The 60948-nt window shown below is 42.2% G+C and overlaps 1 protein-coding gene across 1 annotated transcript; it reads right to left on the reverse strand.

Annotated features, from left to right (window-relative positions):
* Window positions 1–31119: 31119 nt before the first annotated feature.
* On the reverse strand, window positions 31120–57713 carry CCDC34 (coiled-coil domain containing 34). Its single transcript, XM_069965771.1, has 7 exons — window positions 57552–57713; window positions 56187–56431; window positions 52961–53090; window positions 52018–52125; window positions 39788–39946; window positions 37448–37589; window positions 31120–33543 (listed from the first exon to the last, which is right to left on the reverse strand). Exons 2-7 carry the CDS (start codon window positions 56426–56428, stop codon window positions 33326–33328), a joined length of 999 nt encoding a protein of 332 aa, XP_069821872.1. The 5' UTR covers window positions 56429–56431; window positions 57552–57713; the 3' UTR covers window positions 31120–33325.
* Window positions 57714–60948: the final 3235 nt, after the last annotated feature.

Raw genomic sequence — 60948 nt, forward strand, 5'->3', positions numbered from 1 at the left:
GGTCTGTGTGGAGTGTTCTTTTAATCACAGGTATTATTATACAGCTTTATTATTATTATTACTATTATTATTATACTTTTTTTTTACACTAGAGGTTGGTATGAATTTTTATAAAATTTTACATATGCTTCATTTCTCATTTTTAAATGGTAACATCCAGGACCTGAAATGACTTCCTGCTTCGACAGTAACTATAAGTCCAAAAACAGATTTATATTTAGTTTACAATTACATGTTTGGAAGCGTAGACTTTACATTAAATGACTGCTCAGAGCGCTCCCCATTCATTAAAATAGTGCGGCTGCCCACTGCACTGGCATTAAGTAAAAATAAAAACCCAAGTAGAAAATAAACCTGCATCTCTCTGCCTAGTAAAAGCACAAAATCACACTCTTAAAGGAGCAATAGTAGCCATGCAGTCAGATTACTATGCATACTATACTATGGTATTACTATTTACTATGCATACAGTATTAAGATCATCTGTAGAGAAGTGAACCTCCAGCTAGAGGCCTTTTCTTTTCCTGTAGTGCAAGGGAATGGCTCGCCAAGCTAATTGTGGTATTTATATAGGGGTGGATACAGATGTAGTAGAGCTTTTGCCACAAATTTGCAGTGGATTTCAACCTTAAGCCCTAGTCTGGAAAATAATTCATTTCTGAAAGAAAAAGAACTTTCTCCATGGTGTAGAAAGCCTCTCGCTAGTCAGCCAGCACCCAGCTCTATACTGACAAGAGCCCAGAAACAGCCGGCTACAGATGGGTAACTCTCCCTTCTGGTATTGATTCCAATTTAGCATATAATCCACAGTCAGGTTTTAAAGGTCTTTAGGGTCAAACATTGATTTTAAGGAAAGCTATTTCCAGTAGGTGGCAGTGTAGAGCAACTTCTTGTCCTGGAAATTAGCTATGTTGCATATTCTTTTTCCCATGAAGCATTGCATGGCTTGCAAGACTTTATACACCAGTCTGGTGTTCTCCCCAATTACAGCTGATCGCTGGTTCCAGCAAGAGGACATTTTGTGACCTGCTTATTTTCAAAGACCTTTTGCTAAAGCAGAGAATTACTTTAAAGGACAACTCCGGTGATTTATTTTTTTAGCTTATTTAACACTCATTACAAAGTTATATAACTTTGTAATGTGTGTCAATAAGCTATCTGGCCCCCTTCCCCCACTTTCTGACCCCCGTCCCCAGAAGTTAAATAAAGTATACATACCCAATAACTGTCGACCCCTGTCCTCTTCTCACGAGCGCCATCTTGTGACAATGTCGTCAGAGCCGGGGGGCGGGCCTGGTCTTCTTCCTCCTAGCGTCTTATGCTAAATTGAATGAGAGAGGAAAACACTGCTGATGCACCTGCGCAGCGGCAGCCTTTTCATTGGCTGGAGCGCATAACATGGCTTTCAGCTTGCTCAGCCCTGATAGACTGAGCTCGCTGGAAGCCAAGTGATGCGCTCCAGCCAATGAAAAGGCGCAAGGGCACCAGCAGCCTTTTCTCTCCCATTCACCAGAAGTGAGGGAGATTGCAGGACAGCCGCCAGAAGTGACAGAGACGCAGACAGCGGGCGATTCAAGTGGTGATCCTCACCGGAGGGATGGTGAGTATGGAGTGCGTGTGTCTGTTGTTGTTTTTTTAGAGGTCCCACCGGAGTTGTCCTTTAAAGGGGTTATCCAGCGCTACAAAAACATGGCCACTTTCCCCCGACTGTTGTCTCCAGTTTGGGTGGGGTTTTGAAACTTAGTTCCATTGAAGTAAATGGAGCTTAATTGCAAACCGCACCTGAACTGGAGACAACAGTAAGGGAAAAAGTGGCCATGTTTTTTGTAGCACTGGATAACCCCTTTAAGGCTATGTTCACACAAGCATTCTGGGGTGATCACCCTCTGAAGCTGGTACCACTAAACTGATGTGTCCTCAGGCAGACACCTCTCCAAATCTTCATTTCATCTGTAAAATATATGTACACATCATTTGGAGACTATGTGGGGGAGATATAATTAGCAATATTTATGCACTGACATGATTGTGGTAGTCCATTCCATAGATTAGGAGTGACTGACAAAAAGCGCATCATGATGTCAACGTTCATTCCTTTTTAAGAAGGGTTTATAGAGGTTGTAATATACAATAACCTACTATATTGGAGGAGACATTTATATATTTAATTATGTTACAGTTTGTTTTATTTTCTGCCAAAGGTATGTGATACATTTAACAGGGTGTTTCTGTATTGGTGATCCAGTTTTTCCTTTTAAAGTTTTTATTACAACTTTTACAACAAATATAAAGAGAGACAGAGAGGACACATTTATATTATTTCGATACTACTAAAGAAATACACTATCTATGGAGTTATATACTATAGAGGGCTGAATAACTCTATTACACCTGAAACATAAGGTATTTGTATATACAGATAAAACTCCCCAAAGACCATCTCTTTAAGAGGACCACCTCGAATAAAGACCCGAATCGATTTGTTACTACATTATAGCTCAAAGAATGGCCATATTTTGGTTACTGAGTTCTCTTGAACTTAAAGCGACTCTGTACCACAATCTGCCCCCCCCCCCACCACTTGTACCGTCGGATAGCCGCTTTTAATCCAAGATCTGTTTTGGGGTCCGTTCGGCAGGTGAGGCAGTTATTGTCCTAAAGAACAACTTTTAAACTTGCAGCCCTGTGTCAAATTGGCCAGACCTAGAGTGTCTGTGCCCTAGACTTGCACCGCCCCTCCACCCTTCTTATTGTTAGGAATGCCCCAGGCAGGATTTCTCCTTTTCATCACTTGTCTAAACACTGCAAATGGGTATTAACGATTCAGCACATGTGCAGTGTTCAGACAAGTGATGAATAGGAGAAATCCTGCCTGTGGGTGTTCCTAATGGTGAAGAGGGCGGGGAGGAAGGACGGAAAGGCAGTGCAGGCCTAGGGTCATTACTGATAGACGACCATCATTTGGCATTAAAATACTAGCTGTCCAGAAAGACAGGCGTCATATTTACGTAGTGGAAACATAGCCTATTAGTGAGCTGTCCTAATTTTATGAGAAAGTGAAAACTGACATTAAAAGCAATACTACAAGCCCTTAAGAAATGTATGCCAATATATAGGGTGCTGATCCCCTATTTTTTAATATCTATACACGTAAGCATACTGTGCATTTACTAACTTGCATTACCCCTATTCAGTCAGGGCCTGTTCTTGTCTATGACATTATACATACCATTATCTTATACTAAGCACTGATGAGGGCAAATAAGGTTGAAGCAGCTGCATGCAAATTGGACATATGGCTCCAGTATTCTGCATATTTGGCTGTTCCTTGGCTATAAACTGGTGGTTCTGGATGCATTACAAGCCTATGGGGACACATAAGAAATGATTTGTATGTCCTTGTCTGTACTTTCCCCAAAGTAAATTTCTCTTTTTTTAGGTTTTATAAAAGTGATGACCGAATAAGCAATTTATTTAACAAGCCATCATTTGTGTAATTCTCCAGTAAAGGTTCTCATCCCCTTTCAGCCAAACCCAAACCTAAAGTGACAGTAAGGCTGAAGTTGCTTTTATATATATAGAGGTTGTACAGTTAAATGCAACCTCATTTTCTCTGTTATCAATTATTTCGGGCTGGGGAGGATCAATGTGAAGTTGTCAGGGGGATTACTTAGTGACAGGAAGTTCGCAAAAAATGTCTACCCCATGATCAGCATTTTATCTCCCAGATCTCCGGTTCTGAGGACTTCCAGAAACAGTTACATAAATATCTGAGAATGATATGAATGGCTCTTTCATAAGCTTCACTTTGAGCATTGTAGTTTAGTACTCCATTAAATGGTTGTCCTGTCTGGAGAACAGTGAAATATACCAGTTGTTCAAAGAAAATAAATGTAATACAGGTTTAATCAATGATTGAAATGCGCATAGCGGTCATAGCACATGTGAGACCCCCAGATTTGCTGATCACAGCCTAGCTTTGGGTGGCCCTGGTTTTCTACCAGAGTGACAACCAAGCAGGGCCCCAATGTTCTGTAACAAATTAGCCATAACAACACTCCAGACCAGAGCTATCGTATGCCCGGTGCAGGGCCAGAGAGACCAGAGCATTACTTATGTCTTTAAAAATACACCCAGTGCTTTAGTTACAGCAAAAAAGGATCTTTTAAACTTGCAGCATTGTGTCATACTGGTCTAGAGTGTCTGTGCCCCAGGTCTGCGACACCTTTTCTTTTCTTCCTCCCCACCCTCCTCATCATTAGGAACGCCCCCAGGCAGGATTTCTATTCATCAACTGTCTAAACAGTGCACAGTGCGACACAGGTGCACTGTTTAGATAAGCAATGAAAAGAAATACTGCCTGGGGGCATTACTTATGATGAGGAGGGTATGGGGGAAGACATAAGAAGCGTTGCAGACCTGGGGCACAGACACTATAGGCCACACCAGTATGACACAGTGTTGCAAGTTTAAAAGACAATCGGTAAGGATTAATGTTATTACTAGTTTGGTGGATAAAGGATCCCTATGTTATGCTCAGTCCCCACAGGCCCTGCACTGGGTAAAACTAAATGTATTTGGTTTACTTAGAATGTTCCTTTAAAATGACTGAATGTCATTTCTCTTCATTTATGGTAACAAAACAATCAGTAATACATCCTATTAGGAAAAAAGTATGCAATTTTGTACCCCTTTGTACTGATGATGGGCAAGAACCCTAAAATAGCTGTCTATAGATGGATGATAATGCCCCTTCCTCCCTCCCTATAATCATCCCTGCTAAGGAGCTGGTATAGATTTCCGCATCAGGCATAAATCATGATAAATTGGGTCTAGACACAGGCCAGGCCTCCTTGTACACTGGCTACGCGGGGCACAGGATTGATAAATTCCCCCCTATAGGGTATAAACATTTTTTTCTGAGAATCTCTCAGCACCACATAAATCCTACTAGCACTAGTAATGAATAGCTTCCATTATTGGAAGCCGTATGATTCTTCTTGGGAGATCCATGCAATTAATTAATAACACATCTATTAACCAGCCCTGGAAGTGAATGAAAAGATGGATGTCACCGCTTTCCCACAGAACAATGTTAACACGCTACTTACAATACCATTAGATTGTAGTATATTTGCATTGTTTAACCACATTCCACATGCACATTTTTGAGCACGCTCCAAAAAAGCTGATGCACATTAATATGATGGCTGCACATTGTGAGCCGGGGAAAGGAACACAATGAGGCATTCTTCAGCTGTTCCCTGTCCCCTAAACCAGTGGAAATCTATTGTGTCAGCAGTGAGTTATCACTCTAACCATACAGGAAACAAATGCTTTCTTCACTGGGTTTTATATTGGTTTCAGTGCAGCAGAATAATTTGGACAAGTGTCAAAAAATTCATTTTGTGCTGACACCATTGGAAATGAACGTAATTTACTGTTCTGTCCTCCTCTAACACACAAGACAATGTTCGCTGTGTTTGGGGGGATTAATGGGAATCTTCTCATAGACAGACGTGTCATTTTGCTGGGTGTCTTACAATACATAATTTTTCCACTCTACGAATCATTGCTAAAAAGGATATTATTTACCCCACTTACATTGGCCACCAAGCCATTTTATAGATAAGGTATAGAGGTCCCAGTTACACCTTGGTGGGTATGACGGACTAAAATGTCTCTCTGCCCTGACTCAGATTTTGCATGGGGGCCCAGAAGCTTTAAAATAAATATTCTGATAAGGACTACTGCATCTCATAGAACAAAGAAACGGAACTGTGCTCCATAGCACAGGTCAGATGGTAGAATAGGTGCGAGCACAATATTAGAAGCTATCACCTGTGTCAATTGTGCAAAAGGGAGGTACAACACTCACAATGGCTTGTAACAGAACCGCAGCCTCTCCCCCAGTAGATCCAACCAGGATCATGTACGATACAAAGAAACACCTCCTCTCCTAATAGGGGAGTTGCGGGGCGCAGGTCCAAAGAAGATCAATGTCAGGAAAAAAAATAGTTTATTAAAAATTTCCATAAAAATGGCTAAAAAGCGACACAACGCGTTTCTAAACCGGACTGGTTTATTTTTCTGATTGACACTTGAGAAAGAAACCAGTCCGGTTTAGAAACGCGTTGTGTCACTTTTTAGCCATTTTTATGGGAATTTTTAATAAACTATTTTTTTTTCCTGACATTGATCTTCTTTGGACCTGCGCCCTGCAACTCCCCTATTAGGAGAGGAGGTGTTTCTTTGTACTGCATCTCATGGCCACTTTTTGCTAAATGGTACAATTTTTACACGTTTTGATCAGTAAAAGGACATTAGAGTGCAGAGAGAGTAAAAAAAAACAACAACTTTAAAGAAACTTAGCCTATAGGCTAACTCAATAATAATTCCCTCTCTTTGACTGAAAGACTAAAGATAACAGTGGATGTAATTTTAAAATTATATACTGTGGATTTACAGGAGGCATTTGTGTTGAGTTTTTTTGCCTAATGTTCAAAAAACAGGGGCCAAAAAACTGAAATAATATAATTTGGCCACAAAATTTGGTGTAAGTAAAACAATTGCCTAAAGGCACTTTTAGACTGTCTGATGGGATCCAGATAGCCAACACTGATCTTGTTGATCGACACTTCTTTCTTGAGCCTTCACAAGACTCGATACTTTAACATTGTTAACTGCACTATTCACTTTTTATGGGACTTCCAAAAATAGCTAAATATGTAACTACCACCAGGCAGGGCAGACACAAGGGTCACTGTGTTCTTGTCGTTCAAAACAATAAGCAGCTGAAATGTCACAGTGGCTGGAGTGGGCTCTCTGGCCAATGGTGTCAGTCACTACAATGTAGAGAGAGGCTTTACTGTAGATGTTAGTCTGGATAACAATGCTATGGTCAGTGACAATTTCGCCAACTATGGTAGTAAGTGTTCAGATAGAAACCACAACATCTGTACTCAAGAATAAGTCACTTTTCGGCAGGGTGCCAACATCTGGCACCCATGGTGATCAGCTGTTTGGCGCCCACACTACACTATGGGCGAGGTTTGTCTCCATTCACTGTGTAGCAGTGGCAATGTGTAACTACAGCTCAGCTCCTATTCATTTGAACAGGACCTAAGCGGCAATTACACCTCACCACCACTACACAGTGAAAAGAGACAAACCTTGTCCAGTGTGTGGGTGCCTAACAGCTGATTGGTGAGGGTGCCAGGTGTCAGAACCCCACAGATCAGTCTATTTTGGCCGGAAACCCTTCAACTCTAGTTGTACTCTACATTAAAGTTCATTAACTTTGTGAATATATTATATTACTCATCGTGTAATGATTATGAATTAAATGCCATGTTTTAATGAAGAGCTGCATTCACAATTCTGCATGCTTCATAGTTGAAGGGATCCCAACTTTCTCTGTTGGCTTAGGCTATGTTCACATGTTGTAAGAGATCGGCCGTTCGGTGACCCAGCCGGGTCACGGAACGTCCAGTCTCTGAAAAGATAATCCCGACCAGTACAGCAGTACCGATGGGATAATCTTTTCGGCCGCAGGGTTCTGATGCGGGCACATCTGTACGCGCCCGCATCAGAACTCCCCACAGCACACCACGGAGCGAGCGGCCGGAGGCGCTCGCTCTACAGTGAGCACTGACATGGTTCTCTACGGCCACTATTCACTGAATAGTGGCCGCAGAAAACTGACATGTCAGTTGTTTGCGGCGCCGCTAGGGATCCCGTCCGGAGTGTATACTATGTGTATATGCTCCGGTCGGGATCCCATAGACAGAAAGGCAACATATATTTTTGTAATAATCACAGCCGTTGTACAATGGCCGTTATTTTATGAAAATATACTGTGTGTACATAGCCTTAATGTGTGCACAAAATTTGCTAAATGTTACCATAATATTCTAGTGATGCAAATCCCAATACATCATGGAAGTTGAGTTATGTTCAATTACAATTTTGTATTTTGTATTTGTATAATCTACCAGTGATGAACTTGATCTGGTGGCAACATTGGTGGCAACTTCTGTTCTCGAACTGTTCCAGAACCAAGCAGATTTCTTTAACTGGTTCCCTAAGGGGAGTCCCAGCTTTAAATGAGTGTTCCCCGCAGCAGAGGCAGAGAGAGAAGCAGGTGCGGGTGGCTGTTTGAACTTGGGACTGGTGTATGCTCTGGCTGGCAGCTGCCGGGACAGTTAGCGGCAGCAGGGCTTGAGGAGGGTGGGCGGTGGCCTGGAGAAGGGTCCAGGGGCTGGAAGAGCTGTTCCATGCAGCAGGGAGAAGCAAGGACGGTGGCACAAGTTCAAATAGCCGCCTGCTCCTGCCTCTCTCTCTGCCTATCCCCGCTCCTGTAACCTTGGGGTTCCTGAACACCTCAATAAGGGCCCGTTCACACTACGGAATCAGCGCCAAAATTCAGTGCGCTCTCTGCGCCTCTCCGCTCAAAGAATTGACTAGTAAATTCTTTGAGCGGAGAGCCGCAGAGAGCGGAGACAAGCAAGCCCTCCCATTCAAACAGATTGAAGGCAGGATTTGGCACCGAGTCTGCACTGGTGGATTCCGCGCTGAATTTTAGGGCCGATTCCATAGTGTGAACAGCCCTTTCTGTCAACTGAACAGCTCTAGAGGGTACAAAGAATGCACAAATACCCCTCTGCCACATAAAAGGACCCCTGTCTTATAATTGGTACATGGTAGTTGGGGACCCTTGCAATGGGCTCAGCTTCCTCTAAATAAGGACTTCAGAAGACAGAATTTTGTGACTTTCGTCCAATTTTTAATAGACAAGTACAGAGCTATAGGGTAGCAGTTGCTGCTAAGCCCCTGTGCTTGACTGGCCCTAATAAAATAAGTATCATAAATACAACAGGGTAGGTAGGGGGAACTGTTATTGCATATGGCCAATAAGCATACTGTACATGTAACTTGAAGCTCCAAGTCTCAATGTAAAATAAGTATCAGTTTTAGGAGCTTCAAGATACATGTACAGTATGCTTATTGGCCATATGCAATATGCAGTAACATACAGTAACATAACATGTATCTATGACATCATAAGTACATCAGTACTCACAACTGTGTTAATAATTTCATTATTCTACAAAATATTATTATTATTAGTAGTAGTAGTAGTAGTAGTAGTAGTAGTAGTATCATTATTAATGGATGCCTGTGTTGACAACATGGTTTAATATTATTTAATATTATTAATTATTTAATATTATTATTATGGTACTATATGAACATTATATTTTTCTACGTGCACTGGGTATTTGCTTTTTGCTATCATGGTTGGCACAGGCAGAGAAACACCTGAAATAACAGAGTAACCTGTAATTGTGGACTATATAGTTATAGAAACACGTATGAGGCTGAACAGTTGGTCTTGTACCATTCATTCCAGACAGGCAAGAACCTCCAATGTTATTTGTATTTAAGGGCAACTCATCAAGGGTGGTCTCACAGTCGAGGAAGACAGGGACAGAGCAATCTATAACTAAACAGAACGGAAATATTCTATAAAAATAGATGTGAATCATAGGACCCAGAATCCTGTCTGAATAAAAGTTCTGATGGGTAATGTGGCTCTTTGGGGGAGACCACCAAGCTGGCACAGGGCAGGAGACGCTCCCTGTGAAAATGTATGCAAAGTAGCTCTAGCTGTCTACAGAAGGAATAGAGCTGACTAATAGTACTACTTACTTAAGGAAGGATAGTGTGTATATTGCTATAGTATCTAGTAGCAGAGTGGTGGTCAGTAACCTAGACAACAATGGGTGGAAAAGAGCGGCATATTAGGAGAAGGAGGCAAGTTTGCTAAATGATTGTTGATTGCTAAATATTTTACTTGACGAGCTCTACAAATTTAATTAAGTTAGTTCAGATGAGATTATCCATTTAAAGAACCTTAAACTATAACTAGAGATCTTTGGCCTAACCAGAATCTCCTCCAAAGGGAAGAGTACCCATCTATACAATTTTTAGGATTCACACATAACAGAATTGAAGCAGATTTCACACTGTGATTCCTGTACTGTTTGAATAGCATTACATACTTGCAGTGGATTTTTCATTCTCCTGCGAGTATGTAAACGCTGCACCCCCCCCCCCCCCAACCTGCAGTGGCCTGGTTCTGGGGCTCTCTGGTATCCCGCTCAGCTAATCAGTGTGCTGTCCTGCCACAGGGACATTAGGATGTCCGGAGCCCCAGAAGCAAGCCAGATTGCGAAATGGAAAAGCATGCACCTGGCCATGCTGCGAGTATGTAATCCTATTCAACTGACAGGAATCGCAGCGGATTTTGCTGCAAACTCGTAGCATAAAAGCCAATGTGACTTCCATTATGTATGAACCCACCCTAAAAGGGTTTTCTGGGAACTATAATAGTTAACCCTATGATTCTCTGTGTAATAAAACTTAAAAAACGGGGGCTCAGCAGAATTTGTCTACACAGGGAATACATAAGGTTAACAGTTATATTTGCCTGGAAAACCCACTTAAAATAGTTGTATCTAAGCCCTAACATGTCACATATATGTCATAGTGGGAGCACCCTTATTTGGGACCTCCTCTTAGCCATGGACACCCATTAAATTTAATGGGCATCATGAAAATATTGGAATGTTACTTCCATAATTTGAGTTTACTGTCAGGGTAGCTTTGTTGTCTTTATGGGACGTCCCCTTTCAAGTGAAGACTGGGTTGGTTTTGGGTACACTTACGGTACAACAGATGGAAAATCCAACAACCACTTTTAAAGTGGAAATGTAATCACTTTTTGTACAAGATTTTAAGTAAATGTCAAAGTAATTCCGAGGTTGCATTCCCAATGTCATAGAGCAGCATTCTCAAGTTGTTATGATAAATAATGCAGGGACATTTCCCGTAGAATTGAGAAGGCAACTTGTCTCTGGTTCAAGAATCAACAGATGTTTTTCCTAAATTTAAACTAGCTTGGTTGCTTTTCCAGCAGCTAAATATGCTCTGGTATAGCATTCAATTTGAATTATTATACTAGGTGGAATTAAATTGATATTTTTACTCGCTTGTCACTAAACCGAAGGGAAAGTCACTGCATGCGACTGGTCATAAAACACACCAGGGACAGCTAAAACACACTGCATTGACTTAATGGAAGAACATTTTAGTCTGTGCATACATTGCTTTTCTTATAACTATGGAAAGAAGGGTTTCATAGCAAGATGTACATTTGGGGTCACATCCTTCTGTTGGTCCATACCATAACCTTGTACCTCGAAAATTAGGGCCTTCTTGCACACACAGCTATACCTTGAAGCTCCTCAGCTCCAATGCAAAAGTCAAACGTCAGTGCCAAAGTCAAACTCACCCTTACCAGAGTCCCCTGCAACTCCTGCTTTGAAGTCATCCAGTCCTCTTCTAGCCACTCCTCTTTCCACTTCTGAAAGAGACGTGTCCTGGCAGTGATGGCATTGAGACTAATTGGTTGAGTAGGCCATCATTACGAAGACGAGTCAATCTCAGAAATAGGAAGCAAACCAGCAAACAAGGGACTGGAAGATGTCATATTGGGAGCTGAAGGGGAACCGGATAAACATGACCTTTTTTATTTTTAGAGTTGCTCCAGCAACATAAAAAAATGTATGAGCCTAGAATACACCTTTTACTTAGCTATGGTCAAAATGCATGTGACATCGGCAGTGCAGTGGTTGCAGTTGATCCAGGTGCTGGAGCCTTGAGGGCTTATTCACATATCCCGTAAAGGCCATAACACTTGATCTATTATTTCTGCTCCCAGTGATCTAATCAACAATAGGGCCATGTAGACTGTTGGCCATGTCTTTATGAGTATACCTAGTAGTCATAGAGAAAAAAGAGAGACATTCAAGGGCAGTTCATTGGTTCAGCAACAGTAGATATCAATGAAACTCTCAGATCTTTCTGGGCAGTTTAAAGCAAATGTACCAGCAGTACATTTGCTTTAGGATTTTCCCATGAACAGACTAGCGTCGACATGGGAAAGCCGGTGCCACAGTCCTTTTTTTTTGAACCGCGGCCCAGTTTCGGCGTATGGTGCTGCTGTATTCCCGGGCACCAGCCGGGGCTGAAGCGCTGGAGTCAGGCCGGTCCATCCCCAGTGGGAGGAAACCCCAGACCCTCTATGACGCTGCTCCATTAGAATCAATGGAGGACCACGGCAACGGCTTTTCCGTGCCGGTGCCATTCTATCCATTTGAAACTCTTACTGCTGGCTACTTTCCCAAGAAACAATGAAGATTTGAAGAGAAATGTACTTGTTTATGTTGGTCTTAGGGACTGAGTGTCTCCTTGTACTCTGGCATAGGAAGTTTTATTTGCCTTGAAATGTCCCTTATAGAAAACTAGGTATAAAGCCAGCTTTCTAGTGATAACAATACCCTGTACATTGAGCTTTCTTATTAAGAAGAATATACGAAATCTCTTTATAAATACTTCCAAGTTATCTCTGAAATCCCTTTCATGTGCTGTAATGTTTTCATAAAAAAGAGGCTGAAATTTACACAGCATTAAAATAAATAAGCAGTAAAAGTGATGAATATGAGCTGGGCTCTGCTTTGTGTGAACCTATCTACATGGTCTTCTTGAGAATGAGTCCTCTATCAGCTGTTGTTATCACTACCTCTAAAGTAAACTTTTCACAGACTCTGTAAAACCTCATCATTTGATGTGTTGAGATGCAATAGAGCATTCACCAGAGGGCAAAGCGTCTTAATGGTTTTCTTTAGCTCGTGTTTATCTGCCTGGATTTGGTGAGCAGGCAGTGATGTATAGTGGGTCTTGTCTGAAACCGTTGAGAGATTTTGCCTGGCTAGTATCCAAGGCTGCTAACCCTCCCACCCCCAACCCCATTGCAGCCAGCATAAACAGCAATGGGACATGTTCCTCATATTCCATCACAGCAGGTAATCCCATCAGCTGTAGAAATACTCCAGCTGCCATAAAGCTTTCCTTCAACATTTCATTTTTTTCAGCAAATACCATCCATACGTGGCTAAACAGAAGCCCCAATTGTGACTTATTTCCCACCACAATTGGTACAGAGGACAATTTCTTATACACAGCATATATAGAATCTTCCACCATTATATTGTCTGTAGAGATGAGTGAACCTCGAGCATGCTCGAGTCCATCCGAACCCGAACTTTTAGCATTTGATTAGCGGTGGCTGCTGAAGTTGGATAAACCCCTAAGGCTATGTGGAAAACATGGATACAGCCAATGACTATATCCATGTTTTCCAGACAACCTTAGAGCTTTATCCAAGTTCAGCAGCCCCCGCTAATCAAATGCCGATTGTTCGGGTTCGGATGGACTCGAACCCGGTTCGCTCATCTCTAATTGTCTGGTATCCAGTTTTTGGTGCCAGAGATCAGGACTAGAGGCATGGAGGGGCAGTACGTAAGACCATCTACTTATTTCCAGAGACTTTTTGTTAGAACCACTTTTTCTCTGGAGCTTAAACCGGTACTTAAAAACAAAACTTTTGACATGTCACACAGATATCGACCAAAAAAGAAAAAGGAGCATTATAGAGATGAGCAAATTTACAGTACAAAAGAAGCAAATCGCTTTGTTAGCTTTGCAATCTTCTTATCAGCCTGCTGCTTTTGAAGTCCATGCTGCTCTGTGCTGCTCCACCCCAGTTGCCTGAAAAAGCTGACTCCAGTCCTGGAAAACTTTTGTCAGGACTGGATCCAGCTTTTCCAGCCACCTGGGGCGGAGCAGCATGGACTTAAAAGGCAACCAGCTGATAAGCAGATTATTGAGCTAACAAAGCGATTTGCTTGTTTTGTACTGTAAATTCACTCATCTATGAATTTTATTGAATATAGACAATTAGAAGCAGAGCACGAATAACTGCTCACAATCAACAAAAATAAATGGCAAAAAATGTACATAGATTCCTGGTTTACAGTAGGTACAGAAAAGGACTACAAAATTAGCTAGTATGTATGGGGGAAACAAAAAGGGAACACTGTATAAATAGGTAAAATTTAAGTAACAATACGCAACCAATAAATAGCCCTCTAACAAGTAATCCCCCCCCCTCAAAAAAAAAAAAACACACAGACAGATGGTATAAACATAATAATAGTGTAAAACAGAAGAATGGGAATGGCCTGGAGCCCTGTTCCTCAATGTGTGTTTCACTGCCAAGGAGAAGAAGCTGCCCCAGAAGAAGCCCTTCTCCTGGCTCTATCGAGGTGGGGGACTAAACACCCTGACCTCAACCAATCTTGTGACATGTCTGAGTGACGTGTCAATTTTTTTAAAAGTGGCAGTAATGCATTATAAATGTCAGCCTAACCTAGTGATTTTGGTGGGACTGGAAGACCATCTAATGTGTATCGAAGTCTCCAAACTCTCCCCTAACAGATGAAGATGAGGAGAGAAGGACCAGACATAACGAATTTCAATTGTCTAATTATTTTATTTTAGGGGAGAAAAGCCAACACCATAACTGTCTAGCAAAGTTTATTTAGAACATATGTAGTCCTGGTTAAGCCAAGCGTCTATATATATATGGAGGCATCGGGAGAGATGAATTTCAGCCAAGCACTTAGACAAAAGCTATCCTACGTGTTTGTTGCCCCTTGCTCATTATGTTGCCCTATCTATATTCCTGGGATCTAACAGTGATGACTTTAAATGTAAACCCACCACTACGCAAAACTGTTCCTGGACAAATCTTTTTGCCCAAGGGTCTCCAAGAACCTTCATTCGGCCCTGCCAGATATAAATAAGGTAATTTTCATTTAAGGTTTTCCATCAAGTCTGAGAGCCTCAATATTCAGGAAACATCTGACTCTATGTCTTGTGTCTCCAGCAAGTCTAGTAATTTGCAGAGTTAGCCACCAAACTCCTTCTTTGCTCCTGGCAATACGTATTGAGGATGTCTAACATTTAGAAATGTTCTTTTCAAAGTTCTCCGGACTATGCCACACTGTCTACAGTTGCCCAGAGTTGTATGACTGAGTCTTTGTGAAGGTTTCTAATGTTTCAGTAAATGAATATTATTTACTCTGTAACCAAATGAACAGGATATTCCCTTCCATCTGTTGGAGTATTCATAATTGTTGGTGTATGTGTAGGACACAGTTCTGCTTAGAATGACTAGTCTGTAAATGGAGTTGTAATTTTCTGAGAACTCATTGCTGTCCTGGAAGCAATCTGCTTCTTTCATATGTCTAAACAAAAATTGGATTGTGGTGGAGGCCAAGCTAAGGACCAGCGGAACCGATGGAGTTTACTCAGAGCTGGGTGTTTACAGCTGAACTATGAGTAAACATTTATTACCCTGGAGGAATCTGATGATAATCGGCACTCATATTTAATGGTTTTATTACGGAATGTTAAAATTTATGGCCTTGCTGGCCCACAAGTTGGACACCCAAATGTGCTTAACAAATTATATCAATTCAGTTGATATGGATGTCTGCCGCATGCTGTATAAACTTACAATTAGCAGTCCATCTGTGTTTTTATGAGTTTCAATGGGTTAAAGGTATTATAGAATTAGGTTCTGCAGCAAAGGAATAGAGCTGAGCTACAATACTAGGACAGCCTATAGACAACATGTCAGAAAACAGTAACGCATATCTTAAGATTTATCTATATATTTATGTGCATCACTTCCTCCTTGGATGCCATTGTGCAAAACATATTTTTTTTAAAAAGTCTGAAATAATACATCAGACTAAAACTGAGATGAATTTCGAGTACATTTGGGTTCATCCAAATCCAAGCATGTGGCCTTTTTATTAATGGTGCATCGAACTGCTTTAGCCACCAATAATCAAATGCCAGGTGAACCCGAATATACTTGAAGTTCACTCATCTAGCTAAAACCAAGCCTACTTCAGCCAATGGAGAGAATGGAGAGGAGCCATCTAGCAGAATATATAAGAAGCCTCTGTCGCAGTTGCCAATGGTTTTGACAGAAGAATGATGGACACCCCATAGACCCTATTGGCATCAGTTGACTACCGCCATTGTCCACTTGTGCAACAAGTATATTGTGATTAACAGCTCTGCTCTAAAGCTACCCAGTACTGTGCTGGGAGATCACTGCACACAGACATATATGATTTATGAAATGGTGACATGTAATAGGGCTCTTATAAGGCAATAAATGATCGAGTTGCCCATAAGAACCAAGCCAATTCAGAGACCTCTAAAAGTTGTAATTTGGTCCAGGGAAGCAGCACATTTCAATGGTTTTACTACCCTCAATGTAGGGTTTTATTATAGAAAAACAAAAATAAATGACCAATAACCCTATGTGTGTTTTGTACTTAATGAATTCAAAGCAGCTCTTTTCCAGAAGGAAAACAACCAGCTCTTATTGGAGATAGCTACCATGTAAGTGAATGATTTTAGGTGATTTTAAAGTAAATCTAGCACCAATCTTGAACATATGTTATTTTGGGTATGGCAAGTTCAGCAGGGGGATTCATTTTAAAATCTGTTGTATGATTCCCAATGTATGCCCACTTTTTCAAATATGCTAATTAGCTAGTCTGGTGCACAGGAGGTGGGCCCAGCATCCAACTTTCCCTTCCCACCCATGACACCATCAAATAAATATGCAACAGGATGAAGTGGGCTCAATCTCAGGGCCCTTAAAAGTCTGCCCAGCTGTCTCTTCCGAGTGCATAGACAACATTGCCCCAACTAGCCAGAATCCTGCTCCACACTGATGAGGGGCAAACACCCCGAAACAGTTGTCTGTGGAAGGATGCCTACCTTGGCAAGCCCTTGTCATGTCGTAATACTCGCACCTAGAGTTAGACTTTGACACAAAAGGGGCCACGCTGTTGTTTCCCTATTTATGTTTCAATACTTGCAACAGAGTGGGATTTAAGGGGCTACCTATCAGTGTGGTGTGGTGCTCACCATCTGTAGGCATCCCGTGGCAAGAGGCTAGGGATATCTGGCTATTCCAGTGTTTTGAGACTTGCAACCGAGGCTCCACAGACTCCTTGTTTGCATCTTCTGATTGCATAGAATGATGTGCATCTACAATCTACATAGTAGGGCGCATACCCCGCTCTGGCACTATTCCAACTACGACTGCGTGGAATTTTAAGAGGTTGGGATTGAGCGCATCCTATGACATAATTATTAGGAAAACTGAAAATGCAGAAAACTGTATGCATTGCACCCAATGTATTCCCTCCATAAGCTGAAATAGATCACTGTACTGCAATGCACTGTACCTATGGCTACTGCTCTTGGCCTGCCATATTAATGGATTGATAATACTGTGTGCATTATTTTTTTGATTGGCTAGATGGGCATGTGTGAGTATATTCCCTAAGTGAGTATATTCAATCTAAGTATAAAAGTAGTCACACCATGTCAGCAGAGTGGGTTAGATGCGTGCCATAACCATGCATGATGCAGTATGAGTGGTTAGGGCACCAAGAATAGGCAAGACAGCCCTACTGCCAGGACTGTGGGCTTTTCTGAAGACCCCACCAACTGGTCCTGTGGGAGGGAAATAGAGGGTCAAATCTCCAGCCAAAACTGAGCTTTTTGGGTTTTGGCTCAAGATTAACTTTAATATTCCATTTTAGCAGAGGATAAATAGACGCTGTATATTTAGAAAGTTTTCCTTTTTCCTTTCAAGACACTTGTCTGTAGGACTCTGTTCTTGTGGTTTACATATCCTGAAGGCACTCCCTTTGATTTTTATAGTATGTGTGCTTTTTATATGGATTTAGACGTCTGCGTTTGCTAGCAGCACTTTTCCATATGTACTTTGGTGTGGATTAGATCCATGCCGTGTTCCACTAAAGGTTTGATCTATAATTTTGGATGTAGCGCCTCTGCCCATTTTTATTCTGCGATTTATGACATGTTTTCAGAGATTTAGAGCTTTACATGGAACTTTCGTCCTCATGTAAGTCACGGTCATCTCTCGTCTGATCTACAGACAGGGGCTGTAAATTAGTCCTGTTAATGCAACGAAGACCAAACGTTATTGAAAACGAGGTGCACTGGACTTATTTATTATTCTTTCAGCTGTCCACATTTTGGCTTGGCTAAACTACTGTATAAAACAGTTAATCTGTACTTTTCAAGGGACTTCACCAAATGAGGAGCAGATGAGCTCAGTAGCTTAGGACTTGGCAGGCGCATCCAGGACATGTTCCAAAACACATTTTTCCATATTTGTATTTGCAGAATGATCTGTGAATATGTCCCTTCTGAAAAAATGAGCCACCACATTTATTTTTTATGAATTAGATGTATATTTGCAACAACATGTCATTATTATTAACGCTTTCTAGTCACTTTAAAGGGGGTTTAGAGGGATCCCTAGTTTAGGAAGCTCATCTATTAAGCAGGCTTGAGAACAGTTACTAGATATATTTTACTCTGGCTACAGTGCAATATATCTTTTTGCCTGTGGTGGTGCTGTAGGGAAAAAATAATAGGTTCTTCACAGACTTCTGGCTGTAGGGTTTACTCTGGTCAGCTTATCCTTAGGCTTTATGCACACATTCCATATTTTCACGTTCAGTACATTCCCCCCGCTATCCACCTGTACAATCCGTAAAAATTACGGATGTAGTGTAGTGCATCCGTATATCTGTAAATCCTTTCTATTTATTTTTTTCATCGTCAATTTTAACTCATCTGTTCTTTTTTGTGTTTTTTTACAGAAATACAGATGCCAAACAGGTTACAATCTGTAAAAAATATAACAGGATTCATAAAAAAAAAAAAACTAGGTCCGCACTAGGACATGTCCTTTTTTTCAGCATTAGTTTCCGTCCTTGTAATCTACTGATCATGTGAATAGCCCAATAGACAACAATGTGCACTAACTAGAATCTAGAAATATGTATCAGTAGATTACGGGACATCAAATATAATGTAGAAGCATTGTACACAATGAAACATCCTTTTAAAGTGGCATTCCCAATTTGAGAAGTTATCCCCTATCCACCAGTAGCCCCATAAATTAATGGAACACTTCATTCATTGGTGGGGCAATTTTTCTCTTCTTTACTCCAGCAGTTGTGCCTTCACCAATCAACTTGTTATCTCCTATCCTGGGATATCTTTTAAAACTAGGGATACCCCCTCTAAGTACATATGAAAGAGATTTATTAACACTTGCAGTTACTGTGTTCATTTGTCATAAAGTGTCACGCTGGAAAATTGTATGAAGCTCGCCAACTTTTTCAGACATATTTGTATGGATGCGAAAAGGAGGAAAGATTTGGGGGCTTTGTTAAGATGCAGATACATTGGTAAATGGGCTACATTTACAGTAAAGACCCTACAGAAGAGGTCCACTACCTATGATGTCTGGTAGCAATCCCTGTTTACCCCTTGTATGACTAATATAACACGGGGCTGGGATTCTAATTCATAAGAGTATCACTTCATTGACTGTGAGTCCAGTAAGTGTGCTTTATGTATATGACACTTAGTTAACTCTTTACCAAGTGTCACTGGTCCAGACAAGCAGCCATAAAGCCGTTATATTGTAAGCATGATGAAGTATTTATGATGTACAGGATCAGAGTTCATTGGAAGCTGCTACAGCTCTATTAATCTTGTTGTACACAGGTTACTCTCCAGCATGCAATGATTGGCTCGCTGCACTCTGCAAAACCAATGCTCCCAATGAAGGGATTCCAGATGCAAGCTGGGTAACAAAGGATATTTACTTTATCATTTACAAAAGCCCCCTGTAAGTGTGTCATCCAGATGTCATTGTATCACCATGTCAGCTACAGATATCACTATAGCACTGTCAGCCACCAATGTCCCCGTAACAGTCAGCAAACGATAGCTCTGCAACATTATGTCAGCCACAGGTATCCCCATAAAAGTGTGTATTCCAACAGTATCCCCATAAAAGTGTGTATTCCACAGGTATCCCCATAACACTGTGTGTATTTCACAGTTATCCCCATAAGGCCGAGTTCACACACAGTAAGTGTCAGGGAAGTTCATCCCAGCTGGTACTGCAGTACCGGCTGGATGCACTTAATTTCTCTAGAATTAGGAGCTCACCATTATAGTGCCGGATACCAATGCCCCCCTCTTAAAACCTCTTTTACAGCAGGGTCCTCTTCACAACTAGTTGTACTTCCTATCATTGCCATGATATAAAGATTTAAAGCGACTCTGTACCCACAATCTGTCCCCCCTAAACCACTTGTACCTTCGGATAGCTGCTTTTAATCCAAGATCTGTCCTGGGGTCCGTTCGGCAGGGGATGCAGTTATTGTCCTAAAAACAACTTTTAATCCGGCAGCGCTGTGTCTAACGGCCGGGGCTTACATTTGTATATGCATTAGGCTGGCACAACCTCTCTGTCCCTCCTCCCCACCTTCCTCATCATTAGGAATGCTCCAGGCAGATTGCTTCCTATTCCCCACCTGTGTGTATAATGAAAATGGTCTGGAACGTTAATACACCTGTGCAAAGCTCAAACAGCAGTAAATGTTCCTGGATCATTCCTAATGATGAGGAGGGTGGGGAGGAAGGACAGCCTAATGCATATATAAATGTAAGCCTTGGCCGTTAGACACAGCGCTGTAGGATTAAAAGTTGTTTTTATGACAATAACTGCATCACCTGCCGAATGGACCCCAGGACAGATCTTGGATTAAAAGCAGCTACTGTATCTGAAGGTGCAAGTGGTTTGGGGGGGGTCAGATTGTGGGTACAGAGTCGCATTAAGGAGGAGTTTTGCCAACCGGTCATTATAATAGACTCTTCAACTCTTTGCCAACAGCCGATAGACATCAACTACTGTGTATGACACCCCTGTATTACAGGTTGTACAGAATAAGCCAGTGTAGGATTCTATACAACATCTTAACATTCTAGAGAAAACAACAATATTACTTTAATATTTTTTCTGCAAAATCTGAACAAAGCAGCAGTTTACATTAGAGCAATATCATGCTAATAATATGTCATGACGCTCTCCACGCTGTGTATATAACCTTTCACCACTACAAAGACAAATATTATGGGCAAATTTACCAAATGTGCAATTTTGTAGTTTCCTACTCTGGCTTGGATTGCCATGTAACAAAGCCAGAGTGTATGATGAATGTGTACACCGAGCACATTGTCCGCTGTAATGACTCTTACATCATCTTTATGTATTTACTAATGTGAATGTAATTGTTCAGTTGTCATGTGAATGAAGTTAACAAATGCTTAGAATAAACTAAAATGTCAGCCCAAAAAAAAAAAAAAAAAAAATCAGCATACTACATAAAATAACTATAAGAAATGACTTATGTGTTGTCATCAGCTCAGTTGTTCCTACAGTAACCCACTAATATAGCCAAACTTCCACTATGACCTCAGACTATGACCTCAGACATTTCACACTTTATATTTACTGCAGGCAATGACTAACACATCTATTGAATGGAGTCTGTGTTTTTTCTAGTCCATCTATTGTACCATTGTAATAGCAGACCATCCTCCTCATCATTAAGTATTGTCTGTAGACAGATGGAGTGCACTGACTGTTTATAAGAGATGTCAGGAATTCTATTTTCCTTAGGTATCTGTCAGGTAGTGTTATGATTGTGCTTATTTGATCTCAAGTTTTTTTATACTTATCAGCTGCTGTATGTCCTCCAGGAAGTGGTGTATTCTTTCCAGTCTGACACAGTGCTCTCTGCTGCCACCTCTGTCCGAGACAGGAACTGTCCAGAGCAGGAAAGGTTTTCTATGATGATTTGCTACTGTTCTGGACAGTTCCTGTTTCAGACAGATGTGGCAGCAGAGAGCACTGTGTCAGACTGGGAAGAAAACATTTCCTGCAAGACATAAAGCAGCTAAGTATGGAAAGACTTGAGATTTTTAAATAGGAGTAAATAACAAATCTATATAACTTTCTAAAACCTGTTGATATGAAAGAAAGAAAAAAAAAGTAAAAAAAAAATCGCTGGATAACCCATGCTCACCTTCCGGCGCCAATATCTCAGTCCTGGGACCGGGTCCAGGAGCGGCACTTGCAGAAAAGGGTAAGTATCTGGGGCTGCACCGGAGGGTCGGGCGGCCTCTGTGTCGGAATCCCGGGTGACAGGTTCCCTTTAAGGTTAATGCAGCTACTAGACTAAAATGACAATGTTTATAAAGACTTCGAAAGCTAAGTGTAATATATATTGTTCACCCAGCAAGCTCATCATATAAAGATCAATTGTTTGGCTATCTTTAATAGTCCTACAGAGTTTTAAAGGGAACCTGTCGCCATCAAAATGCTACCTAAGCCATCAGCGTTATATTATAGAGCAGGAGGCACTGAGCAGATTAATATATATCTTTATGGAAAAGATTCAGTATAACTCCATGCTAAAGAGTCCAGTCCATTGAGTGACGCCGTCCACTGGACTCCTAAAAGGGGAACTCCGGATAAGAAAAACTTGTTTTCTATTAAAAGTACATTAGAAGTTATATAGATGTGTCTATACAATGTATGGCTGGGTTCACACACAGTATATTTCAGGCAGTATTTGGTCCTCATGTCAGGTCCTCATAGCAACCAAAACCAGGAGTGGATTGAAAACACAGAAAGGCTCTGTTCACATAATGTTGTAATTGAGTGGATGGACGTCATTTAATGGCAAATATGTGCTGTTATCTTAAAACAACGGCTGTTATATTGAAATAATGGCAGTTATTTACTGTTATATGACGACCATCCATTTAATTTCACCATTGTGTGATCATAGCCTTTCTGTGTTTTTAATCCACTCCTGGTTTTGGTTGCTATGAGGACCTGACATGAGGACCAAATACTGCCTGAAATATACTGTGTGTGAACCCAGCCTATTACTGTATCTGTACGGTTCTGCCACACTGGTAGCTGATAGAAATCCAGGAAGTGAAGAAAAATGGCCCTTGTGCGGATCCACATCGTCTCCAGTTCCTTCTGCTATCCCCCCTTAGGAGACAAATATTTCATGTTTCTGTCTCACATTGTGTGTGTTTGCTAAGGACAGGCTGATGATGCAGACAGGGGGCAGGACGTGATTCACCATCTCAGACTGGCCAGAAGCAGGTGTTTCAGCTGCGCTGATTGTGCAAAAGTCAACGGAGAAATTAGGGCTGTGTTTACACATGTTGGAGTGTCATTGCAGTACTGCAGCATCTGCACAAAAATGATGCAGTAACACAAATAGATAATGCTAAACAGCAGAGAGGATAAGAGCAGACACTGCCAATCCCACCTGCACAAAAAACAAGGCATAAACAGTATATCTCATGTAAGATAATATCGAATAAAGTCCTTATTGTGGGAATCAACTTCAAAGATAAAAGATGTTTGATCATAATATGTGCGTGGAAAGAAAAAGAAAAAAAAATAATTTTAAAAGTTCTTTGCTTTATTCCAATATCAGCATTACAGGTAGAGAATACAGTGTGCTGTGCGGGTGGGTGGGTGGATGGGACCACAATGAAATGATAAAGTACTGCAAATAATTCAGTAACACAAAACAACTGCAATGTGTGAACAAAGCCTAGATGTTCTGCAACAGCTTTGGGCACGGAATAGGCAGGGTGGGAGGCTGTGATGGAACAGCTGAGGGAAAGCATTGCATTCTGGAACCTGTAGTACTGAGTACATCTGCTCAACCAGGAAATACAGAAACAAAAAACAGAACAAAACCCCCCAAAACAAATGGATTTTAGGTAGTTTCAAAACTGGGATAGATAGGTAAGTATTGTTATATGCTTCTGCAGAAGTTTCTACCCGGAGTTCCCCTTTAACATAAAATGATCAGGGATTTTCATCAACATGTTATAAGTTAGGCCCCGCTCACACAGAGCAAGAGAGGCGGAATTGTCCGCCAGTCTCCGTGTCATAATGACAGTCTATGGAAGGCGCGCGGCTCCTCTCCTAGTGCTGAATAATGAACATGTTCATTCTTCAGCGCTGAGATGCAGCATGCAGGCCTCCCTTAGAATGTCATTATGACACGGAGGCTGGCGGGATTCCGCGGTGGAAATTCCGTCTCTCTTGCTCTGCGTGAATGGGGCCTTATACTAAAAGTTTCCCCACAAAAGATATATATCAATGTCTTGGTAACAGGTTTAATGAACTGCAGTCTGCATACTTGACCACCACTCAAGACTAGAGATGAGCGAACCTGCCAGATTTCTGGCATAGGCTGTATCCCAGTTTTCCAGGCGTTCCTTAGGCTGTATCCACCCGCTGCCCGGAGCAGTCAGACAGCAGGAGTCAGATACCGAGATTTCTGGTTCGTACGAACCAAAAATCCAGCAGGTTTGCTCATCTCTACTCAAGACCCCATTCATGATCAGTAGGTTTCCCAGAAGTCACACCGCCTGCCACTGATCAGACACATGAAGAGGTCAAATTAATGTTAAATTTTGGTATAGGATTTTAATCATATCTGGAACAAGGAATAACTCTATCAGTCATAAATTTAGCTACCTCAGAGTTCTGTGGAAGAATATGTTAAGCTAAATGCTTTGTAGATTTCTAAATACCAAATAAACCTATGCGAGGGATAAGGGGTGGTCTCTGTATTAGATAGAACTAGTTATAAGAATATAGGGGCAGATTTATCAAACTGGTGTAAAGTGAAACTGGCCCAGTTGCCCCTAGCAACCAATCAGATTCCACTTTTCAATTCTCACAGACTCTTTGGAAAATAAAAGGTGGAATCTGATTGGTTGCTAGGGGCAACTGGGCCAGTTTCACTTTACACCATGTTTGATAAATCTCCCCCATAGTGTCTTCAGAACTGATTCTAGTTTTTCTTGGTCACCGGACCATTCACTAGTGGAAGAAATATTTTTTCTAATGTTATAACGATCTATATTTATTGACCCTGCGATTGAGCTTCATATGGCTACACACTCCTTGTATCTCCCATACGCCTCAGATAGACCTGCCAAGTAATTCATAATATAAAGTAAGGGCAGTAAGAACCATCTAGGACATGCACCAGGAGAAATGCATGATAGGTCTTAATCTGTTTAAATATTTTAATCCCAAAACATGCTGTCTTTGAAGAGGCCTTAGAGAAGGTATATCAGGCTTATATAAGATGGAAACACACCCAGGCACCTGAAAAAACAACATAGAATGAGTCTTAAGATGGGCTTATTTACTTTGGATGGTCATGAAAGCACATAAGACCTTAATGCAAGAGAAAATAAGAATCACTTTAAAACATGTTGTTTTGACCACTATAGAAAATGTTATTTTCAGCAGCAATTATATTATGTTAGGGGTTTCCAAGATCCATGTATAGATACCTTATCCGTGTCCTGCCACTGGATTCCCATATGTCTTCAGGTGATGTGGATACTGGTGGCTTTGCTAGAATAATATAGACCATTCAAGGTATATAGCTGTTTGGGGAGGGGAAGGATTTCTGCTGTTTGCATTACGAAAAGTGGGTCAGTGTTCTATTTTGTTAATCTCAGGAATTTGGTTGCGGATAGTAATCTTCATAGATATAACTAGATGCAGCTGGGTCCAGGAGAACAGCTATATGTAGGTCATTTACCCAGGGCTATAAGGAGTAGTCACACCTGGGACAAGTGGCCTCCCTTGGGTATGCCAACTCTGGACATGTCATATAGTTGGGGGGCACTGTTGCAAATTTTATTTAAAGGTCCAGGTGCTTATACCTAGCCAATAAAGGGGTATTCCAATCTCAACTAACATAGACTTGTAGAATTCGTCAAGTTGAATATTTTTTCAAATAAATTAATTTAGCAATTTTTCCCTCCCACGGTTGTCAGCTCGATGTCTAGGTTGATAATCACCATTCTGCTCTAAAACAGTGGTTTAGCTCATTGCTTCTCAATTCCAGTCCTCAGGTCTCACCAACAGGTCATGTTTTGAGGATTTCCTTAGAATTGCACAGGTGATATAATTATAGTGTATCTGGTATTATCACAGGTGATCTTTGTATGGGATAGCCTCAAAACATGACCTGTTGGTGAGACCTGAGGACTGGAATTGAGAAGCACTGGTTTATACTGTAATACTTTATATATATATATATATACACACACACACTTAAGTTATATATACACCAGCCAGACCACTGCTTTCAGAACAAAGAGTTGGTCGATAACCTAGAGCTGACAACAATGGGAGGAAAAGAGCAGCATATCAGGAGAAGGACGTAAGTTTGTTAAATTAATGTATTCACAAAAATATTTAACTTGATGAGTTCTACAAGTATAACTATGATAATTAAGATGGTAATAACCCTTTATTCAGATGAAGAGGCACCATGGTATATTAAGTGAATATACAGTAAAGAACACTGAAGGGGTACTGTGGTTTCAGTTAAAAACTTATGCAATGTTCATGTGTTCTGAATATAAATTCCCTCAAGATCTCTGCAACTCAGGAAGACTATAGTTGAAGGAAGTGTGGAAAATGCAGCCCCATTCTAAGTTTCAATATGGAGCCCCAGGGTCACCCTTTCACATCTTATGCCTATGGCTGTATCCATGTTTTTCCTGGACTCCCTGGAGCTGCATCCAATGTCTTCAGCCACCGTTATTCAGATGCATATTTCTAGTAGCAAGGGAAAAACTGTATCCCATAACTTGGGGCCTATACATTTTACACTTTATAAAAAAATGGATACTGCAATGTGACTTCTAAAGCAATGCTTTTATATCATTGTATTCCTTTCTTTCGCTTACAGTGTTATCAGTTACAGAAATGGTTTAGAAATGCCACATCATTTTACCCTGAGATATTCCGTTTAAACCCCCCCCAGGGTGTTCTTATAAAACTGACAAGTTACGATACACAGGCATCAGCTTTTATAGTGCGGCACCCCTTTTTTATTGCCTAATACAATACCTGTAATTATAAATCAGTATTTTCTAGCCTTATGTGATCGGTTTACTCTTTCATTGTGTGCCCTAGATTTATCAGGTTCCGCATAGGCTCTATGAAACAGCTTACCATGTTCTTTAATTACATTTTTAACTTTATACCTAGTTAAAGGGAACCTGTCAGCAGCTTAAAGAGGTCCTCCATATAAACCTTTATACCTACATGTGCTCAAGGTTTAGGTTTAAAATAAATACACATATACTTATCTTCTGCCAATCCCCCACTGTCGGTGCTTCCTGGCCTCCATTCTGACATTATGGAAACGCCCACATCACCATAACTGGCTGAGGCGGGTCACTGCTGTGGCCTGTGATTGGTTGAGCAGGCATTTCCTATGTGCATCTCTGCTCCTCCTTAATAATTGAGTTCTGAGCATGATATAAGGCTGACAGATTCTCTTTTATATGTCAGCCTCCATCACATGACAAGTGGTTATTTGCATAAAAAAATCCTCACATGCCCAAGGTAATAAAAAATTTCTGAAAATAAGTCTCTAAGTATGACTAATAAAAACTAATATGGTGACCATAGAGTCTGAAACATGGTGGGCACTCATCTCACATTGTCTTCTAAGTAAAAAAAAAAATCTGAATAATAATTCAAGACATTTTTTCCCCACAACTGACAGATCAGTCAAGATGCTAGATTTAGTGGTGGACATCTTATTTTATAGGTAACTTTTATAGATGACCTTGAAAAGACCTCTAGAGATTCGTTACAGAAGTTGGCACTGCTTTAATCAGAGCAAGCACCATGACTACATTATCATTAAAGGGTTTATATAGCTTCTGTACTTGTCAGGGTGAGATGCAGCCCATGTACCATGCCAGCGCTCTGTTACCTTGAATAAAGCACAGCAGCCTCCAGGCTATTACATGCACTAGCTTGATCCATGATAAACTGCCGCTGTACAGAAACATGGAACAAGTAGTCGTTCCATTGTTAGGAACAGACCTTGATCAGTGCTCCTACGTGACTGATCAGTCACATCGAGGAATTCACTACACGATAATTTCCTAGAACTCTTAGCTACCTACCTATGGGTGGCACTGGAGGAAAGCTTTACTAAAATTTTATTTGAATTCAATCCCTTTAAGGGGTACTCTAGATACTAAAATTGTATGTTAAACAAAGTCCATCAACAAAGTTATGTTGCCTTATATCAAAACATTATTTTAAAAATATTTTTAAAGTACATACACTTCTGTTTAGTGAGGGGCGACAGGGCCCCGCAGCTGCCACCAACGCTTGTGTCTAAAACTGCAGTTCCCAATCTACTGCTCTTATCAAGCACTACTGAATAAAAAAAGATATACAGACCAGGATCCCTAACCCCCCCCCCCCCTTTTAGCCAAGTACCATTTCAGCAGTTCTGTGTCAGTAAAGACTTTAGAAAAGAAAGATTTAGGGGTAGTGATTTCTGCCTTAAAAGTCACCGATGCAACCAGGCAGTAAGGAAAGCCAATTGTATGCTGGGCTGTATAGCTAGAGGTATAACCAGTAGGAAGAGGGAGATTGTGATCCTGCTGTATAGAGCTCTAGAGACCACATTTGGAATTCTGTGACCAGTTCTGGAGACTTCATCTACAAAAAGATATTGATAAAATAGAAAGGTTCCAGAGACGGGCTACAGAATTTGTGGATGGTCTGAAGCATAAAACATACCAGGAAAGACTTAAATACTTGAATCTGTATATTCTGGGGGAAAGAAGGGATTAAATAGGTTAATGGACTAAATAAGGTTCAGGAAGGAAGTGTTTTTAAAAAAAAAAATTTAAAACATTGAACGAAAGAATAAGAGGACACAGTCCGAGGTTAGTTGGGGGAAAGATCAGAAGCAAAATGAGAATTTTTTTTTTTTTAGTACCCCTTTAATAATCAGACATTTTTAACTATTTAGGATTTTTAGTTTTTTTACATAGCATAAATATAAGTGTTAACATTGCCACACTCTCTCTTCTCTGTTAGCTACTAAAAGGTAAAGTCCCATTTACATAAGAAAATTATCAGACAAATGAGCATTTCTAACCATGTCCATTCCCAATAATTAGCCTGTGTAAGGCTATGTTCACATCAGCGTTTGACCATCCGGCACCATTCAGTCTACCTTTTGCGATTTGTAATAAGCAAAAACGGAAACTGGCGGATCCGTTAAAATCCCCATAGATTCCCATGATATATTAGTGTTCTCCGTTTGCCCTAATCGTGCTCAGTTTGCATGCAATGCGTTCAAGATCCATTTTTTTGAACGGAGAAAAGAAAATAGTGTTTGCAGTATTTTCTTTAAGTTTAAAAAAAACGGATCACAAACAGAAAGTGCACTTCCTTTTTTTTACATTGTAGTCAATGAGGACGGATCTAAACGGAAGGTATTTCCATTCACATCCGTTTGTTTTTCTCCGTTTTTGCACTGAGCATGTGCAGAAGCAGCAAGAAACCAAAAAGAAGAAAAATAAACTGATAGAAAAACGGATGCTGACTGATGCAAACGGATGCAAACTGATGTACAAAAGTCAGTTTTTTTAAGCCAAAATACAAACATATTAAAAAAAAATTAACATTTTGCATCACTCTGCTCATCGTTTATGCTCATCCGTTAAATTAATATGGACGGATCAGTTATAAACAAAGAAAAACGCTAAGTGAGGTCGAGCCCATAAAGAGCCAAAGAGCCAGAGATCATCCAAAGAACAAACACTCATTGGCCGGTTGATTTGAGCTTTTGTGGGGCCAATTAAATTATCTTTCACACATCGCCCTGTGTAAATTGGAAATGTAAGGCCAATAGTGTTAAATATAAATAGCCACATAAGCGTGCCTTGTGAAAGCTCAGCAAACAAGCGCAGATCAGTGGGATCAGTCTTTTGTGGGCCTATCTGAATGGGCCCTAAGTTATTACAGGATGAAAACCATGGACAACTATGGATGTTTACCAACCTGTGTGCCCACATTCCCTACTCAGCTGAGAGTAGGGATGAGCAAATTAACAGTACTAGCAAAGTGAAGCACTTCGCTAGGCTTGGCTGTCAGCCGACTGCCTTTGAACTCCGTGCTGCTTCTCTCTGGGTCCCTGGAAAAGCTGGATACAGTCCTGGGAAACTGGGAGAAATTTCCAAGGACTGGATCCAGCTTTTCCAGGCACCCGCAGCAGCACAGAGTTTAAAGGGCAGCCGGCCTAGCGAAGTGCTTTGCTAGTACTGTAAATTCACTCATATCTAGCTGAGACCTATAGTAATGCAGCACATCAGAAATTTCCATCTGGCAGTGAAAATTATAACTGGAATGGCACCCAATCATGCATTAGGACGTATGTCACCGTGTGACCCAAAATGATCCAGAATTAAATGAATTCCCTTGAAATTGACATAATCCTGTATTTCAAGAACTGCAAGTACCATGCATACCAAGCTGCACAGAAAGAACATTTGGGGCACGCCATGCCTGAGGGAAGACACTGTCAGTCACTAATGCAGATGACAGTATATGTGACACTCTTATAGGATCACCAGTCTGTGACACTAACAAATTGCAGTACAAGCATTCTTTAGGTCAGTTATCTGCAACCTGTCATGATGAAACTACAACTTTAAGCATGCTGGGAGTTGTAGGTTCATAACAGTTGGAGCGCAGGTATCAGACAGCACAATCAGCAATTTTATCTCAGCTTTGGTTATTGGATACCATATGTCTTAAAGAGACATTTCCGTAAATTATAGCATATTCATTAAAAGGGATTACTCTACACAAAGTGTAGTGTAATCTCAGCTTAAAGGAATGGTAACAGTCGCTTTCCTGGAACCTTTCACACATAACTGAACAGACGGCATTTAAAAAGTCAGACATCTTCATTTGTCTACTTTATCATCAAGATTAATATTAAGGTATTAAAGGGGCTTTATTTGTTCTCTGGGAGCAGGAAGCGGCCGCTAGTTAAATTCGCATTACCAGGGCATTTAAATATTTGACTTGTCCCTGCTGCATATACAAATTTCAGTCTGATGCCCGAGGCATGCAAATCATTTCCTCTGTGCTCCGGCAAATACACAAACCATATAAATCTGTACTGTAAAAAGGAACGTTCAGCCGACACAGGTCCTACAATGTCACTTAGAGCATAAAAAACTAAAGCTATAAAACAATCTAGTACAAAAGTTAATAAAGTTAGTAAAATATGTAAATGTAAATTTTATCAGGAATTTTTTAGTCTTATTTTTTTATTAAATTTAAAAAATTTTCATCAGATCATAAAAATACAACCTTAACGAATATACAAAATTTATGAAACTGATAATCCACAAACATACTGTAGGCGACGGCGGTCTAGCCCACATTTGAGGTTCTGATGAGAAGAAAATACGATAGAGCACACATGGCTGGGGCAGCCTCAAATCTCAGGCCATGTCGTGTCACTTATCACAGTTGGATAACAGATGAGAAATTACATAACAAAAGAAATTACTTAAATATTTTTACATTTTTAGATGAAAAAAAAAACTGTTTTAGTAATCTTGCGATTACCCACGTTAGGAAAGACATGGCAGCTTTCTTCCATAAACAGTGTCACACCCGTCTACAGGTTGCGTGCGGTATTGCTGCTCAGCACCAATTATTTCAATGTAGGTGTTATGTTGCTCCTATGTCTATGGACAACAGGCGGAAATAAATGACATGAACGTTATTTTGACGGCTGTGACCAAACAACTGCCATTGTTTAATACACTGAGTGAAATGGCTGTTGTAATTGAAAACAACGGCCATTGTTTAAAAAAACATGGGTTTTATTACAAAATGTGAAAATAATATCAAAACAGTTAAGGTGCATAGTTATGTAGAAAAATACTTCCCTTGAAAATGCAAATAAATTAATTTCACTAACATTAAAAAGAAAAATAAGAAATGCAATGTTTTTCATAAAATTCTATAAAAATACATTTCTATACAAAGTGTGTCATTAAGAAATAACAAAAAAATGGGGTCTTAAACGTTTGCTACACTAACTGCATCTTCCTATGGGCGATGGAAGTGCCATTAGATATGCTTGGCACCATCCCAGTGTATGAAAGGTTTCTGGTATGGCAGCACTGCTTTATTGCTCTTAATCGGACACCCGTTAGTTTTTTAGTTTATCCCTATATCACAGTACTGTGCACTGACCAGAATTTTCTTCCAATATTACTACAACTTGGAGACACCTCAGAATATATGACTTGCTTTACATAATGTTACCTTCGCTGACAGACAATAAATGTCACATGAAATCCTAAAAGCGGTTTAATCCCTCTCATAAAATGGTATTTAAAAAGGAATCTCCGGCAACCAGCATTTTTAGAGAGATACAATTGTAGTTAAAGGCCAAGAGTCGGAAGCCAGATGTCCACTGCAGCTACCTCCAGTATCCAGACTGCCCATAACATTACTGAACCCAACTTTCAGCACCAAAACAACTTAGTGTTGCAAAGTTAAATTTAGTTCTGTAGAACAGGGGTGTCTGGGTGGTACATCAGGGTACCTTCCTTCTTGAGAAGAGTTAAAGGGGTTATCCAGAATAAGAAAAACACACAGATAAAGCACCACTCCTATCCCCTCAGGTGATATGTGGTATTACAATTCAGCTTTCAATTTAATTGACCTAAGCTGCAAAACAGTGGTGCTGTTTGTGCAAGATATTGGCCAAGACAGTGGGAAGAGTCAGAGGAGATCACCACTGCAGCAGGTAAATAGCTTTTTTTCCTCTCCATTTTTATGGTCAGGAAACACTGATATTTTTTTTTCCCCTGAAGATTCCTGATCAGTATTTCCTGACCATAAAAACTGATGTGTCATGGATGTGTGCAGAAGACCTTAGGGCCCTATTACCCAACCTGATATTTAGAAGGAAGCAATCGCCAACCTTCTTGTTCCCCGCTCACTGTCTGTGCCATTATATGCACAGAAATCAAGTGGGGAGGAGCTGCCTAGACGGTCTTTAGATCATTTGTGTGCCCATAGGAGAAAGTGGCTGTCTTCTGCCGCCGCTCACGTTATGCGGAGCAACGGGAAACAGACCATCACCATAGTTGTCGGAATTATAAAACATGCAAAAAGACAACGATCAGCTGACTTTATGCATGTCGGCTGACCGTTGCCTTTCAGCATGAGCTATTACACAAAATGTAATCGGCAAAGTACGTATAATAATTGTTTCATGTAATAGGACCCTTAGACACATATAAGACAGTTAAACAGATGTACAATACACCATCTGACTAAGGCTTGAAATCTTTATCTTAAGAATAAAGCATGTTACTATTATAATAAATTAAAGATACCTTCCTAAATATATTCTGTAAATATATAGCGAATGTAACGCTTAACAAATAAGACTAAATGGTTTGTTCGTCATAGCCTTCATCTGTATTCCGGTTATCTCCTAAACATCCCTCCACCAACTTGGAGATTGTCCTTTGGTTTATAACCAATGGTTGTGCTGGGTCTGTACAACTGATGTAATACGGGTCGCTTTTTCTTCTTTCCAGACAGAGTTTTGATAGTCTCTTTCGGTGGTGGTGGCATAGGGATAGGTTTCCAAGGAATGGGGTTATAAAACCCTGGAGCAGGATAGGAGCTAGCATCATAATAGCCTAAAAACAAACACATAAGAATAAAATGACAAGAATGGCAACGGCAACAAGTGTAAAGTAGCTGCGCTGTTCTTCCAAAGGCTGAGATATCAGGCTCAGTGGACGTTAAAGTCAAACCTATTTTACCCTTGGTGGATAAAAAAAAAAAAAAAAAAAAAGGAGGCTGCATTCATAAATAGTTGATTGATGACGGATCCTGTCAAAATCAGTGGAACGTATCTCATGTGTATGACCAAGGATCAATAAAGAAAAATATTCAGATGTTCCTTACCATCTAGAAGGTGTACAAAACTGTATTTACAGTTTAGGAATTTGAAAGTAATAGTGTGGAGTGCCCATTCAGGGCCCCCATCTATTAGCTGGAGTAGAGACTGGCTACTCTGGAGTCCTTGGCAACAAGAATGGTGTAATGCTTCATTTTCCCTTTGGGGGTGCTGCATGGAAACTGACACAGTTTCCTAACAGTACAGCTAATCACTAATGATCGCAGCTATACCACGTGACCAGCTTAAATGTACAAAACCAGCTTATTTTTTAGGAAATTCTAAACTAATTAGATTAGCGACTTGTTAATCTCTTGTTAGTCCCCACCAATCATGAAGTCATATCATACCCTAGCTATAGCTGGGAGAACTATACAAGTATCAGGGAATGTCAGGGATATACAATACTAATCTGCAAAGACACACAAGAGGAACCATGTGTATACCTCATCAGTTCACTCTTCTTAAACACAAGCTATTATTTGGCAAGGAATCATTGTTAAGCCTAGTCTTCATGATTTATTTATATTGTCTCTCTACGCCTTTCACTAAACCATGAAGGTTATCTATCTGCCAACCACGAGTACAAGTGTGACAAATATACACGCAGTGGCAAGAGCCAAACTCTGAGAGACCCTGAAGGCCGAGTAGCTGACCTCTGATGGACTATCAGCCATCCTGAGTACAGATGCCTAGACAGAGGTTGACAGCAGGAATGTGTGAAGCTCACAATGTCAGTATGTTTCTCCCATGAGGACACGGCACCAAACACTTCACAGCAGACCTGAATGTAAGCTCTGGCATACGTTATACACAGGATTGGGGGGGGGGGTGTTTGAGACGCCAATGGAAACTGTCAGCACTTTATGAGCTTCCAACAAAGGTATGAAAAGCATGCCTGGCCTGTCTCCACTCCAGAGAGGCAGTAAATGTATGTACCATGCATAAAACGCTACAGCTTGTAAAACTTTAAATGGAAAAAAAAATCTATGTAAACTTGTAAAAAAAGTAAATAAAAAAAAACAAGAATAAAAAATGGAAACATTTTGGGAACAAAAGTAAACTAAAAGTATCAATTTACAGCAGCACAAAAATTTCGTATTTTTGTAAAGTTTCGGTTTAATAATGGTTGGGCACTGTTAAAGGAGTTATCCAGCATTAGAAAATTCTAGAAAATAATAAAGATGTTATGCTTGCTTCTCGGCTTTCCCCCCAATGTCTCTGGGCCCCCGGTTAACCACAGCCGCCACTTCTGAGACAGACTCGTAATGGGTGTAACAGCCTGGTCATCCAATCACTGACTGAGGTGGGACAGTGCCGCGGCCAGTGATTGGCTCAGTGGGCTGTCACTCCCAAGACCATTTGATCTTGAAAGTGGTTAGCAAAGGTTCTTTATTATTTTCAATTTAACCGCAGGTATATATCAAAAGTTTTCTAAAGCTGGATAACCACTTTAGGCCTTTTTTAAACAGGATTATCATCAAGCCAAGTGAATTGCCAATGACCAAGCAAAAGGCTCATTTGTTCGTTGATCATAACTTTTATACTGCACAAAAGAAAAAAAGCCTATAGCCATAACTGTGTTTTCCAGGACTCCCTAGAGCTGCATCCAACTTCTTCATCCACCTGTATTCAAATGCCGAATGATCAGACTCGGGCATGCTCAAGTTGCTATCATCTCTGCTCCCCATGTAAAAAAAGGGAATGTGCTGCTGACAATAGTAGAGATGAACGACCACATGAAAGATCAAGCAATCCTAAGTGCAGTTGTTTCATTCCAACAGTTGAGCTGTGTAAATGTTCCTTCTTACTTATACATAGTCAGTCGATCAGTATTGAGCTGCACATCTAAAATGCTGCAAGAGTGGCTGTAGTGTCCTGACTTGGATTGACCAGTTCAGTTTTAGGCTGGGTTCACACTACATATATTTCAGTCAGTATTGTGGTCCTCATATTGCAACCAAAACCAGGAGTGGATTAAAAACACAGAAAGGCTATGTCCACACAATGTTGAAATTGAGTGGATGGCCGCCATATAACAGTAAATAACGGCCATTATTTCAATACAACAGCCGTTGTTTTAAAATAACAGCAAATATTTGCCATTAAATAGCGGCCATCCACTCAATTTCAACATTTTGTGAACATAGCCTTTCTGTGTTTTTAATCCACTCCTGGTTTTGGTTGCAATATGAGGACCACAATACTGACTGAAATATACCTAGTGTGAACGCAGCCTAAAACAGTACTACTGGATAGAATATAAAATTCCTAAAGGGGCTGCTACATATGAAGATTCAGCAAAACTGATAGAAAAAAGGAACATGGGATAGTCACTCATAGCAAACAGATTGCAGCTCTTATATTTGTAGAGATCCTTTCAAGTGTCACTGTCGTTTAATTTTTTCTGCAGCGATCAATAGTACAGTCGATTTAAAAAAAAACTTTGTAGTTAGGTTTATTAGCCGAAAAATGCATTTTTATCATGAAAAAGCAGTTTGAAGCTCTCCCCCTTCTTCATTGTTAAAAGGGGAGGGGTGGAGGGAGATGAGGCACCAAAACAGGACAACAAAGAGTTAATTTATAGCTACATCACCGGGCTATTTCCTCTGAAGTCAGCACTGACCTCTCTGACCTCTGAATAGCGGCTTTCACACAGGTCACACTGTGTAATCCTTTGTTCTCTGCTCTCTGCTGCCTCCTTCCCCCTCTTCTCTCCATAGGTTACACAGGGCTCGACAGATTTAAAAGAGTCGAGATTTCCTGGTAATGAGCAATGGATGAGAGAGAGAAAGGAAGGGGGTGGGGGAGACCTGGGAAAAGTTTTTTTGAATGCAGATAATGGCATATTTGCCTAATAAACCCAAATTACAAAGTTTCTTAAAATCGCCTGGACTATTAAAGGACAACTCCGCCGGGACCCCCCCCCCAAAAAAACAAAAAAAAACACAGACACACACAGACACCATACTCACCATCCCTCCGTTGACGATCGCCACTCCATTCGCCCACCGTCCGCCTCACCGTCACCTGCGGCCGCCGTCCAGCGATGTCTCTTGCTTCCGGGTCCATGAGAGAGAAAAGGCTGCCAGTGCGCGTGCGCACCGGCAGCCTTTTCATTGGCTGGAGCGCATCACATGGCTTCCAGCAAGCTCAGCCAATCAGGGCTGAGCAAGCTGGAAGCCATGTGATGCGCTCCAGCCAATGAAAAGGCTGCTGGTGCGCATGTGCACCAGCAGCCTTTTCTCTCCCATTCACTCTCAATGAAGACGCCGAAGAGGAAGAAGACCCGGACCGCCCCCCCAGCTCTGATGTCACCCGACACCAGAGAAGAGGACCGTGACGACCGTAATAGGTAATGTATACATTCTTTAACTTCCGGGGTGGGGGGTCGGAAAGTGGGGGAAGGGGGCCAGACCGGGTATTTAACCACATTACAAAGTTATATAACTTTGTAATGTGTGTTAAATAAGCCAAAAAATTTTTTTGCCGGAGTTGTCCTTTAATTTCTGCAAAATTAAAAAATAAAAATACGACAGTGACACTTTAAAAAAAACTGAACAGTACAGCACACACAGGGTTAGAACATAGTGTTATAATAGGACTGGTTAAGGTTACTAGAAGACCACACTAGTACCCACCTGTTAATTTCCCATTGACATAGCCATAGCTGTTTAGCGTAGGCCGTGGTTTGTTCTTTGCCTGTTCCAACCACTCCTCGAACATGTATTCTGCCTTTTCCTTCTTCTCTCTCTGCTCAGCTATACGTTTCTCCTCTTCTTCCTGCACAGAAACACATCAGATACCAATTACCTCATTACATCTGCCCCCTGTCCCCTCTGCACAATAACCTTCCCAACGGGGTATGATGAATAATGCATGGTGTAAAATAAAGCAGCCGACATGTTCTAGATCTCTTTCATCTAGAATGTAGGTTCCAGCGAAATGTAGCATGTAATAGCTGTAGTGCACGCGTCCCATAGCAGCCAGTGTGATGTCTATTCACTGCTGCTCTGCAAACTGCAAGGTCAGGTCTGTTTCTGATCACCGCACAGTTCATTAAAAAATCTGTAGGCTGCTCTGCAATCTCCCTCCAGGCCTTATACCTCAGTGCGGTTACTTGTTTGCCATTTTACAAATGCTCCATAAATGTATTCATGGAACTTATTAATATCCTCTCCATTTCCAGGAGGGATTGTAATTCATGGTTACTGGAATGTGCTGCACCCACACAACGGTTAAAGTCAGAATAAGAATGGGTACTGGGGAAGGGCCAGTGCTGTCACCACAAAGAAAACTTACACGTTCATCAGCGTTCCAGGGCCTTCCCTCCTGGGACATCTCTACCTGCTCTGCCAGAAATCCATTTATACTCACAGTACAACAATTTATAGAGAAAGGGATTAAAGCTAAATATGCACAAGCCAAAATGCTCTCCTGTATAATTATGGTATTCTACCCAACCGACATCATCTCTATAATGCCTCCTACCATAGGCTGGTATGCCGCATCTCTAAACAGACCAAATTAATCCAAGGAAAAATAATAATAATAATAATAATAATAATAATAATAATAAAAAATATTACTAATAATAAATATATATATTTTATTTATTTTTTGTAGATGTGGGGCACATAGCAATAGTGCTAGGGAGACAAACTAATGGTGGTTAATCATTTAAGTGGATTATGGATGATCTTTAAAGTGTCACGGTCATTTTAAAAAAAAAATTTCAGTACAGGCAATTTTAAAAAAACTTTGTAATTGGGTTTATTAGCTGAAAAAATGCATTTTTATCATGAAAAAGCAGTTTGAAGCTCTCCCCCCTGTCTCCATGGTTTTCTATGGAGAGGGGAGGGGTGGAGGGAGATGAGGCACCAAAACAGGAAAACAAAGAGTTAATTTACAGCTACATCACCGGGCTCTCTCTTCTGAAGTCAGCACTGACCTGACCTCTGAATACTGCCTTTCATACAGCTCCTACTGTGTGATGCTTTGTTCTCTGCTGCCAACTAATCTCCCTCCTCCCCCCTCCCCCCTCCATAGGTCACTCCGGGCTCGACTGATGTAAAAGAGTTGAGATTTCCTAAAAATGAGCAGTGAATGAGAGAAAGTAGGGGGGGGGGGGGGCTGGGAGCAGGGAAAAGTCTTTTTACATGCCGATAATGGCATATTTGCCTAATAAACACAGTTACAATCACCTCAAAATCACCTGTACTATTGATTTCTGCAAAAAAAAAACAAAAAAAAAAACACGACAGTGAAATTTTAAACCACAGTTACATGGGTGATGCGTCCAGGTCCAAGGGGATGATCCCTAGAGGTGCAAATGAGTTGTGTTGTGGAGGGACAAAATGTTATTTTTATATATTTATTACTATTTAGTCTTTGAATTTACTTTTCTGTTGCTCAAGGACGCTGGGGCCATGGTCATTGAAATCCATCAACTCAAAAGTGTCAGATACGGGATAGAAAGGATGCTGGGAGGACACCCTCCCAGCATTAGTCTGTCATCAGAATACAAATAACTGTGATCTAATGGCCACTAGATCACTATTATTAGTGACATGCTTCCAGAGGAATGTTGGACACACTTCATGCACTTTCAGATTCTTCCTCTCCTTAATGTGACAGCCCATTCTCTTTATTTTTTTTTAGCTTACAATGTCATACAATAATAAAATAAGTCATACCTTACAAATTCCCAATAAGTCTCTACCTCCTGGAACTTCTCAAGCAGCTCCAAGAAGCAGAGAACAGCAGGGGATCCGGGGCACATAGAAGATCGATAAGGTCGGTATGACTTATTATTTTACAATGCTTTAAGAAAAAAGGTAAACAGCTAGACAACACCTTTACAGGAAAGAATTTTAGGTTCAAGTGTTGAACACATTGCTCTTCAAAGTGCAATGCACCGGTAGATGGGTACCCTGAGGCCTAACATCCAAGTTTTCTATGCACCATGACATGATACAGACCTTTTGTCTCTTCTTCCTCTCCTGCTCCTCTTCTCTCTTCTTACAGAGCCATTCTTGGTATCTTGCTTTACTCTTTTCTTTTATTAAACATTTCTGTTGTTCTTTCAACTCCTTTTCCTGCTGTTCTTTCAGGAGTTTTTCTTCCTTCTCTTTTTTTTCCTGTATGAGATAGGGTGATATCAGCATTATCCTATGTAGAGTTCATAGCTTTCAGCACCAAATATAAAACGTATTTCAGCAATAGATTGTATATGTTTTGAATGTTAACAATATGAACTCCTAAATGTTGCTGCCATTTCATTCTGGATGCTGGTGGGGTATAAAATCATGGTTGGCATCTTTAGCTTATTTTTAATATACAGTATAGTGCAATGCCCCATAGGCATTATGTATATGAAAGGAAATGCGTAATCAGAAAATCATAATCGCTTATCGTAAAGCATAAATGGCGTTAACAGCGACTCGGGGAGAAGGTGTCTATTTCCAAGGTGTTGTCAGAAGAAAAAAGGATTATAAGAAATAAAGAACATGTTTCAGTAACCATATCTAAAATTAAATGTCTTAAGAGAAACAGATTGCTGATCTCAGGGGGACCAGCCAAAAGATAACACTGCCGGCTGCTAATGAAAGCGTTTTTCTCCCACCTAGCCAGAGTTCTGCTCCACACTGATGAGGGGTAAGACCCTGAAACAGCTGTCTGCGGATGGATACCAGGAATTGGTTTTTCCCTTGTCATTGCAGTGACTTATAGGACCACTTAATATGGTGGTTTTCCTTACAGGAGCCACCCCATGGCTGGGCCCTTCCCAGAGGGATATCTGGCTAGTCCTGTGTTCTGAGACTCTTTAATGAGGCTCCACGGGCTCTTCATTTACACATTAAAACTATATTTTATATATATATATATATATATATATTATATATATATATATATATATATATATATATATATATATATATATATATATATATATATATCTATCTATATCAGGCCTTATTCCCACATTCAATGTTTTGCACGGAACAAGGACATGGAAGGATTCCTTAGTGTGAACCCACACTTAGGGGGGCATTTATTAAGTCCGGCGTTTTTTTACGCTGGACTTAAAAATGCCCCCGCAGCTCCGGCGCTACGGAGATTTATGTAGAGGCGGATTGCCTCTACATAAATCGGGTGCGCCGGTGCGCACCGCCGAAAACCTACGCCAGCTGAGGACTGGAGTAGGTTTTCGGCGTATATTTGGGCGGAACGGATGGTAAATCGCGCGGACTCTGAGTCCGCGCCCTCCGTTCCGCCCACTACACGCCCCCTTTCCGCCCCCCTGGCGTACTCGGCGGAAAGTGCCGATTTGCAAATATTTTATTCGCAAATCGGCCATTTGCGTATAAAATAATACGCAAATCGGCACTTTCCGCCGAAAATCATCCGTTCGCCGGATGATACATGTGGCCCTTAGGGTCCATTTATACCTTTTTATCCGTAGCTGCAAACAATTGCTGATCAGCAAGATAATAGCTTGCTTGCAGTGCTTTTACAAGGCACAACTAATCGAGCAGCTGGGATGCACGAATAATCCCTGTATCGTTTATGCAGTGATTTAAATACATTGTGATTGACTGCATATCCGCTGTTTACACAGGGAGATATGCAGCCGGAAAAAAAACTTATAGGGCTGCACAAAAAAAAAAAAATGCGGACAAGCGGGTGTTTTCCTGCTCCTTGGCTGATCACTGACACTGCTGATTCATCTAAATGTGAATTACCACCTGTTTTTTCACAGAGTTCAATCAAACGTAATCAAGGCTTCTGCTTTCTAGTGCCGTAAGAGAGATTTCACAGCTCAAAAATAAATATATATATATTTTATATGGCCAAAAATCTTAAACCAATTGTCCAGTAAATATAATTACATAGTCTTTGCTTGAACCTACAGTAAAGCACTGCGAACTCTATACAGGGTAAATCATAGAGAATATTTTTCCCAAACAGCAAAAGGAAATTAGGTTTTCCTCTTTGCAATTCAAGTTCCAAAGGGCATATTTAAATAATTGTCTTTGGATGCCCTGCATGCTACTTTACACTTCCTTCTTGTCCCCAGACGGAAAAAGTGAACGAAAATACTTTTTTTTTTTTTCTTTTTCTTTTAAAGCAATTCATTCAGCTCTATTCATTTAGAGCTCTTGCATGTCTCTGTGTAATCCCTTGCTTCCTATTTTATTTGTTCTGCTGCTTTACATTCGGTGCAGCCAGGACTATTTCATGACACTGAGTGACGCTTGTGATTTGCTAATTACACCCTGGGCGAGGGGCCCCACCAGCATCTTGGAGCCACATTAACTAATAGCTGTAATAGCAGACGGGCTGTTTGCCAGCAGAGATAATTGCATCTCTTATTGTCACATAGCTCTGAGAGTCTCTCTTCTTCAAACCTCATCCTCTGCTATGTGGAAACACCTGGTAGACTTTATATGCGATCCCAATACATATAAAACAATCTTTCACATACTTTATAAAAATTTATAGGCAACGCTGTTTCCAAGATGGTTTTCTAGATAAATCACCATAATCCTTTAATCATAGGGTTTTAGAACAATGCCCAACCATTACTCATGTAGTCAGCTCTGGTATATGATCCCACTCCAGGCTCACGGGGAGAAAAGCGTAAAAATGCGAGGACGGGTGGGATTTTTAATTCAATCGTAAGAAATCTATGCTGCTTTATGGGTGACTAAATGCAATAAAATGGCCCCGGAGAAAACTCTTGGACTAGCAGATCAGGTAGACGACCATAAGACCTTCTTAGTCATGCATAGACTTCTACATCTAAAAGTGCCCATACCCATTCCATGAAAGTCTGCCAACATGAGATAATTTTTCTTGGGATTGGTGGAGGTTCCCAGTTATTATCACCTATCCTTTGTGGGTTCCACTCCCCAGTCGCTTGATAATTCAGACAATGTAGCTTCATAGACTTACATTGTCGGAGACACAGCCAGGGAGATGGGGGGTAAATCGCATGGCTGCCACACTCTCTCCCCAACTACTGTACCTTCTGATCGGCACAGGTCTCAGCAGTGAGTCTTGCCACGATTAATAATTGTTGACATGTTAAGTTATTTTTAATGACAGGCACTCTTTAAGGTTTTTCTTCACATTTCAGTAAACCTATACAAGAATATTGGCTCCTTCACAGTAACTTCATTCCCTTTCTACTCTAAAGAAGGCTATACACTTTGACAGCCATTCCTCCCAACACCCCCATACACTTGCACACTCAGCTCAGAGTTCCAAACGGAAAGTAATCTATGGATGACCAGGTTAAAAAAAAAAAAAATTAAGAAATGCCCATAATAAATAGTGAAGCAAATGCATGTAAACAGGAGACTATAGAAGACATACGGGTATATATTATTTTTTTTAAGAACATGTGTTGACAGGAAACTGAACCCTCTATTGTCGTACAACGACCGTGATTATTATGAGAATATATGTTGCATTGTTGTCTATGGGATCCCGGCAGGAGCGTATACACATAGTATATGCTCTGGCTGGGATCCCTAGCGGCGACGCAAACAACTGACATTTCTGTGTTCTGCGGCTGCTATTCAGTGAATAGCGCCTGTAGAAAACCATGTCAGTGCACACTGTGGAGCGAGCGGCTCCGGACACTCACTCCATAGTGTGCTGTGGGGAGTTCTGATGCAGGCACGCACGGATGCACCCGTATCAGAACTCTGTGGGTACTGCAGTACCGGTCGGGATGATCTTTTCAGAGACCGGCAGTTCCATGACCCAGCCGGGTCATGGAACGGCCGGTCTCTTACAACACGTGAACATGGCTTTAGGGTGGACAGATTCCGCTGCACGCCTGAAGGATTAGTGGGTTCATTTTTCAGGCGGACGGCGGAATCTGCCAAACCACAGAATGAAGCCTATGGGACCAGCGGAAATGTGCGCGGCCAGGAGCTGGGGGGCGAGCTGCGGAATCTGCAGGGGGTGATCCGACGAGATTCTGTAGTGTGGATATACCCAGGAACAGGACATATGCAAGACACAAAACACTTTTTGGAACATACTATCTGTAAAGATAGTAATGTGGATCAAAATGCTTCCTTCAGCAAAATGCAAATCAAATACATTGAGGATTCAGCGTCCTGATCTAGGAAACATCCACGTCTCCAGGTTTACCTTTTAACAACATCTGCCGACAAGTCCTCCACAAGCACATGATTGTAAGAAAATCACTACATTTCTGCCATTTTCCGGGCTGGCTCTGAAAGGTAACATGTCTGCAGAAATCCGCAGTACGTGCATAAAACAGGCTCTCCAGACTTTTACAGAAAATCAACTGTGTTTAACAGTCCACAGAAATCGCAGCACTTACATGGGAAAATGACAGCACATAAATCTAGTGGAGCGATAGGCAGATATTTACCAGCTTAATTCAATAGCCGCATGGCTGAATCATGAAAAAAACAGACAGAAATTCCTTTCAGACAGGTCATTTGTAACACGGAGACGGTTTCGTGTTTGCCCGACCTGTTTGTTCTATGAAACTGCTCATTGTTCTTGTATAATATATATATACTTGTATAATATATATATATACTTGTATCAGTCAAATAGTGTACATCATATGAGGTGAGCATGGACTCCCGATGACGGAACCACCAGCAAGTTGCTGCACGCTGACCATAATTTGGGAGTGTGATATCCATGGATGGTCTCACCATAGTCGGTGCTTTAGAATAAAACACATGATGTTCAAAGATCTGGTTTATTTCCCCTTACAAAGCCAGCTACATCAAAGAACTGGGACTTGTATACTTCAAGGATTTGCGTTCTCACTTTTGCATGCAATTCCTTTTGTTAGGGAAGTTAGTCAACCATTATAATAAACATAATAACCATGAGCATAAATAGGAAAACCTATCATCAAAGAGGAAATAAGAAGAAACATCAGGAGCCAGGAAGCCAATGTGCCGACAAAAATGACTGCTGTAGTCTAAGCTTTAGGGATTTTCAAATAGGCCAATGGAGAAGCACAATACGGTATACAACCTGATGGCTCCTGAATCTACATTATTGTGTCTACATCTGCATTCAGGTCTTTGGTTTTCACTGTGTTTGGGTTCTCATCTGAGACATTTTGCTGCTGGAACAGTCGTTGGTCTGGCAAAAATCTAACACATTTGGAGGTTGATATACCAAAAAGAGAAGCCTAATGTTCGACTATGGAGTCCACTATATGAAAATACCACAGTGCAACAGAAATCTAAGACCTATTTACACAGGGTTGCACAACGATGAATGCCGATCTTGGTGCACCATTAATGAGCCTTTACACAGCTCCATAAATTGAGGGCCAGGCCGGACAATCCAGGTGCAGCCCTTTAATTTAATCATTGTTGGCCGCACATGCCACATTTACACAGGGTGATGAGCAGCTGATAATGAGAATTTAAATGGTCCTGTGTTTTACTGTTTATTAATTGATCGCTGGTCTCTTATGCTGCGTTTACACGAAACGATAATTGACCCGATCGTACGATTAACGATGTCGGAGTGGCGATTTTTTTTTCATAACGATCAGCGTTTAGACGGTACGATATATCGTACGGAAAAATCGTTTTGCGATCGCGCACCCACAGCCCGGCTTGGCCCTCTGCTCGCAGCCCGGTCCCCCGCTCATCCGCAGCCCGGCCCCACGGTCAACCGCAGTCCCCTGCGCCGCCCCGATCGCCAACCCCGCCGCCGCCCCGATCGCCACCGCTCCAATCACCCCCGCCAGCCCGCCGCAAGCATACGTTACCTGCTCCGCGTAGCAGGTCTTTGACATCCCCGACTCCGCTCTTCGGTGCACTGATTGGCTGAAGAGGGGAGCCAGGAATTTCAAACGGCTCCTCTTCAGCCAATCAGTGCTCCTCTTCAGCACTGATTGGCTGAAGAGGAGCCGTTTGAAATTCCCGGCTCCCCTTTTCAGCCAATCAATGCAAGGCAGCACTGATTGGCTGAAGAGGAGCCGTTTGAAACTCCCGGCTCCCTTCTTCAGCCAACCAATGCAAGGCAGCACTGATTGGCTGAAGAGGAGCGGTTTGAAATTCCCGGCTCCCCTTTTCAGCCAATCAATGCAAGGCAGCACTGATTGCCTGAAGAGGAGCCGTTTGAAATTCCCGGCTCCCTTCTTCAGCCAATCAATGCAAGGCAGCACTGATTGGCTGAAGAGGAGCCGTTTGAAATTCCCGGCTCCCCTTTTCAGCCAATCAATGCAAGGCAGCACTGATTGGCTGAAGAGGAGCCGTTTGAAATTCCCGTCTCCCCTTTTCAGCCAATCAATGCAAGGCAGCACTGATTGGCTGAAGAGGAGCCGTTTGAAATTCCCGGCTCCCTTCTTCAGCCAATCAATGCAAGGCAGCACTGATTGGCTGAAGAGGAGCCGTTTGAAATTCCCGGCTCCCCTTTTCAGCCAATCAATGCAAGGCAGCACTGATTGCCTGAAGAGGAGCCGTTTGAAATTCCTGGCTCCCTTCTTCAGCCAATCAATGCAAGGCAGCACTGATTGGCTGAAGAGGAGCCGTTTGAAATTCCCGGCTCCCCTTTTCAGCCAATCAATGCAAGGCAGCACTGATTGGCTGAAGAGGAGCCGTTTGAAATTCCCGGCTCCCCTTTTCAGCCAATCAATGCAAGGCAGCACTGATTGGCTGAAGAGGAGCCGTTTGAAATTCCCGGCTCCCTTCTTCAGCCAATCAATGCAAGGCAGCACTGATTGGCTGAAGAGGAGCCGTTTGAAATTCCCGGCTCCCCTTTGCAACCAATCAATGCAAGGCAGCACTGATTGGCTAAAGAGGGGAGACGGGAAATTTCAAACGGCGGCGGGGGTGGCGATCAGAGCGGCGGGGGTGACGATCGAGCCGGCGCAGGGGCTGCGGATGAGCGGGGGGCCGGGCTGCGAGCGGGAGGCCGGGCAGCGGGCGGACTGTAGCGCGACGACTGTTTACACGGAACGGTCGTTTGATCGTTCGCTGCGTTTACACGTAGAATTATCATTCGAATTCCAATAAACACTTATGTGCATGGATAATGGGTCTATGCAAAAGAACCTTTTGAGCAGTCTAGAGCCATTTAGACATTGCTAAAATCATTTGAAAGCCATACACTACACGACTACCACACTCTCCCCCCCCCCCCCCCAAAATAATGCCCCTTGCTGTACCAAATAAAATAAACAGCCGACAACAAGTGTTTACATATATATCAGTTGATCGCCGGCCCCATAATGGTGTGATGGTGCGTGGACACAGATTTATCTGACAGATTTTTGAAGCCAAAGCCAGGAATGGATTTGATAAGAGGCAAAATCTCAGTCTTTCCTTTATGAACTGTTCTCGGTTTATATTCTGTTCCTGGCTTTGGCTTCAAAGATCTGTCATATAAATCTCTGTGTGTAAACGCACCATGAGGCTGGGTTCACATTACGTATATTTCAGTCAGTATTGTGGTCCTCATATTGCAACCAAAACCAGGAGTGGATTAAAAACACAGAAAGGATCTGTTCCCACAATGTTGAAATTGAGTGGATGGCCGCCATTTAATGGCAAATATTTGCTGGTATTTTAAAACAACGGCTGTTATATTGAAATAATAGCCGTTATTTACTGTTATATGGCGGCCATCCACTCAATTTCACCATTGTGTGGACAGAGCCTTTCTGTGTTTTCAATCCACTCCTGGTTTTGGTTGCAATATGAGGACCACAATAAAGACTGAAATATACGTAGTGTGAACCCAGCCTTATGGTGCGTTTACACACAGAGATTTATATGACTCTTTTCAAATCCATTCCTGGCTTTGGCTTCAAAACTCTGGCCCTCCCTCTTCAGGCTTACCTGGCCCTCCCTCTTCAGGCAGGGAAAAGGCTGGGGTCGTGTTGGAAAGTAAGATGTAATATTTTAAATGCCAGGACAACCCCTTTAAATATTTGCCTTGGATTAGAAAAACATGTCTGCTTTCTTCTTTAAGACTGTGTTTAGTAATTTAAATCTGACCCACTGAAGACAATGGGACGGAGCTGCAATGCCAAATACAATCAATGGAGAGGTGGAGCTGTATTTGGCACCGAGTCTGGAAGAAAGCAGCCATGGATTTTCTACTCCTAATCAATTTTTTTTTTTTGTCTTAACGTAATAATTATAAATAAGGCATTAATATTTCAAAGACTGCATCTAAATTTACAGCACTTCATGCAAGATCAGAAGATCTCCTGGCAGGATCCATGCACAGCATGGTATAAATTATTGTAATAATTTACTGTGCATCATGGAGGCTACGCTAGTTAACAATGGCTGGAGTTAATGTATAACCTGCTTACTATTTTGAGCCTCCATCTGGCACACACATCAATACTATTGTTTCCACAAGCACATGACAGGTTGGGCCTGACTTATAATGCAGTCACACCTTTACATACCAATGCTGTTTGAACACGCACGGCTCTCTACATACGGGATAAATGCTTTTCCTACAGTTGTGTATACACGGCTATATGACACATCTCACTCTGTAAAGGACTCAAGTGATGCACTAAATGGTCGAAAATGGACATTTAGTAGGATATATGGTGAAGGTGAGATAGCGTCTCACCCCTTACAGACATCATGAAAAATGAACATACACGCTGCAACAGGCACAGGTCTGCACATCAGAACAGACCATCATGCTTTCTAAAAAAAAAAAAAAAAAAAAATACCAAGACGTTAAAGGGGTTCTTCACCCAAAAATGTTTTCTTTCAAATCCACTGGTGCCAGAGATGTGTTGTTTACTTAAAAAAAAAAAAAAAAAAATTTTAAGTCTTTCAGTACTAATCAGCTGCTGTATGTCCTGTAGGAAGTGGTGTATTCTTTCCAGTCTGGAGAGAAGGAGATTTTTTCTCTGGGGACTTCTCTGGGCTCTGGACAGTTCCTGACATGAACATGAAGTCGCATTGAAGACCACTGTGTAAGACTGGAGAGCATACGCCACTTCCTGCAAGACATACAGCAGCTAATAAGCACTGAAAGACTTGAGATGTTTTGATAGAAGTAAATTACCCATCTACTGCAGGATGGAAGAGCTGTGAGCTATGGCGTGAAGCACTCACCCACTTCAGGCTGTATTAGATTACCTGAGTTTTGCTGTAAATGAGCTAAATTAACATTAATGGGGTTGTATAGGAATGGAAAAATAGTGTCACACCTGTCCAAATATTTAGAATGGTATTACAGCTTTGGCCATGTAACCTATGGACTGGTGTGGCACTGTTTCTGAATCGAGATGAGCAGCTATATCGCTGTTTTCCAGGCGGCCTTAGGGCTGCATCCAACTTCTCCAGCCACCGATAATAATCAAATGCCGCTCACTTATAAAAATAAAGAAAATTAGCAGCTGGTCTTTCCTACCATTTTGTTTCTACAGCTGCTGTGCAAATTATGTCTCCATGGTAACAGACAGCAAACTGTGTAGTCTGATCCTAACATTATTCCATTGTATATGTGCTAATATACAGTACATTTCTTTGACTAACCAGAATATAGAGAATAAACTGAATAAAGTATGAGGTTGCAAGGTTTTTCAGTGGTCTCCAACTTTTGTCTCTGCTGCTGTTGTAAAAATATAACTTCCATAATGCCCAGACAGCCAACAGCTATCCAAGCATGCTGGGATTTGTAGTTTTGCCACAGTTCCTATACTAAAGCTGATGGCTGTGAGTTGGTCTGCATAGGAGCTGTAGGAGATCTAGATATGTTGCATGTGAACTCATCCTTTGAGAAAACGTAGTTACGGAGATGACAGACGATGGACAAAGCCTTAAAGGCATATTCTGGCATATTCAAGCATAATAAACTCCTATTAAGTAAACTTGTAGGAAACAGTCATGACCGGACGATCAGTTTCCCTCCAGGGTATGTATAAGATGAGAACAATAGTATCTGCTAGAATCTACAGTCACGGATGATTAATGGGAAATGTACTTTTTCAGTGCTATCACTGTGCGGACTTTGACTGCTGAACTTACATATTCTGCATACTTCTCATGACTGTAAACAATGCCGATCACACCATCTGCACTCTATTTATTGCTGACATAGCATTCTTCTATATTACTGGAAAATTAAAGTGATGTCATATTACATTTCTCCTTTTGATTTTATCATCTCATACTTTATCCCTTCGCCAGCCGTCACCTGAGAGCGAAGATCCAAAAGGCATTGACACGGACAGCGGTTACTGTGACCTCTAAACGAAGACTCAATAATATAATATATCAGAGGATATCGGAAGTCTAACACATTTGAGCATTGGTAGGATGACAGCGGTTTCACAACCACTGCAGCCTTGCCTGGGCAACCATCAGTACTTTGTTGCGATCTGTACCAGGTCAGGGCACTCCTTGTTTCCTCCTACACACAGATACAAGATACAACAACAGGAGGGATAAAGAGTACATGTCTGGGTACTTAGCATCTGAAAACCCTTGAGTCTCCTAGTGTACTGACAAGGACTACATGGCTGAACATTTTAACCCTTTATCTTTTTGCAGATTACAAAAAAAATTCAAAAAGGGCATCTTCCCCTTTGTATTTCTATGCAAGAAATATAGAGTGACACCAGGTGACACAATTTTTTTTTTAAAAAAGTATTATCCTTTAAGGGCATGTCCACACTACGGAATCCCAGCGGATTCCGCAGCTTGCCCCCGCTCTCGGCCACTCGAATCTCCGTTGGTCCCATAGACTTCATTCTTTGGTTTGGCAGATTCCGCCGTCTGCCCAAAGAATGAGCGGGTGATTATTATTATTATTATTATTTGTTTATAAAGAGCCCTTAAAGGGGTTGTCCGGCGATAAAAAATTATTCACAGAATAACACACATTACAAAGTTATACAACTTTGTAATGTATGTTATGTCTGTGAATGGCCCCCTTCCCCGTGTCCCACCACCCCCACCCGTGTACCCGGAAGTGTGGTGCGCTATACATTACCTATCACGTGCCGACCACGGTCTCCGATCGTCAGCAGTGACGTCTTCTTCGGGAGGCCAGCGGATCTTCCCGAGTGCCAGCCGCCCTCTGCAGCGTCATCCGAAGCTCAGCCGCGATTGGCTGAGCATAACTGTGCTCAGCCAATCGCGGCTGAGCAGCTGATGACGTGGCCGCGTCATCAGCCGCTCAGCCGCGATTGGCTGAGCACAGTTATGCTCAGCCAATCGCGGCTGAGCTTCGGATGACGCTGCAGAGGGTGGCCGGCACTCGGGAAGATCCGCCAAGCTCCCGAAGAAGACGTCACTGCTGACGATCGGAGACCGTGGACGACACGAGATGCGGTGAGTATAATACACCACACTTCCGGGTCTAGCGTGGGTGGGGGGAAACACGGGGAAGGGGGCCATTCACAGACATAACATACATTACAAAGTTGTATAACTTTGTAATGTGTGTTATTCTGTGAATAATTTTTTATCTCCGGACAACCCCTTTAATTCCAGAGCGCTGTACAATAGATCGTGGTAACAAGCAGGAACAGTACAAGATCAGGACACATTACATGAAGGCAAAAGACAGGCTGGTACATGGGGGAAGAGGACACTGCCCGCGAGGGCTTACAATCTATAAATCCGCCGGGATTCCGTAGTGTAGCCCCTTATAGTGGAAAGGGTTACTGAGTTACTGGGGCTCCTTATTTCATACTCACAGAGAAGCTTTGTGATGCTGTTTGGTGCCACCTCCCTTCTAGTGCAGAAGTGTGATGGAACATGTTGCATTGTATTTTTGACAAACTCCTTACGGATCCAAGAGAAGGAGAAAAATAAAAAATGATTGCATGCCTCTGTATAAAAGGATGCATTGGCAGACTTTACTCTTGATCCGTACCAATACAGAACCACAAAAAAAGCGCATGGCTTCTCTCAGCTTTACGTGCAGGGCAGGGTAGATACATAAACAGCAAAGTAATCTGCAGCCCTTTGCTGTCATCAGCGCTTCCCCTACTGCGCTCCATGATTTTTTTAACCCATCAAAGCAACCAAATGAATGAGCATTTGAGAATTGTGACGTAAGAACACTGCGGGTGGGTTTAATTAGAAAACTATGTGCCCAAGGTGCCGACACTCCACGAGACACATCTGCTATGTAATCAGTGGGTGAATATTAATTCAGGAATGATGTAGAGATATAGAGAGATTTACAGCTTCACCTGCTCTTGTTTATTTCTGACCCATTCCTTGTGTTGTTCTTCAGCCAAAAGTTTTTTCTGCTCTTTCTTCAGCTCCTGTTTTCTTCTTTCTTCCTCTTGCTTTAATTCCTAAGTGAAAAGACATACACCGAAACGTGAAATGATTGTTGCATTACTTAGTATTAATTGTGTATATTGCCATATAAAACCAAAGCCTGTATGAGCAACAGCATGAACACTATCCACCCCACTCCCCCCTTCAGGGTATTACAGATGAGTGTGCAATGTAAAACTGCATGTCCATCTTGGCTGGCTGGAGGAGGTGGGGGAATCAAGAACACTCATGCAGAGTTGATTTGAAAATCTATAAAAAGATAAGTGACCTGTCATGTATAGATGCCGAAGTAAAAATCAACAGACAGTGACTAGCTGCTCTACACATATTTAGCCACATGACCAGTAGATTTATAAGGGCATCTGACACCCAAGAAAACCTCCTCTAAGAAGGTTTTCCTTTAAAGGTAGCATCTAGCCTGCTGTTATGTCCTGGTAGCTCTGGGGCTCTGAGGATGAAGGCAGGTTTCTTGCTTGCATCTTCTGCAACATTTTCCTGATATCAGGAGTTTATTTCCTATGTTAAAGAGGTGTTGTGGTGCAGAGGTAGACAGGCAGGCATTAACATAGAATATAAACTGCTAATATCAAGAAAAGAGCACAGAGAATCAAGGTGAGAAACTTTCCTTAATCCACTGCGCCCAGTGCGCTGATAGTTTCCCTTTAATCAACAGAAAAAAATGTACATCACGTTTCCCACTAATTTCTTATTCAGCGGGTACAAGTCTGCGGATTAGTTAGCGCCCTGCTTCCACATCTTAGGTAGCTCTGGACTAACTACTTCTCTACTATTAATGTAGGACTCTCAAACTTAGACCAGAGACTAGGTAAAGCAGAAATGTACACTTACCTCAGCTATTCTGCTTTGTAGCTCTATTCGGCCTTGTCTTTCCTTGCTAAGCAGCCAGGTTTCCCAAGGAGAAAGCTTCAGATCTGCTAAAGATTGCTCTATAGCACTGACCCCACCTTGGTTCTGATTACTGAAAAAGAAGATACATATACAAAGAATTATAGAGTGTTATTCAACATTACATAATATAAATACTGTAGATGAGACCACAAAGTTAGCCAGGCATGGGGCAGCCCCCAACTCTACACAAGGACTGAGTGGTGGTCTGTAACCTAGACAATGAGCTGTCAACAAAGGAAGGAAAAGAGCAGCATATCAGAAGTTTGATGAATCAATGTATTTGATGAGTCCTACAAGTAATAACTATGTTGGTTAAGATGGGAATATCCCTTTAAGGATTTTTTTTTTAAAATAATTTACATTCAGATACTTAATTTAATGATAAGAATGCATTTCATGATAAGAATTATCATCCTGGAGCTTGTCCAGCACACATGTATGAAAGCGCCGCTCAGTCTGTAGCAAATTCAGAATATATGTATGCAAGTCTAAACAGGGTGCATGAAGCATGATGGCTGTATTATGGGATTTCTTATAATACAAAATGCCAATAAACATGAGGCCGTACTTAGCTGCTCTTCACTCTTTAGTACGCTGCACTTACAGTAAAGCCACGCAGGCTATTTGTTAACTCATATAGAAAAGCTTTATATCAGCATTATGAGAATCATTCCCATTTCATATTGTTAAAAAGGATGGAGTGCAAAAAATTATCGTAGACTTTAGAAGACTGTCTTCATTTACGAGTAGCCGGGGAATAATAACTTCCAAGGTACTTGTTGCCAGTTTTTACATACATTGGCTACACGGCTTTTGGCGCTTGTCCTGCCATGCTCTAAGAAAACCGTCAGCAGAAGACAATGCAAGCCGCCGACTGTGACCCAGCAGCTTGTAAACGTAAGGACGCTAAAACGGAATGTCATCTGGCAGCTTTTCAGACTGTTTAAATGGTATTCTAGATGCTTTGGTTTTTGGCATTTCAACCACAGAAGACAATGTAGACTGCTGACTGCGATATATAGCAGCTTGTAAACTTGGGGAAGCCAAATGTTAACACTGCCTGGCAGCTTTCCAGACTCCTTTAATGGTAAATAAAGTAGGTTTAACCCTATGGTCTTGCAATATGGAACTGTTATATAGCCACTTTTCTAATACAAGTAGGACTAAAAGTGAACTCTTAGGGGGAAATTTAACAGGACTTTGCACTTATTTTTAAGTGAATAATTGGATTTTTCGCCCAATTTTGGTTGAAGTTTTATTTATGAACCAGTATTCAACGAGCGAATATTTTTAGATGCAACTTTTTTTTTTTAATCTCCCTGTTTTGAGTTTTCACCCAAATATTTGGATAATCCAGGATTAGCGCCCAATTTATCATTTGCGACTTTTTAAAAAGTCGCACAAACAGGTGTAGGCTTACGTCTGGTCAATACCAGGTGAATATGCTTGCGCAATTTTTACATTTTTGCACTTTTTTCTGCGACTTTTTACTTAGATACATCCACTAAGGCAGTGCTACATGTTAATAAATTAGTCAAAAAATATTGGACCAAAATATACACTGATCCTCATTAGAATAGTTGCACACATTAGACTCCTTAGTAAATGTCCCCCTTAGTGCTACTGAAGTGAAGTCCCCAAGTATCTAATGAATACTTTTAGAAGAGATCAAGCAATACTGCCATGACAAAGGATGGAGAGAAAATGTAATGCTACCTCATTTTTTACCACTGCAACCTGTATGGCTGAGAAAAACATTCATTTAGCGTCCAGTCACATGTACAGGATCTGCAGCAGATTAATGCTGCAGATATCAATGTAACTAAATAATCTGCAGCTTTACATCTGAGACATCAAATCTGTTGAAAATCCTGTATGTGTGAATAGTCTCTTGAAGAATTATTGTCATTTATAAAAACTTTTTCCATGTCATAAGTTGTGATGGGATGTGATGGGATGCGTTGGAGAGCCCAACCAATGTCTAGATATAGCTAGGAGAAGCATGCAGCAGCGCACTTCACGTCCCGGGATGCAATCTGTCTCGCTGCAGGAGGAGGGGCTCTATAGACTTATAATAAAGCCCCTCTCCTGCGATGAGCTAGAATAAATGCTGAGCTGTGGCGTGTCAGCTGTACCTAGAGATTGGGGCAGGTCATGGCACTGAAACCCTGACCAATCAAAACATTTGTCCCATGTCAAAAGTTTTAATAAATTACAGTAATGATTCAATGTTCTGGGCACCCCCACAGCAAATACCCTCAAGGCTGGCCCTTTGTATGTAGTGGCCAGACCTCTGTGTACTGATTGGACATTAAAGTGTCACTGTCGTGAATTTTTTTTTTTTACTCCAGGCGATTTTAAGAAACTTTGTAATTGGGTTTATTAGCCGAAAAATAAATTTTTATCATGAAAAAGCAGTTTGAAGCTCCCCTCCCCCTGTTTTCATTGTTCTCCTATGGAGAGAGCTAAATAAAACACCAAAACAGGACAACAAAGAGTTAATCAACAAATACATCACCCTCTCTCTCCTCTGACAGTCAAGCACTGACCTCTCTGACCTCTGAATACAGCTGTCACCCAGCTCGGTGCCTCTTATCCTTTGTTCTCAGCTCTCTGCTGTCGGCTAACTCCCTCCTTCCTCCTCCCCCCTCCCCTCTCTATAGAACAGACTGGGTACGTCTGATGCAACAAGTCACAATTTCCAGATTTTTTGCAGTGAATGGAAAAGAGGAAGGAGGGGGGGGGCTGGGAAAAGGCTTTTTGAATGCAGATAATGGCATATTTGGCTAATAAACCCAATTACAAAGTTTCTTAAAATCGCCTGGACTATTGATTTCTGCAAAAAAAAAAAAAAAAAAAAAAAAAAAAAACACATAAAACATGTGCCACTAGCTCTTTACTTTTATGGCAGACAACAAGATGATCTCAATGTGTCACCCACTCCCTTAGGCTATGCTGGTCTATGCATCTAAGGTATACACAGGGGCAACATATGCCACTGTATATCCATACATGCTGTGTATACTGCAGTGGAGAAAGCTATTTGCACTTTCCTATACAGTACATGGCTAGGATTGTGTATGCCCCAGGAACTTTTCAGTACACAGCTGGTGGTTATAAGAGAACATTATGTTTAATGCACAAACGCTAAGGCCTATAACATTACCTAGGCTTCTTTGTTTCATTTTCCTCAGCCAAAATGTCTGCATGGAAAGAATGATCTTCAATGTCGCTTTCAAAGCTGTCGTGGTAGATTGGCGATAATAAAGAATATGTGGATTCCCCGGCGCTGCTGATGTCACAGCTCTTGGAACGCCCCATTACAGGCTGACTGGTGCTTGGTTTCTGAGGGGTGGAATGAGAGAGTCTCACTTCTGCAGATCGAACGTCACTGGTGGTGGAAGACATTGCCTACAGCACAAGCAAAACAAGGAAAAAGGAATGACTGCCTGGACAAGATCATTCTACTAGGTTTATCAAAACTGGTGCAAAGGTAAAGTGAAGCATTTGCCCACAACAACCAATAAAAACGCTGCTTTTACGTTCCAATGGGCTTTAGAAAAAAACAGCTGGTATTTAATTGGTTGCTATAAGCAGCTTCACCATGGAAAGTGTACATCCTGTCTCCTATAGCCATTTCTCCACTGTAAATCTACTTTGAAATCAGTGTCCATCCTTGTCCAAGGTCTGTGGTCACTCGGGGGTCCCGCACCTGCTCCGCAGACACTCGGGGGTCCCGCACCTGCTCCGCAGACACTCGGGCGTCCCGCACCTGCTCCGCAGACACTCGGGGGTCCCGCACCTGCTCCGCAGACACTCGGGGGTCCCGCACCTGCTCCGCAGACACTCGGGGGTCCCGCATCTGCTCCGCAGACACTCGGGGTCCCGCACCTGCTCCGCAGACACTCGGGGGTCCCGCACCTGCTCCGCAGACACTCGGGGGTCCCGCACCTGCTCCGCAGACACTCGGGGGTCCCGCACCTGCTCCGCAGACACTCGGGGGTCCCGCACCTGCTCCGCAGACACTCGGGGGTCCCGCACCCGCTCCGCAGACACTCGGGGGTCCCGCACCCGCTCCGCAGACACTCGGGGGTCCCGCACCCGCTCCGCAGACACTCGGGGGTCCCGCACCCGCGCCGCAGACACTCGGGGGTCCCGCACCTGCTCCGCAGCCACTCGGGGTCCCGCACCTGCTCCGCAGCCACTCGGGGGTCCCATAGGGAGTTTCTATTATTCAGGGATCCAGGGTCTGCATTGATTCATGATGTCATTTCTAAGATGGTAACACCCCCATATCCCCAGCCCACTGTCTAGGATGTACTGCTAACATTACAACAGTCATACTGTATACATATTGAATACATTGTATACATAGGATCTCCAGCTGACACTACAACTACCAGCATGCTTTAATAACAGCCATACAGTCACATGCTGAATCTACACGATTCCATCAGGTAAAGAGGAAAGGCCAGCTACCACCAACAGAACTAACGCATCGTATAACCTGTTCACACGAGTCTCTACCTACCTACTGCCTCACACATCAGCCTCCGGTATCACCGGAGAAGCATCGCCGGCAGATTACAGTTCTCTACAGATTGCAGCCAGTTTTCAAAATGGCGACGATCCCATCAGCCGCTGCGAGACGTGTCCAATGACAGAGCACGTTTCCTCACGCCGAGAAAACCCCGCCCCCTGTTGTCATGGGAGCGCGAAACCGTCCTCAGGTGGCTTCCTGGTTACGCGTGACGCGTTACTGCCTGAACCATAGCAACCGCTGAAAGCTGTGTATATAACAGAAGCAAATAGCACTGCTGTATATGCAGCTCTCCCAGCATGCCGTGCGCTGTGTGCGGCTACAGTGATATCTTCATGTGCCAATAAAACACACGCGTCCTAAATAAACATAGGAAATACCACAAAACAATGCACATCTATCTATCTATCTATCTATCTATCTATCTATCTATCTATCTATCTATCTATCTATCTCCTATCTATCTATCTATCTATCTACTCTATCTATCTCCTCTATCTATCTATCTATCTATCTGCAGATATAGAATCAGCATTGTATACTGTACTGATGTATAATCTACTGATAACTAAGTTTAACTGTATGGACAGAGTCCCTTTAACTAAAGCCCCTATTACACGGGGTGAAACAAAGGAGCAAGCCCCTCGTTCCCCGCTCGCTGCTGGCGCTATTACATGTGTCGGCAGCGAGCGGATAAGAGTGAAGGGGGCCTCGGAGAGCTGCGGGGGGCGGGGGGGGCGGGGAGATAGTGGCAGTCTGCTGCAGCGGCTCCTATTCCACGGTGCAGATCGTTACTGTCTTAGTAGTTTGTCTTTCAACAAGTTAAAAGACAACCATCAGCCAACATCGTTCTTGTCGGCTGATCGTTGTCTTCAATTACACAAGACGATTATCGGCCATAACGGCCAAATATGGCCAATAATCATTTTGTGTAAAAGGGCCTTAAGTGTGCGTTCACACAAATTTATCTGACAGAAGTTTTTAAGCCAAAGGGTGGGTTCATACTACGGAATTCTCACGGATAATGTCCGTGGAATTCCACAGTATGTCCGCGCACACGGGCCCGCGCCTTTCCGCCGCCTCCATAGACACCATTCTATGGGCTGACGTTAGGGCTGGGCGATTAATCGAATTAATTCGATTAATCGTCCAGAACGTTGAAATCGATTTGATTTTTTGTGAAAATCGTAAATTCGATTTTCACAAAAAATCATTTCGGGCTGCTGTGCCGGAGAGGAGCTGAGAGGAAGGTGGGTTGCGGTGCGGGCCGGCGGGAGAGCCGTAGAGGGGCGGTGTGGGTGAGCGGGGAGAAGATGCTGGGTGGCCAGGCTGGAGAGGGGCGGTGCGGTGCGGGCCGGCGGGAGAGCCGTAGAGGGGCGGTGTGGGTGAGTGGGGAGAAGACGCTGGGTGGCCAGGCTTTAGAGGGGCGGTGCCGGCGGCCTCCAGCCACTGACAGCGCCGCCGCTGACCTGCCCCCGCCCCCTCCACTGAGCGTCCCGCTCTCCTCCCGGCCAGACATGGAGGTCCCGGGTCTGTGGAGGAGGAGGCCGCAGGGACTACAGTAGGTGGTGATCGCAGCGCTGCAGGTCCTGGAGCTATACAGCGGGATAGGGGGGGGGCTCAGTGCAGATCCCCATTCCCGCTGTATAGCTCCGTGACCCGCAGCGCCGCGATCACCACCTACTGTAGTCCCTGCGGCCTCATCCTCCACAGACCCGGGACCTCCATGTCTGGCTGGGAGGAGAGCATGTGTGCGGAGGTGAGAGGAGGAGGAGATGTATGTGCCCTCCTGCTCCAATCACCCCCAGCTGCACCAGTCACCCCTCAGTGTCCCCCCCCCCCAGTCCCCTCAGTGTCCCCCCAATCACCTCAGTGTCCCCCAGTCCCCAAATGCCCTCAGTGTCCCCTCCCAGTCCCCTCAGTGTCCCCCCACCAGTCCCCAAATCCCCTCAGTGTCCCCCCCAGTCCCGTCAGTGTCACCCCAATCCCCTCAGTGTCCCCCCCAGTTCCCCAATCCCCTCAGTGTCCCCCCATCCCCTCAGTGTCCCCCCAGTCCCCTCAGTGTCCCCCCAGTCCCCTTCAGTGTCCCCCCAGTCCCCCAATCCCCTCAGTGTCCCCCCCATCCCCTCAGTGTCCCCCCCAGTCCCCTCAGTGTCCCCCCCAGTCCCCTTCAGTGTCCCCCCCCAGTCCCCTTCAGTGTCACCCCAGTCGCCTTCAGTGTCCCCCAGTGTCACCCCATTCCCCCTCAGTCTCCCCAGTCACCCCTCATCTATACCTCCACTACTACACCCCTTATCCACTAGACCTCCACTACTACACCCTACGTAGATGAAGGCACAAACATGATTTCCTATACTATATGGGGGCTCTGTTACACTGGAAAGCAATACAATTGTTGTCTGAAATATCATTAAAATAGTATCTGATGCTGCAGGGAGAAAATGTTCTGTTTATTTAGCAAAAAAAGAAAAAAATCGAGATTTAAATCGAGGATCGTCCAAATTTTTTTAAAAATCGAGATTTTATTTTTTGCCCATATCGCCCAGCCCTAGCTGACGTATTCCGCTATCTGCCGAAAGAAGTGACAAGTGGGGCATCCTCTTGTAGCTAGAGGCAAATACTGCCTGAAACTGCAAGTGGGATTGGCACGGTGGGAGACAAAAGTTCCTCGCTGTGTCAATCTTTACAGGCAACAGCCCTGCCCTTTCAAATCATGTTTGGGGGCTAAGTTGCAATCATTGTGCATCTAATAGCTGCGCAACGCCCTCAATTGTGAGAGAACGGTGCAGCTATTGCATATTGTGAGCGAATGTGGCATGCGATGATCCCAACTTAGCCACTCCCTGGCTAAGTGGCTTGCCCCAAGACTTCTTTTATTGTTTATGTTTTTAACAAACCCCTTTTAACCTCATCATGACTAAGCCCAAAATGGCCGAAATGACCGCGCCAATTTTCATTTTTCGTTTTTTCCTCCTCCCCTTCTAAGAGCTCTAGCACTTTTATTTCTTCATCTACAGGGCCATGTAAGGGCTTCTTTTTTTTTTTTTTTTTTTTTTTTAGGAAGGGGAGTACTTTGTAATGGTGCTTTTCAATCTACCATAACATGTATGACAAAATCCCAAAAATATTATTTATAGGGTGTAATTGAAAAAAAAAAAATCAATTTTGTAACTCCTGTGTCTACGTAATGCACTTTACAGTAAAACAATATGTATAAAATGTAACTATTCTATACGTCAGTCTGAACACAGCGATATGCACGTTTTCATTGCTTATCTTATGTTTAACTTTTTTTTTCCACAGGATAGCTTTTTTTTGCTAATAATTATGATTAAAATGACCCTATTGTGACTCTTATAACAATTTTATCATTTCACCTATAGGGCTA

The sequence above is a fragment of the Dendropsophus ebraccatus genome, chromosome 4, assembly GCF_027789765.1.
Source record: "Dendropsophus ebraccatus isolate aDenEbr1 chromosome 4, aDenEbr1.pat, whole genome shotgun sequence".
Taxonomy (NCBI): Eukaryota; Metazoa; Chordata; class Amphibia; order Anura; family Hylidae; genus Dendropsophus; species Dendropsophus ebraccatus.

What these genes read in the sequence shown, in the direction of transcription:
- CCDC34 (XM_069965771.1), bottom strand. Translation starts at nt 56,428, where the DNA reads ATGTCTTCCACCACCAGTGACGTTCGATCTGCAGAAGTGAGACTCTCT. An exon ending in AATGAAACAAAGAAGCCTAG is followed by an intron (nt 53,091 to 56,186) that starts GTAATGTTATAG and finishes CTTCTTTTTCAG; the next exon opens with TAATCAGAACCAAGGTGGGG. An exon ending in AGAGGAAGAAGAGACAAAAG is followed by an intron (nt 37,590 to 39,787) that starts GTCTGTATCATG and finishes GTTTCTGTGCAG; the next exon opens with GAAGAAGAGGAGAAACGTAT.